This window comes from Oncorhynchus keta, chromosome 16, assembly GCF_023373465.1.
Source record: "Oncorhynchus keta strain PuntledgeMale-10-30-2019 chromosome 16, Oket_V2, whole genome shotgun sequence".
Taxonomy (NCBI): Eukaryota; Metazoa; Chordata; class Actinopteri; order Salmoniformes; family Salmonidae; genus Oncorhynchus; species Oncorhynchus keta.
Window position 1 is genome coordinate 1,373,641 of NC_068436.1, and position 62,489 is coordinate 1,436,129.

Sequence of the window (62,489 nt, forward strand, 5' to 3'; positions counted from 1 at the left end):
CGAGGATAATTCCTTGCCTCCCAAGGACAAAGACGGAGTGAATGAAACATTGGAGTTGGTACCTGGTGAGTCGGAGTCTGCAAGAGTTACTTCTCATTCCAAGAAAAAGAAGAAGAATAATAGGAAAAATGCTAAAATGAAGCTGGGCAAGTGGTTACTGAGACTAGAAACAATCATAACCCAATAGAAAACCGTGAGGTTCATAAGAGAACCCGAAGGTGGTGCAATTCTGGAGAATACAAAAGAAGGCAGACAGACATCAATGCTGGCCTTCATTCAAACAATCCGGAATCAACATACATCCAAGCGTCCCAGGGTACCAAGCTCCCCATCAGAGTCTGGCGTTAAGTCACCTGCAGAAAAAAGGCTGATATGTAGGATGTAATTCTGGGAGAAGTGGAGAGTGGAGTCCCCCTTATTAGCCATCCAGACTGAAATCATGAATGAGGGATTGAAATAATCTATATTTCAGAACCTATACTATCTGGTTCAGAGAATGACATTCTCTGTATGTGAGCATAACCTCTGTTGCTAACATGGCTTTTCAAGAGAATGAGCAATCTGATAATAATTTAATTTGAATGCCAACTCTTGATACGTGTCCGAAAACAAAACCTACCTTTGAGACAAACTCATTCGAAAACATTGTACCATGAAACTTTTTCAAACCGTCAATCAGGCTAAAATACTCTGGGACCCTCATGCAAGCCTAGAAGAATATTGGGAGGTCATCTGAATAGTCGTAGCATTATTTCTAAGAGTGAACAGGTAGAACATTTATTGAATGACTCTAATCTAGATTTGTTTCTGTTTCTCTGAGACATGGCTGAAGAAATCTTCTCCTATTTCTGCCTTTAAAGTCCCTGGATATTCCATATTCAGGAGGGACAGGGGAGAGGGCAGAGGGGGTGGATTGCTTGAGTACATGAAAGATAACTTTTAATGCAATTGTATCATATGGAAACACGCCAATGACATTGAATGTATGGTGCTGAATGTCTTCCTCTCCCCTCATATGTCTCTCACTATTATTGGATTATATCAACCACCAACATCTGATATCTCATTTCTGATATCTGATATCTCATAGAAAATGTGATAAGAAAGAGATTATCTTCATGGGTGATTTCAATATAAACTGGGGCAACAAAATGTGCAGGAAAAAACTTCAAGGGATCACAGATGATTTCAACCTGACTGAAATAATACAAAACCCAACCAGAGTAACACGGTCATCCCAGACTCAGATTGATCTGGTGTTTACTAACAGACCTGATCAAATAATTAAGTCCAGTAACTAACCTACTGGCATATCTGACCACAATGTTACATCGGTGGATAGAAAGCTCACTAAAAAGAGATTTAAGAACGACATTAATGTGCAACAGTATGATAACAAAATGTAGAAAAGTGAGCAGAGTAACTACGATGCAGCTAGAAGTCAATTTGACTGGTCTGATCTGTTAAGCAATGAAGACCCAGAGTCTGGATACAGAACATTTCTGTTAGCTATTGACAAGTTGAATACCTCATTTACTTGGAAATGTCAACGTAAGCCAAGAAGGAAAACCTCTCTACCATGGCTCAACGAGGACCTCTGGAGGCAAATGATAGAACGGGATTTTTCCTTGAAAGAAAATCACTGGTCTAGTTAGAATGATGACAGACATATATTTGCATCACTGAGAAATAAGGTGGTTAGGAATATAAAAAAAGCAAGTTATTTCTTAGAGTGATCAATGAAGCAAAAGGAAATGGCAAAGTGATTTGGGAAAATCTCAACGAACTAACAGGGAGAGGAGCTGAAAAGTAAAAAGAAAACTTGCTGAATTCAAGGTTAATGGGATTCTAATTCAAGACTCAAATTTCATATCCACCACCTTTAACAATGTATTTGTTGACTCTGTCAGGGAACTGGCTCAGAGAGGTTCAACCAAGACAACAGTTCTTCACTCCCATAGATAATAATAAACCAATATTCAGAATTCCTGAAATCTCAGTGTCAGCCGTGGAGAGTATTATTAGCTTCTTCGGGAGCTCTAGAACAAAATATGTATTTGGTCTAGATGTTGTACTTCTGAAGAGACACAACTATTCTGATTGCCCCTATTTTACATCTAGTTAAATCTGTCCATCAAATATGGGTTCTTTCCCAATGCTGGGAAGTCTGCTGCAGTGATACCTGTCTTAAAATCTGGTGACCAAACACTGGTGGAAAATTACCGACCTTTTAGCATTCTTCCAGTGCTATCAAAATTAGCTGAAAGATGGGTGTCTGATCATCTGACTGATCACCTCATTCTCCACACATCAAATGCAATTTGGATTCAGAACTAACCATTCTACCGAAACAGCCAATTGCTATTTTCTGGACTGTATTACATCTAAACTGAACATAGGTGGTGAAGTCTGCACAGCCTTTTTGGATCTTGAAAGGGTCTTTGATACTGTGAATCATGAGGTCCTCCTATTCAAACTACTACCTCCCTTAATGTGTCCACTGAAGTCATTCGTTGGATGTATTCCTATCTGACAAACAGAAGTCAAAGGATTGATTTGGGGGACACTCAGCCGGGCTCTCTTTACTATACAATTGGGGTCCCACAAGGGGCAATATTAGGCCCCCTTCTGTTTACCATCTATGTAAATTATCTCTCACTTGCTTGCACACAAGTTACCATGCAGATGTATGCAGATGATAAAGTTCTGTATGTGCACTCATAAAATAGGCAATTGGTTGTAAACAAGTTAACTTCAGCCATGTTTCTAAATGGATTACTAATTCTTGCCTGCATTTAAATATCGACAAGACTCTTCGTATGTACTTCTCTAAGAAATCCATTGATTCTTCCCAAAAAGCTGTTATTGTTGGGGAGAATCATAAAGTAGTGTCTAACTTCAAGTGTCTTGGTGTCATTTTGGACTCCAACTTGACATTTGACATGTGAAGGTGGTAAACACTGTTAAATTTGGATTATTCAACTTAAAGGTTTATAAGAACTTTCCTTCCTCTGGAGGCCGCAAAACTATATATGCATGCAATGATCTTCTCACATCTGAGATATCTCACATGCTGGTCCCAAGCAGGACCTACTATTCTGAAACCAATTGAATCACTCTACAAACAAACACTTAAGATTTGATGACAAACCAAACAGTTACCACCATTGTCATATATTTTACAAGCATAGTTGATTTAGTCTGGATAGCTTTAAGCAGTATGCAGATGCAAGCCTTGTCTTTAAGATCCTGCATGGTCTTGCCCCTCCACCTCTACGCCAGCATATCATGCTCAAGGAAAGCACCTCCAGAATATCAAGGGCAATAACTACAGGGAATTGGCCAATCGGCCTTCTCTGTTAGAGCTACAACATACTTGAATGCAATGCCCATGAACTTGAGAAGCTGCACTGATTATTGTACTTTTAAATTTGAATTGAAAACATGGCTAAAACCGATCCAAATCTGTACACGAGTTATCTGTGGTTCCTCATACGTAAGACAACAGTTGATGATAGTGTTGTTGTCGTTAGAATTATATACAGTTGAAGTCGGAAGTTTACATACACCTTAGCCAACTACATTTCAACTCAGTTTCACACAATTTCTGACATTTAATCCTAGTAAAAAAATTCCCGGTCTTAGGTCAGTTAGGAACACCACTATATTTTAAGAATGTGAAATGTCAGAATAATAGTAGGGAGAATGATTTATTTCAGCTTTTGTTTCATTCATCACATTCCCAGTGGGTCAGAAGTTTACATACACTCAATTAGTATTTAGTAGCATTGCCTTTAAAATGTTTAACGTGGGTCAAACATTTCAGGGAGCCTTCCACAACCTTCCCACAATAAGTTGGGTGAATTTTGGCCCATTCGTCCTGTCAGAGTGTAATAAAACCTGTGTGTAGCTGGTGTAGAGGAGTCAGGCGCAGTACAGCAGAGGTGAGTAAGAAACGTACTTTACTCAAAATATCACAAATACAACGCAAATTAAACAAGCCCACAATAACAGACCGTATTACATACCAACAATCACTCACAAACAGACCAAGTCCCTATTATCGCAAGAACAGATCAAGTAAGCAAAGCGAATCAGCAGTCCATCATTAGTCGACTGCCGAAAAACTTCAAAAACTTTGAACATTTCTTCAAATGCAGTCGCAACAACCATCAAGCGCTATGATGAAACTGGCTCTCATGAGAACCGCCAGATAAAAGGAAGACCCAGAGTTACCTCTGCTGCAGAGGATAAGTTCATTAGACATACCAGCCTCATACCAATTTGCAGCCCAAATAAATACTTCACAGAGTTCAAGTAACAGACACATCTCAACATCAACTTCAGAGGAGACAGTGTGAATCTTCATGGTCGAATTGCTGCAAAGAAAGCCCTACTAAAGGACACCAATAAGAAGAAGAGACTTGCTTGGGCCAAGAAGCACGAGCAATGGACATTAGACCGGTGGAAATCTGTCCTTTGGTCTGATGAGTCCAAATTTGAGATTTTTAGTTCCAACCGACGTGTCTTTGTGAGATGCAGAGTAGGTGAACGGATGATCCCTGCATGAGTGGTTCCCACCGTAAAGCGTGGAGGAGGAGGTGTGATGGTGTGGGGGTGCTTTGCTGGTGACACTGTCTGATTTATTTAGAATTCAAGAAACACTTAACCAGCATGGCTACCACAGCATTCTGCAGTGATACACCGTCCCGTCTGGTTTGCTCTTAGTGAGACTATCATTTGTTTTTCAACAGGATAATGACCCAACACACCTCCAGGCTGTGTAAGGGCTATTTGACGAAGAAGGAGAGTGATTGAGTGCTGCATCAGATGACCTGGCCTCCACAATCACCCGACCTCAACCCAATTGAGATGGTTTGGGATGAGTTGGACCGCAGAGTGAAGGCAAAGCAGCCAACAAGTGCTATGCATATGTGGGAACTCTATCAAGACTTTTGGGAAAGCCTTCCAGGTAAAGCTGGTTAAGAGGATTTCTAGCTGTCATCAAGGCAAAGGGTGGCGACTTTATACATTGACAAATCTCAAAAGTAAAATACATTTTGATTTGTTTAACACTTTTTTGGTTACTACATGATTCCATATGTGCTATTTCATATTAAACTAAAGTTGAGTTGTTTGGAAGGAACACACAACACTATGTGTGGAGAAGATAAGGCACAGCACACCAAAATCAAAACCTCATCCCAACTGTAAAATATGGTGGAGGGAGCATCAATGGTTTGGGGCTGCTTTGCTGCCTCAGGGCCTGGACAGCTTGCTATCATCGACAGAACAATAAATTCCCAAGTTTATCAAGACATTTTACAGGAGTATGACAGGACAACGACCCAAAACACAGAAGTAAATCAACAACAGAATTGCTTCAACAGAAGATAATACGCCTTCTGGAGTGGCCCAGTCAGAGTCCTGACCTCCTGACCGATTTAAAATGACAGAGAGTGGTTCACACAAGACATCCTTTAGAATATTGCTGAACTGAATCAGTTTTGTAAAGATGAATGTAAAGATGAATGGTCCAAAATTCCTCCTGACCGTTGTGCGGGTCTGATTCACAACTACAGAAACAGTTTGGTTGAGGTTATTGCTGCCAAAGGAGGGTCAACCAGTTATTAAATCCAAGGGTTCACATACTTTTCCCACCCTGCACCGTGAATGTTTACACAGTGTGTTCAATAAAGACCTATAATTGTTTGCGTGTTATTGGTTTAAGCAGACTGTCTGTCTATTGTTGTGACTTTATTTTAAGACCACTTTATGCAGAAATCCCAATAATTCTAAAGGGTTCACATACTTTTTCTTGCCACTGGATTGCCACTGGATTCAGTGTTCTCCAGCAATCGAAGCTTCCCAGCCGGGCCGAATACCCATACAAAATGAGATGTCGAAACACAACAAAACAAAATATGGATATATCATTCCGGACCTTACAGGCCATCGGTCGATAAATCCAACAGACAAGCAAATAAGCCATCTGGTAAATAGCGCACTACCACAAACTGATGCTAGCACTAAGACCAGCCTGCAGAACTGTAGAACAGTACAGAGGGGCGCAGTTTCGTTCATTCGGATGCGTTCTCCTGTCAAAACTTTGAATAAGAATCTTTTATTTAACACTTTTTTGGTTACTACATGATTCCATAAGTTTATTTCATAGATGTGATTTCTTCACTATTATTCTACAAAGCAGAAAATAGTTCAAAAGAAAAGAAAAACCTCTTGAAAAGTGTGACACCAATCAGGCCCTCAAGGAGTTGCCCACCCCTGGTGTAGCCCAAACGGTTTGGATGCTACCGTCAGAAGTTGGCAAATTGGCTGTACCGACTTCAGACGATTCCCGAGACGTTTGTTGGGGTCATACAGCAAAACAGAGAACACCATCATGTTCGTTAGAGTCTTTCGTCTTTCCATGTCGAGGTCATGTAGGTTTTTGTGAGAAGACCATTTTTCGGGATGTCTCATGGTCTGACAAATACCGCACAAAACGGACACCTTTCCATGCGGATGCAGAAGTGCAACATCGGAGGATGTGGTGGATTGAGATGATTCAATGCAAAAACAGATATCACTTGCTTAAACTGACAGATTTTTATGGGGAATTTTGTACAACCTAAAAATAAACAGATTACAATGAAAACTATTTTCTACTTATCAGACTCATTTATCAATATCAGCTTTTTGTTAATCTTGCAGAGACTGAGAGGGTTAATACTGTGTCTGGATTGTCACACAAATTGTTCCCCAATATCACTGAATATTATTATTCACATGATATGCTGATTCCATTATAATAGGCTCTGAATGAATAAATAATGAATCAATGAAACAGGGTCATTCTCTGTCAAAAGTCTTCACATTTGCATGCACGCACACACACACACACACACACACACACACACAGACACACACACACACACACACACACACACACACACACACACACACACACACACACACACACACACACACACACACACACACACACACACACACACACACACACACACACACACACACACACACACACACACACACACACACACAGACACTCAGACACAGACACACAGACACACACACACACACACACACACACACACACACACACACACACACACACACACACACACACACACACACACACACACACACACACACACACACACCTCAGGTGAGGTATTTCCTTTAACCACATGGTGTCACTCATGGCATGAAGTTGATATTACTTCCATAACGAGTTTTTTTATTTATTTGTTGATGTGATGGTAACTTTCAGAGTAAGTCTCCAAAAAGTACAACAATCTTACTCTCAGTATAGCCAAGCACCTCCTGCGACAATAAGTCCAGACCTAGCATTGCCACTCATTCTGCACTTGCCTTGTCTTTTTATGAATATGTCCTGTACTGTATCCAGGTACAGTAACTGTAACCCAGTGACTGATTTACTTGCTCATCGTAAGCAGCCTGGTAAAATAAGCAGTGGAGTGGGAATAAGTTGAATGATTAAATGTATGTAAAAATTATACTGTATTATGTCAAGGCTTTCAATGATTTTAACCATCGAAATATTTAAATGTTTGACCATTGAATTTGGCTACTTGACTTCCTGTAACCTACTTTACTCATAATGTGAATACAATTTAAAACATGTTTAAATGTTTAAAACATAACTCAAATATTGTTCACAACCAAAATAGCCTCACTAAATATATTAAGACATATCAACAGACAAAACAAGATGCTAATCCTCAGATTTAAGTCATGTGTTAATCATTTTCTCTCAAGCTTCACCCCTTTCCCTCTCATGCACTCGCTTTTATCTCCTCCATTTAGCTAGATGTCCAGCGATGCATATATTTGTATGAATAGTTCATTTTATTAATGTAACCTTTATTTATTAAAGGTAAGTCAATTAGGAACATTATTATTTGCAAAAGGTTACAACATATTTTCACACATCCACTCTGACTAACAAATGCACAAACTGTGTGAATTCAAATTCATATTTCTCAGGCAAAAGAAAGTGTGCAGGAGGGGACATATGTCATTTCAAATCCTCTTTATTGCATTGCAGATAGACATACAGCTAGTACATTAAAGGGAAACTGAAGCAAAATGCTGAAGACAGCTATTACAGTACTTATTGTCAGTTAATGTTCTGGTCATTTCATCAACCATAGCTTGCTCTTGTTGAGTTGAAGTTTCTGATTCATGTCCTTTCTCAGCGACCAGCTGGAGCTGGGGCTGGGGCTGGAGATGGAGCTGGGGCTGGGGATGGAGATGGAGCTGGGGCTGGAGCTGGAGCTGGAGCTGGGGCTGGGGTTGGAGCTGGGGCTGGGGCTGGAGCTGGAGCTGGGGCTGGGGCTGGGCTGGGGCTGGGGCTGGGGTTGGAGCTGGGGCTGGAGCTGGGGCTGGAGCTGGGGTTGGAGCTGGGGCTGGAGCTGGAGCTGGGGTTGGAGCTGGGGCTGGAGATGGGGTTGGAAGGGGGGCTGGAGCTGGAGCTGGGGTTGTAGCTGGGGCTGGAGCTGGAGCTGCGGCTGGAGCTGGGGTTGGGGCTGGGGTTGGGGCTGGAGCTGGAGCTGCAGGGGCTGGGACGAGACCAAGTCTTTGAAGAAGCAGAAGGTAGTTGTACTGCTGCAGAAAGTTTAGAAAGCCACGGCCACGTCCACGCTAGAAGGAGGCAAAAAGAAGGATAATCAAAACGAATGTAGTCACTGGAGTCTCAATTGTGTACACCATACACAATAACTGTACATAGTTTATTTTAGCAATAAATCATTTTTATTGAATAACTGTATATACCAGGGGCCATGTAGATGCTCATACTATATGTAATTGGTTTCTATGTCAAGTTGCTTGAAGGAAAAATCATTACATCATGTGTTCAGGGGTGGTCCAGTAGTTAATGCTGCTGCCTTTAGCGCACACTTAAAGTACCTTCAGAAAGTTTTCACACCCTCTTACTTTTTCTACATTTTGTTTTGTTACACCCTGAATTTAAAATGGATTAAATTGAGATTTTGTGTCACTGGGCCTACACACGATATGCCATAATGTCAAAGTGGAATTATGTTTATAGTAAAAATGAAAAGCTGTAATGTCTTGAGTCAATAAGTATTCCATCTCTTTGTTATATCATGACTAAATAAGTACAGGAGAAAATAAAAATATGCTTAAGAAATCACATCAGGTGATGCATGGATTCACTCTGTTTGCAATAATAGCGTCAAACATCATTTTTTATGACTACCTCAACTATGTACCCCACACATATGGTTCGGCTTGAAAATCTATGACAAGATTTGGAAATGGATGTCTAGCAATGATCAACCACCAACTTGACAGGGCTTGAATATATTTTAAGAATAATGTGCAAATATTGAACAATTCTGGTATGCAAAGCTCTTAATGACCTACCCAGAAAGACTTACAGCTGATTCTGTTGACTCAGGGATTTGAATACTTATTTTTTACATTTTCTTTACAAATAATAATAATAATTTACAAATTATATTTACGTTGTACACAATAACTGTACATAGTTTATTTTAGTTGTTCATCCTTTTTGTTATGTAACTGTATATAGCAAGGGCCATGCATATTGTCACGGTTGTCGTAAGAACGGGACCAAGGCGCAGCGGATGTTGAATTCCACATCTTTAATTTAAAGAGAACCTTAAACAAAACATATCACTCAACTAACTAACTAACTAACTAACTAACTAACTAACTAACTAACCATGACTGTGCACAAGCACAAAACAATATCTCACAAACCCAGGTGGGAAAAATAGCTACTTAAATATTATCCCCAATTAGAGTGGCTTAGTCACAGTTTTGACATAAATCAGCATGAAAATCTATGGCAAGACTTGAAAGTGGCTCTCTAGCAGAGATCATGTGCAAATGTTGTACCATCCAGGTGTTCAAAGATCTTAGACTTAATTAACCAGAAAGACTCACAGCTGCAATAACTGCCAAAGATAATTCAAACATCTATTGATTCAGGGGTTTGAATATTTATGTAATCAAGACATATTAGAGTTTTATTGTTCATATTTTCTTTACAAATGTTTGAATGTTTTTTCCACTTTGACATTGGAGAGTATTTTGTGTGGATCGTTGACAGAAAATACTATTTTTTTTGTCCATTTGAATCCCACCTTGTAACACAACATGTGGAAAAAGTCAACTGGTGTGAATAGCACTGTATAACGTGTCGGCTTCGATTTGAATGCGGCCCACACCCTTTTGGCACAAACTTTGCCTTTCCTGTCTTTCTCTCAATGTCTCTGTCCCCAAATAAGGCAAAAATACTCCTTTTAAAAATATATACTCACCTCCTCACTTGAAGAAACTTCTCAATGATATGCTGATGGCCATTGTCATGAATCCACCTTCAAAAGCAAACAATAAGACAAAATAATATACAGTACATATGGATGTAATATACTAAGATTTGCACCAGCATTTCATGTACATACTATATGCATGACTTACCAAAGCAATAGAGAGAAGCATCACAAATCCAAGTAGAACAACAATCTTCATGCTGAACATCTTCATCTAAATAGAGTATAAACATAAACATCATCACTTTATTAATCCATCTATTCCCTACAAGTTACAGATTATATTATATGTATAATCTACTACACAGTTAATGAGTGTATAAGAATGCCTTCACTCTGAACAAAGTGTTAGAATTATTAGTGTAACCATAACTTCTCAGTGCCTCTGTAAGCGCTAGCACACTCATCAATACACATACAATATATAGTGTTTCTCAGCCAATCACAAAACCCCAATGAAGCCTAAAAGTGTTGCAATGAAGGATGATGTATGATGTCTGGGTGGTCCATGTAACGCTGGGCATTGCAAAACAGGCAAACAAATTAGCCTCTTGCCACTGCTATTAATCAAATGTCAGTATAGGCCTACTGTATCATTGTTTCCCATCTGCTGTTAATTCCCAAACAATGTCTATTTCACATCTACATTTATGGCAATAACATTATCTGTGTGTAATCGCGTGAGTTTGGCGTATTACCTCTGACCTTGTATTGTCAGTGGATCACAGACCAGCTAATAAGGGTCTCCCTCACAAAGTGGTCCCAATGTTCAACTGTCAGAAGCGTTAGATTTTTCTGCTAACATTTGCAAGACAGTCGAGTGAGTTTTATATCAATATTTGAGGAATTTACTTTGGAGCGTCAGGTATTGATCAAATTTCTATCAGGGACGACAGAAAAATAAAAGGATTAAAACAATTAATCGGGGCAATTGTATACTAGGCTACTATTGTGTTGATGCTTACTCAGTGCTAAGGATAGATAACTAGAGTAATCAAAAGGGGACCAGAAGCTTAGCCGGTCCGTAAAACCCTCAAATTCAGACAAATAAAAGGTGTAATGGGTACTCGTTCAAAATAATATCACACAAAGCTTACTAGATATCTAAAGTATCTGACTTTATACTGAAGTTATAGATTAGAGGTTCACAAACGATTATGTTATAACACATTTGCAATGTGTCTTTCAAAATTGTCGTGTTATTAGCCACCAAACAACACATTTCATCATGTGCTACCCAAGAGGAACTGGTAGTGGGTCTTGACCCTTTTTTGGAAACACCAAATACCCTGGAATTGACTATGAATTCCGAAGCACCGCAAATACTTTGTCAAACAAACAGAACACAACAGACAAAGACATACACAATGATGGATCTTAACTTGTTTCATTTATTGAAAATGGAATAATCAGCTCTGAACAGCAGCTAATGTCAACATATGTGATGTAAACAAGGTGGAGACATGAGAGTCCTTCTGGCTCTTCTGTCGACGCCCATCTCATTTTCCACCTGCTGCTGGGGCTGGGGCGGGAGCTGGGGCTGGGGCGGGAGCTGCAGCAGGAGTTGCGGCTGGAGCGGCAGCGAGTCTGGCCAATAGGAAGGGCAGGAGGGCCAACAGGGCAGAGTTACTTTGGGGAGGCTGGGCGTACGGGAAGTATGACGGGTACTGAGGCTGCTGAGGCTGCTGAGGCTGCTGATAGGGATAGAATCCCCCAAAACCACGCCCATAACCCCTGAACATCTGTGGAGAGAGAGAGAGAGAGAGAGAGAGAGAGAGAGAGAGAGAGAGAGAGAGAGAGAGATGGATAAATTGTTCTGAACTCAAACAAACTAGTAATCATATTCAAATAGCAGCAGCAGCCCATACTAAAGTACTCTAATATACAGAATACCTAATAAATACCAATAGATAGTACTAAATATTACTGTACCTCATCACTAGCTGAGCGCTCCTCTCGATCATGTTCCTCAGACACCTGCACACACAAACAAAATCACAGGATGAATGATATTATGGTATAAAGTAATCAACACTCAAAGTGTGAACTTAAGTCCATCATATTGTAATAATTCAGATATTGTCATATTCCAATGCAATGCAATCTATGGAAACAGCAATCTCTTGTTGTATTGATGTGTAAATTGAAGGCTTGATGTTGTATTTCAAGAATTCTTACAGGAATGGAGGAACCAATTCCAATCAGGCACATCACTAGGAATAGTAGTTTCATGGTCACCACGGAGTTCTTGAAATGAAAAAGATGTACAGTGAATTCAAAGCTAGACACGCCTGACTAAACTCCACTACAGTATTCTTTGAACCTCTTACCTGTTCAAGTGAAGATGTCAAATGGTTGAAAAGTCAGAACTAAAGTTGTGACACTGATGCTGTATTGTAACTTAACATCTAGTTTGTGCTTTATATAGACCATTTCAGTTCAGTGCACCAATGAGCTTTCAGTCCCATGATCAAAGGTGTGTCCTGGAGATGTAAATGTGATGAAATTAGGCATTTGGTGGGTAATCCTACAAATCTATATATCCACAGTCCCCACAAAGAACAATGTCTCATCAGTGTTAGGAAACCTTAGCAAAGATGAGACGTTTTGAAACTGTGGATGATTCATTCACCTGGTTTTGGGGGATTGTGGAGGCTAAATGAACACATTTAAATCATGTTAGATAATGTATATTGTTTCAAATTGTATTACACCGCTTTGATTTCTCAAATAATGCCATATAGCTAAAGTTCCACCATTTATTTAGACCATTTACTTATCATGCAATCTGATGTACCACACTTTTTCTTTCACAATTTCCACAAACTTCATGAGCACTCATCAGAGAACTGGAGAGACATACAATGTAGCTTGAAATATATATATTTTTAATTGAACATAAATACATAAAGGAATCACACTTCATAGTGTGAAGTGTGGGGTTCCACAGAGTGCTGAATGCTCATTCTGCGTGATGCAGGATATGAAGGGACAGCAGTTACTGTCTGGGAGTTCCATTAAATACCTGCTAGATTGAAAAGTGAATTCATTCATATATAGGATATTACATTTAATTTGTCACGTTGGGGGACTCTAATATGTTGAGAAATTAAATTAACAATGGCTGGCTTACTGTAACATCACCTCACCTGGTTAACGTCCAGCAGGGGCAGGGGTTGAGGCAGGTGCAGGGGCAGGTTCAGGGGTTGAGGCAGGTGCAGGGGCTGAGGCAGGTGCAGGGGTTGAGGCAGGTGCAGGGGCTGAGGCAGGTGCAGGGGCTGGTTCAGGGGTTGGGGCTGGTGCAGGGGTTGAGGCAGGTGCTGGGGCTGGTGCAGGGGTTGAGGCAGGTGCTGGGGCTGGTTCAGGGGTTGAGGCAGGTGCTGGGGATGGTTCAGGGGTTGAGGCAGGTGCTGGGGCTGGTTCAGGGGTTGAGGCAGGTGCTGGGGCTGGTTCAGGGGTTGGGGCAGGTGCTGGGACTGGTTCATGGGTTGAGGCAGGTGCTGGGGCAGGTTCAGGGGTTGAGGCAGGTGCTGGGGCTGGTTCAGGGGTTGGGACTGTTGCCGGGTTTGGGCTGGTTCAGGGGTTGGGGCTGGCTCAGGGGTTGGGGCTGGTTCAGGGGTTGGGGCTGGTTCAGGGGTTGGGGCTGGCTCAGGTGCTGGGGCTGGTTCAGGGGTTGGGGCTGGCTCAGGTGCTGGGGCTGGTTCAGGGGTTGGGGCTGGTTCAGGGGTTGGGGCTGGTTCAGGGGTTGGGGCTGTCGCAGGGGTTGGTGCCGGTGTTGGGGCTGGTACAGGGGCTGGTCCCGGGGTTGGGGCTGGTGCCGGGGTTGGGGCTGGACCAGGGGCTGGTGCAGGGGCTGAGTCTGGTGCAGGGGTTAGGGCTGGTGCAGGGGTTGAGTCTGATGCAGGGGTTGGAGCTGGTGCAGAGGCTGGTACAGGGGCTGGTGCAGGGATTGAGGCTGATGCAGGGGTTGGAGCTGGTGCAGAGGCTGGTACAGGGGCTGGTGCAGGGATTGAGTCTGATGCAGGGGTTGGAGCTGGTGCAGGGGCTGGTACAGGGGCTGGTGCAGGGATTGAGTCTGATGCAGGGGTTGGAGCTGGTGCAGGGGCTGGTGCAGGGGATAGGGCAGGAGCAGTGGCTGGGGAAGAGGCAGCGAACAGGGTAAGTTGCAGTTGAAGGAGCTGATCTGAATTCAGGGAGGGCAGAATGGAACCAGCCTAAATAGGAAAGAAAACAACAGCTGTTTTTTTCTCATTCAATGTCCTTTTTATATACACACCACACATGGAATCATATCTCAGAATATTCACATATGTTTCATATACATTGATCTTCACTACTATATGTTAAATAATTTCTGCTCATAATCTGTGGAGCTATGGAACTTACCTCCCTGGAGTTTGAGTTAGAGTTGGAGTCAGAGCTGGAACGTGCAACTCTCAAATGATCCACATCAGCCTGAAAAATAATAATTTTGTGTACATGTAAATATGCATATATATGAACATATTTGTAAAAAAAATCTATCGAAAATATAAATAAAATATGATATAATGTAGAATACTACGTAATTTGGGCCATATCTATTGTATGTTTATCTTTGTTAAACTCACAGGAAGAGTCAATGACAGGCCCAGGAGGCAGCCCAGAAAGATTGTAGTCTTCATCATCATCTTGGTGGTCAGTTCTAAAAACATATTAAGAAGCAAAAGCAGCTTAGATTACCTTTTTGTTCTGAATGCTGAAATAGCATGTGAACACCACAGCATAAGTATATTTACCAACGTTCAAAAGCCCTGCTTTACGACCAATTCCCTTACCTTTGAGTCACAGATCATTCCAGCAGTCGATAATGATGCGAAGACAATGAGCTATACCCAGTCGGTGGGTTCAATTTAAATAGAGTTAAGAGCACTGAGAGTCACAACCCCTAATACTTAAGAGTCACAACCCCTAATAGTTAAGAGTCACAACCCCTAATACTCATGATGTTTCATTTTCTGAAATCTTTCAACTCTCTGTTGAAGGATAGGTGTGGGTAATAGTAAGTGATTTACATTATAACTTCACAGATGAGTCACATGTCAAATGTAGGATATAAAACACAACCGTGTGGTAACAGTTCACAGTCATTTTCATGAATAAACCTTTTATAAATAGTGTTTATTATTATTAAATGGTATATCATTATTTAAAAACGTGTATAAGTATTATAAGTATACAATGCATAAGCATATAAAATGTATTATAATATATTAATTTCAAACATTTCTGAACATTTATTAGAATAAAGCTTAGTCATAAATGTTACTATAAAGACAAAATATCAACTACATCCAGCTAATCGCTAAAATAATTGTTGAATATGTGATAGAAATTGATATTAATCATTTTGAAAACACATGCAGTACAGGTGTTTTGCTAACAAACACCCTCTTAGCTCCCCACCATTAAATGTTGCCCAAACATCATGGGAAGTATTTGAGTCACCAGCTTAAAAAGTATAATACGCAACACAATCCGCACCTTGCCACGACAAATGTCCAACTGTTTTTCTTTCTTTCAAGTATATGTTGCTCCAGGAAAAAACATTCATTTAGGATCATGTTCAAGAGTTCACACATTTCAAAGGCATCCGTATTTGTAGAGAAGTAAACTATTAAACACTGAACAAAAATGTTAACACAACATGTAAAGTGTTGGTCCCATTTTTCATGAGCTGAAATAAAATATCCAATACATTTTCCAGATGCACAAAAAGCTTATTTCTCACAAATTCTGTGCATAAATTTGTTTACATCCCTATCAGTGAGCATTTCTCTTTTACCAAGATAATCCATCCACCTGACAGGAGTGGCATATCATCAATAAGATTAAACCATATGATCATTACACAGCTGCACCTTGCGCTGGTGACAGTTAAAGGTCACTCTAAAATATGCAGTCACACAACACAATGCCACAGATGTCTCAAGTTTTGAGGGAGCGTGCAATTGGTATGCTGACCGCAGGAATGTCCACCAGAGCTGTTGAATATTCATGTTAATTTCTCTATCATTAGCCACCTCCAACTTCATTTTAAAGAATTTGTCAGTACGCCCAACCGGCCTCGCAACCGCAGACCACATGTAACTACGCCAGCCCAGGACATCAGGCTTCTTCACCTGTGGAATCGTCTGAAACCAGCCACCCGGGCAACTGATGAAACTGGTTTGCACAACCAAAGAATTTCAGCACCAACTGTCAAAAACCGTCTTAGGGAAGCTCATCAGAATGCTTGTTGTCCTCACCAGGGTCTTGACCTTACTGCAGTTCTTGACCTTACTACAGACCTCAGTGAGCCAATCAATGCTCACCCTCGATGGTCACTGGCAGAGGTGGAGAGGTGTGCTCTTCACGTATGAATCCCGGTTTCAACTGTACCTGGCAGATGGCAAACGCATGGCAAGCGGTTTGCCGATGTCAACGTTGTGAACTGAGTGTCCCATGGTGCCGGTGGGGTTATGGTATGGTCAGACATAAGCTATGGACAACAAACACAATTGCATTTGAATGCATAGCGATACCGTGATGAGATCTTGAGGCCCATTGTCGTGTAATTCATCTGTCGCTATCACCTAATGTTTCAGCATGATAATGCACAGTCCATGTGGCACGGAACTGTACATAATTCCTGGAAACTGAAAATGTCCCAGTTCTTCCATGGCCTGCACACTCACCAGACATGTCACCTATTGAGCATGTTTGGGATGCTCTGGATTGACGTGTACGACAGTGTGTTACAGTTACAGTCAATATCCAGCAACTTTGCCCAACCCGATGAAGAGGAGTGGGACAACATTCCATAGGCCTACTTGTTTTTAAAGGTACAGTGTACAGTTCGGAAAGTATTCAGACCCCTTCCCTTTTTCCACATTGTGTTACATTACAGTCTTAATCTAAAATGGATTATACACATTTTTTCCTCGTCAATCTACAGACAATACCCCATAATGACAAAGTGAAAACAGGATTTTAGACATTTTTGCAAATTCATTCAAAATAAAAAACAGAAAAACCTACTTTGCATTAGTATTCTGACTCTTTGCTATTAGACTCGAAATTGAGCTCAGGTGCATCCTGTTTCCTTTGATCATCCTTTTTGATGTTTCTACAACTTGATTGGAGTCCACCTGTGGTAAATTTAATTGATTGGACATTATTTGGAAAGGCACACGCCTGTCTATGTAAGGTCCCACAGTTGACAGTGCATGTCAGAGCAAAAACCAAGCCATAAGGTCGAAGGAATTGTCCGAAGAGATAGGTAGGATTGGATTGTGGCTAGACACAGATGGGAGAACCTTCCAGAAGGACAACCATCTCTGCAGCACTCCACCAATCAGGCCTTTATGGTAAAGTGGCCAGATGGAAGCCACTTATCAGTAAAAAGCATATGACAGCCCGTATGTAGTTTGCCAAAAGGCACCTAGAGGACACTCAGACCATGAGAAACAAGATTCTCTAGTCTGATGAACCAATATTGAACTCTTTGCTTTGAATGCCAAGCCTCACTTTTGGAGGAAACCATCCCTACGGTAAAACCAACCTTACTGTAAAGCATGGGGGTGGCAGCATCATACTGTGGGGATGTTTTTCAGAAGCATGTACTGGGAGACCAGTCAGGATCGAGGGAAATATGAACGGAGCAAATTTCAGAGATCCTTGATGAAAACCTGCTCCAGAGCGCTCAGGACCTCAGACTGGGGCAAAGGTTCACCTTCCAACAGCACAACGACCCTAAGCACACAGCCAAGACAACACAGGATTGGCTTCAGGACAAGTCTCTGAATGTCCTTGAGTGGCCCGGCCAGAGCCTGGACTTGAACCCGATCAAACATCTCTGGAGAGACCTGAAAATAGCTGTGTAGCGATGCTCCCCATCCAACCTGACAGAGCTTGAGAGGATCTGCAGAGAAGAATGGGAGAAACTCCCCAAATACACATGTGCCAAGCTTGTAGCATCATACCCAAGAAGACTCAAGGCTGTAATTGCTGACAAAGGTGCTTCAATAAATTACTGAGTAAAGGGTCTGAATACTTATATAAATGTGATTTTTCAGATGAGTTTTTCTATAAATATCTAAATACCTGCACTTGCTTTGTCATTGTGGGTTATTGTGTGTAGACTGATGAGGGGGGGAAACAATTTAATCCATTTTAGAATAAGGCTGTAACGTAACAAAATGTGGGAAAATTTCAATGGGTCTGATTACTTTCCGAATGCACTGTATCTGTGACCAACAGATGCATATATGTATTCCCATGTGAAATCCATAGATTAGGGCCAAGTTCATTTCGTTCAATTGACTGATTTTCTTATTTGAACCGTAACTAAGTCAAATCTTTGAAAATGTTACGTGTTGCATTTATATTTTTTTGTTCAGTGTACATTATACAATTTAAATGCACTTATATGAGCTACTGTCAGACTGTCATTGCAATCAAAGGGCTCTTTCTGTTGGCAAACTGGCATTGCGCGACTCAATGTCAATGAAATGCCCCTTTAGCAAAGCCTGCGTGATAATTGCCCTATTGCACACATCAAAGCATTAGTCAGAGGCTGTGTTTTCTCAAGCAGTATAGAGATTGCTCAACACTTCATGTCTAATATAAGTGTCCATAGGTAGGAGCTTAGAGCACAAAGAGACTTCCAAGGTGAAGGTAAGTGCTAAGGAGAAACACTGGGTTTAGAAGAGACAGGTTGTTTTCAAGCAATCTGGTGGCAAAAATGACTTGGTGCTTTTAATGTTAAAACTACTGTTTTCAGTCGTGTGTTTTCAGTGTTAAACAACTTTGTGTTTGCAGTGTTAAAATGTATTTTCAATGTTAAAACCTCTTAAGGATCGGACCCTTTAAAAAAAAAAAATAGCCTAAAATAACATACCCAAATCTCTCTGAAACAATGAAATGCATTTTCTTGACACCATTTGAAAGGAAATACTTTGAAGTTTGTGGAAATGTGAAATTAATGTAGGAGAATATAACACATTAGAGCTGGTAAAAGATGGCAGCAGTGTATGTGCAAAGTTTACACTGATCCAAAGAACCATTGCATTTCTGTTCAAAATGTTGTATCAAGACTGCCCAAATGTGCCTAATTGGTTTATTAATACATTTTCAAGTTCATAACTGTGCACTCTCCTCAAACAATAGCATGGTATTATTTCACTGTAATGAATTTAAGCCCATGTCAGATATGTCTATGTCCTGGGAAATGTTCTTGTTACAACCTCATGCTAATCACATTAGCCTACGTTAGCTCATCCCTCCCGTGAGGGGGACACCGATCCTGTATTAAACAACTTTGTGTTTTCAGTGTTAGCAATATCAGTGTTAAACAACTTTGTGTTTTCAGTGTTTAAATATCAATAACTTTCTTACAGGCATATAGGAAGCAATGGAGTACCTCTGTGTTGTCATTTTACTTTTCTCGGCTGTGGCTACACATGTGAGTAAATAGTCAAGAGAGAATAGAGAATAATCCGGAAAAATATATGGGTGCAATGCATTAGGTTTATTAATATTCAGCACGGCAGATCATGTCCTTTATTAAATTGTGATTTACTTTGCCCAGGCTGACCCATGGAGACAATTGCAACAGGGAGACAGTCGATTCCTCCCATTTGGCGGACCTCAACAAAGTCCAGACAGACACCCTATGAGAGTAAGAAAAAAAAGGTCAAAGAGATTTCCAAGAGATCCAAGAGACCTAAATCAAAGTCAATCAAGATTTAGAGAAAAACAGACAATTCTAGAGTTGACTTTGTTTTCTTACTTAATGGTTATATCTGAAGCTCATGTTAATTTCCTTTACTTTGTCAAGCCCAATGGTAGAGAACCCTGGATGAAGGATGGTTCCCTCCCTCCATTTGGGGGCCAGCCAATAGGTGGAGGAGGAGAGAACTCTAGACCAATCGGTGGAGGTCCTACGTGGCAAGGATGGGATATGGGTGGAACTGGCAACCCAGGATGGGTATGATGGCCTTCTAATTTGATTAACAAATGTGATTTTCCCAAACTACTAATTCATTGTATCTACTAGTAGTAATAGTTATGATATAGTACTTTTTACTTGACTTAATTTATTTTGTGCAGCCCGACCAGGATCAAATGCCCCCTTGGTACCCAAACAGACCCTCTGGAGGCCCAGGGAGTGGGGACACTCAGCGACTAATGGGAGGGCCCGAGTCTGGAGGACCCCTCGACTACCCTGATCGGGATTATAAAAGGGTATGTCGTGTCTGGTTGTTTTCTATTCTATTTATGTAATGTATTGCTTTTTCAATGTTTTTTCTTCTCATATGCTGATTTTTGTGATCGTTTTATTGCCATGATATACTCAGGTCTCATTTTGGAAACGTGATTTGTAATCTCAATATGATCTCCTGAATAAATAAAGGATACAAATATAAAAGCTGTCAGGGATCCTCCATCAATTGAAAATCTACTGTTAATTAACATGTATAATGTGATGCTCGCTCCTGGTCAAGAGAGAGGATGAAGGTCAATGGTGGAACCAGGGAACCATGAGAAGAGACCGAGGATCATCATCCCCTGCCGATCTTCCACCCGTGACCGTGAGTAAACGGTGTAATGGCAACCTCCATGCAACCTGCTATGAATACAATCACCGATTCCACTTAAGATGCTTAACTGATTGTAGAACTATAATTGAATGTTTCTCTCTCAATAGGGATCTGACTTTGAGTATGCTCCCAATGGACCTGGACCACACCCTGGCCAGGGCCCCCCTCGCGGGCCAGGGTCCCGAAGGCGTAGACCTGCAGGGCCCCCAAGAGGAGGAAGACCCAACATGAGAAACCTTGATGCAAGGGTAAGACATTTTTTTAACTTTTATTTCAGACTATATTGGAAAGTACTAGCCTGGCGGTCCAGTTTGTTAGTGTGTTAGCCAATGTATCCCTCTCTGTCTTTCTGTTGTTAAAAGCGCATAGATTATGGGACGCTGGCTAGGAGATGACAGAACTAATCAGCTTTGATATAATGAAGGGTGTTGTGTCTCTTTATCTCCCCAGCCTGACAGGAACCCCATTCGCCCCTCAGCTGTTCCATCTGGAGCAGGTGGACGGCCCCCGTTTGATGACACCTTCTTTGGAGGAAGACTGTTGCAACCTGAGATGGTGGTAGGTTGTTAATAGATCCTGGTTATGTCATAACCCGGCATTACGTTTAACGTAGACAAAATTAACTTATGTCCATTTTTTTTATGTTTTAGGGCAACAGAGAATTCATCCCCATCTTTCAGGTATTGGCCATTGGTAATTAATGTATGTCAAAGAAGAACATCGCTTTGTGAATACAGACATATGGATAATGAGATATGGATAATTTATTGTTAAATATGATGTTATTCCTTGTTATTCCTTGTTTATTCATTTAGAAATTCTTGAGAAATTATCATTTAAAAAAATGTCATGTTATGGTTCTTTTACAGGCTGACAATGTGACTTTACAGGTAAGATTATGTTTTTACTATCAAAAACTGAATGGATTTACATACTTAAAATCATATTGAAACAAAATGCTTTTTTTCTTTCCCAGAATGCGAGTGGTCTGCCCCTGAAAGAGGTAAATAATGAATTTGCCTGAATGATCTAAGATTAAATCAGGCTATAGACTTTATCATATATTATACATGCGTTAATTGTCCCAGTATCGTACAGTGCATGTCGTCTATATCTGTTCATGTGGCGAACGTGTTTCCCTTTGTAGGGTGAGAACATTTTCCTGCTGCCAAAGGTGAGGAATTCACACAAACAATGATTTATTTTAGTATTATGATGGCTGGAGTACTGCATGATGGAATTGTGTCAAACAAATACTGTATTTTCTTTACTATCAGGGAGGACGAGGAACACCCACACCAAGGGTATGGACTAGCCTCTCATTCCATGTTAGCTTAATTCTATGACTCGGAAGTATTGTAAGGCAACATAGCAGGAAGTATGCCATTGTACTGTATATAACAGATAAGTAAACTGTAATATGTTTTACAGCATGGACATAAAAGACCTCAAGAATTAGGGGTATGACGAGATATTTCCGTTTTAAATCATATTCTAGTACATTTTGCTGTGAATTTTGGTGTGAAGTGTGAATTTCTTGAAAGAACTTGAAAAGCAGTTGATATTTTTTCTGTCCCTGGTTTTGATAGTTTGGATACCCATACTCATCTGGTTTTCAGGTAAGTGTGCTAATGAAGATTTAAACTATTTTGCTGAATAAATAGAAAACTAGTTGATTTGAAGATTTGAGAAAAAGCAAAACATTTAGGTTTTTTTTGTCTTTGTTCCAGCCTTACCTGAAGCTCATCTACAACCCCTCAGCTACAGTATGTATACATTTATGATTTAACATCAACAAAATACAACAATGTTAACTGCAAATATATTACGTGAGATTTTATATTTTTTTCTTAATTAAGAAATATACTTTACACGTGTTAAATGTTTATCTGTTCTTTTCCCTGCAGAATAAAATCTCATTTGAATATGGGATAACAACACTTGTAAGTATTGGCTGTTTACTAAACATGCTTCTTATTGAGATTTTAATATTCCCTTTCAGCTTTAGTGTCATCATGAATGAATATTGTCAAATGTAACAATATTGTTTACTTTTCAATCAAATGTCACTCACAATACCATCTAAAACATTATTTGAATCCTTCAACCTTTACCCCAAGCTCCCATCGTTCATGAAGGTAAGAAATTGCTCATGACATTGTTGTATCTGTATTCCTACAATAAAATAATGTATTTCCTTTCTTAAACCATGATATGATTGATCTATCTGCAGGCTGAAGAGACAAAGGCTTGGGAAGAGGAAGGAAAATAATATGGTGGATACAAGGTGTGTTAAACACTTTGCCTAGGCGTTTCCTTGCAATGCATCATCTATTTCTTGATCCTTTTCTGACTTCTTCTTCCCTGTTTACAGGGAGAAGAAGCCCAAGCCTTGCATCTGGATTGGAAACGTTGATTGGAATGAGATTACATTTTTGACATATTTTCATATCTATCTGGAGTACATTCAACTTTACAGATTACATTTGGATATTTAGTTGCTAAATGTTTTCCTAAATACTAATACATTTCTTAACTCATGAAACCAAACAATCTTTAGTTTTAGCCTAACAATGTTTGATTTTACTCATGGGTGTGGGGAGGTGGGCCTCTTTCTGTCCAGTAAGGTAATTTCTGGACAATATTTCTGTCCAATTAGGGGACCCCTTTTGGCTCAAGAGCACCCCCAGTGGCAAGATATGTGTAGCCTCTAGAACCTATTTTTAACTATACAGTATATGGCAGGTGTTGGTGGAGGTTACTTCTGTGATATAATTTGACACTTTCTCAATCAATTGCTCTATAACATTCATTAAAACTTCCAGCATGCAAACTAAGAACTCTTGTTTTTGTGTGCATACAAAGTACAATTGACAACTGTGATTTTGCTTGATAATGGATTTATTTGACAATAGAAAATGTATCGTATTGTAACGGACAACATATCTTATATTAATATAGGAGTGGGAATGTGAGATTGATGTGCCGATCCCTGAAAATGAAACAAAAAAATAAACACTTAAATGGAAGTACAGTATACTACTGATATGAATACATTTCAGGTGTTCAGTTGAAGAAATGTTTCCTTCCCATAATAAAAACCTAGAAATGGCCCTAATGTTACCCTACCTCAATTTAATTTGACCCCACATGCAATTCTATGGCTCAAACAGGAAAGGGAAGTTGGGACGACCCTGTAAAAAAAAAAAAATTCAGGATGACATTATCACAAGTACAACATATGTTTCATATCACTTACTAAAATCTATATATACAATGTATACATACTATAATATATTATATATTATATTGACATTGTTATAGTCATAGTAAAAGAAGTAGAGGTCATACCTCATCTACGCCAGGGTCAACTGTGTCTCCACGGTGATCTGGTGGAGGGTTGGCAGCCTCTGTCTGGAATCCTTTAGGCCATGTCTATCAACAACACAAAAATACACTTAGATATCACACAGCTCAGTCTACATCAACAGCCCTCACATAGAGGACACATTAATGTTATCCATATATGATTCAGACACAGTAGTAAGTGCTTACTTACCTTTCCTGGTGCCTGAGGTTGGGCAGCCTGCTGCAATTTTGAGAGGGTAATAATAATTATTAAGATACTCTGTCTGGCCTGTTGAATTTTTGAATTATAAAATTATTGTTAGTTTAAAATGAAACTAAAATCATGAAATTATGACATACTATCTATCGGTTCATTGTCTCTAATTTCCTTTCTGTTGAGAATATTTCACTGCACTTTAAACTGCCGCATTCAAATGTTTTATTCTCCTGGAGCCGCAATGCTTATACATAGGTTTCATTGAAATTAATAGGAGCGTCTCACACTCTGCAAAAGTCACTCGTCTAGTGTAACAGGCCTGTATGAGGGGAAGGGAGAGCACATCCATGTAATGACCCCTCCTCACCTGTAGTGGGAGCTGTGGTTTCTGAGGGGTCTTCTCCAGGTTCAGCTGGTTCTGCCCATTGTTCTGGTTAGGCTGGGGGTAGTTGGGGTAACCGTAAGACATGTAGTAGGGGTAGCCCTAGGGAAGATACACTTGTGAAGGTTAAGAGTCTTAAAGGATCAAAAAGTGTGATGATGATATGTTTGATATGCAAAACACATCAGGATCACACATTTAGCTTTTTAGTGCTCTATCTTGAAAACTTTACTGTTGACATGCCCAATTTGTGGGGACCATATCAACAGAAAATGCAACACAGAAATGGAGGGTAAAGTGATCCTTTAGTCTGAATAAAGAGTGTATATAATCTCTCACAGTGAATACAAGATGCACCTTGAGGAACAAATCACATTGAAAGAGGGAAACTCCACTGTACCTGCATTCTTGGTTGCTGGGGAAATGAAAATGATGGGTAGTATTGAGGAAACTGGGGAACCCCCTTCAGGATAATAGAAAATAAATACAACTTCAACAAATACTGGAAAGACTTAGTAGTGGATTACCTGACACATGGAATTTCATTGAATTACATTGAATTTGTATAAAAACATAGACAAAGTGACTTCAGGAAAAAATATGTGTATTCATTAGTAGAGGCTGGGAAGCCTTTTGTCATTGTTATCCATCAAAACCATTGGTATTTCAATAAATTTGTGTGAAAACATACATAGACCAACTAACTGATCTGAAATGGTACAGTAGCCTACCTGTGCAGGGTTTTGTGGTTGCTGGGGGTTATTGGGGTTGTTGGGGTCCTGGGGGGCCCCAGGCTGCTCCTGTTGGGCATTAGCGTACAGTATGGGGGGCAGCTGGTTCCCCTGTGTAGGGAACATCATCTGGGGGCCGAAAGGGCCTCCCACCTGGGGGTTAAAGTTCACCATCTGGGGGAGACCAAGTTCAGGCTGCTGCTGGATCACGTACTGGGGCATGAATGGAGACGCCTGAACAAACAAGGTTGGGTAAAAGATCTGTCTCTGACCTCAGATCATTTCAAAGCTTTGCGGGCCGAAGTTGTGACGAGCAATTGAATGAACAATTCGGTTGATGTGCCAAAGCTGAAAATATGTGTAGTTAAAGGTAAAGTGGGAATGGAAGCTGCTCACTGGAGACCATTTTGAACTATTATGCTGTCTGCAAATGTGGCTAATGATATCAATCTTCTTTACTACAGAATGCCTATAGCATTATCATGGCGAATGATTTCTACCTCGATTGCGTTAGATTGGATTGGTTCAGTACCTGCATTTGTGTTTGCCCAAAGCCTACACCTGTCAGGGTCAGTCCATTCAACCGGAGGATCTGTAAAGGATGGGTGAGCAGTCAGAAAATGTTTCTAACAACCGTTACTCCACATTGCATTGTATTTTACTGCACATCAATTTGAAAGCAAAATCACAAACAACAAATGCAATGTCAAATTCAATGTACCTCATTGCTGTTACTTGCGAGGATTCCAATTTGCTGTTGGTATATCTTTAAAAAAGCAACAAAAAACAGTTTGTTGTGATTCATTTTGAAGTGTAGCGCTATAAATGAAGGAATATTCAAGTAACGTGTGAAACTCACAGGAAGTGAAAGGCTAGCACCCAAAAGGCAGACCAAAACAGTTACAGTCTGCGGCTTCATGATATCCTACAATGAAGACAGAACAAATGTAGTTCATATCTGACATCTCAATTCCATCTTGAGCATGTTGTATGTGATGCATACTTATTTTTTAAAACTATTTTTGATGATACAAAAGCAAGTCATAGCCCATGACAGTATTACCTTATCAGAGAACGTCAGCTTCAGCCTATCTTCTTTCTTTCCAGTGTGTTCTTTATTTCTCTGTCCAGGCTACTGTGTCTCTCCTACTTTTAAACTATCTCTGTCTTCCCACTTGAGCTGTCATGTCCCAGACACACACAGACTATGGTCAATATGACGCACAGGCTCTTTGAGATGACATCACTCTCAGACTCAGACAGTTACGGTGCAGATATATGCAGCTGTATCATTATGGACTGACCATAAGTCAAAATGAATCTCATGCCTGGACATTATCTATCGTGTCATACACCAATTCTAATGTTATTGTCTAATATTTTGACTCTACAGTATATGACACAAAGTAGGTGGATGAAAGGTGGATACCAGTCAACCCCTGTCCCATTATTTCAATGGGTATTCTGCCCCTACAGTATGTTCACAATATATAGAACATCTCCTATTATACATCACTTTCCCTATATTGAACCTGGAACTCGATGCCCCTGATGCCCATGAGTCTGCGTTATTTGTAAACCTTTCATAGAGACCTGTGATTATAATATGCGTCACTACAAGAGAGTTTGCTGCAGGTGGTTAAGAGTTTTCAGACAGACGATTAGTCTATGGACTGGTGTGGGGTTGGCATGTGTAAATGTAAGTCTTTTGATTGACATTATCAGTGTTTATTATGTCCTATAAATAAGGTATTATAGGCAGGTAGCTGTAAGGTTGCTGGTTCAAATCCCAATGGTTACTGAACTGACAACAGGAGGGCTGCTGGTTTAGATCCTAACCGCCATCATTTGGTTTTAGGATAAAACCATTTGTAAAAAAAAATGTAAGAAACATTTGCATACTCTTATGATATTATATTACATAATTATATTCTGAAAGAGATTGAGGAAGAGTGAGAAGTGCAATCTACAGTAGAAACATTTCCTCTGTTCTTCATCAGACCAGTTTCAAAAGGGGGCTTTGGGCACTCAGTTGAAACTTGTGCCCCCTCAGTTTTAGTCCTATCTCCCTATATAAAAATAGCAAAAAAGTTTAAATGATTGATTGAGAGACAGGTTGGTGCCAAATCTGTATCTCCGCTGTGCTGTGTCAGCAGAATCGACAGAGAGCACAGGATGTGTGTGGGGGGGGGGGGGTTGGGTTTCCATAAAAATCTTGGGAAAAACACTTCTCATCTGTGATAGGCTAATTTAATAATATGGTACACTTCTACCTGTAATATTTGATTTTGATTTATAAGGATGGGGTCAAGTTTACCATTGAAGCTGCTTCACTCAACTCTGCCTCACACCACACCACTACAGAGTTTAGTTAGCTTCTTAGCTAGCTGTAAAAAAAAACATTATTGTTATTAGCCTTAGCCTTTTTAGCTTGGTCGAACCAGCTAATCTGCCACTGCCACGATTTATATCAAAAATTGGCTTTGCCAAAGTACCCAAACAAAGATAAAAGGAGTGTGATGATCAGCAGCTGCAGCATCAAACCACAGAGGTCACCACCAAGCCCAGCAGCGATGATGCTGCCGAGCTCCAGCTAGCTTTGCGTGCAGAGCCTATCCACCATTCCACAAACTCCACAGTCCCCTCCACCTCCGACTGTTCCTGACGATCTTGGAACAGAGGAGCCAGCCCAGGTTAATCTAGAATACTACCCTAGCCGCAGGTTTTCTGTCCAAAAACATTCATTTAACAGCGTCTGGTTCATAGGAAGAGTGTCTGGAATACTGGGTTACTGCAGAATTCAATATAATTCCAATGCAAGAACCCAAATGATGCTCCTGGGTGTAGTTACATATCAGTGTGTTTCATAATAAACATTATATTATGGTTTTCTTGGTAGCCTATTGGTTTTTGTTCTTGTAAATGGAACTGTGTGTATTGGAAACGTGTTTATGGTAGGCTGGCATTGCTTAATCGATTAAGCCCCTATGGGGCGGCAGGGTAGCCTAGTGGTTAGAGCGTTGGACTAGTTGCAAGTTCAAATCCTCGAGCTGACAAGGTTCAAATCTGTTGTTCTGCTCCTGAACAGGCAGTTAACCCACTGTTCCTAGGCCATCATTGAAAATAAGAATTTGTTCTTAACTGACTTGCCTAGTTAAATAAAGGTCAAGTAAAAATAAAATTAAAAAGTGGGTTGAATTTAATCCACTGAAGTGTTTTGTGCCATATCACAACGTGTTGCTGTACTCCTGAGCAGCATGATTTTCCATGTCTTTATGTTTGGCAAGACAGCTCTGCATGGCTGCTTCTCACTGTAGTAGGTTGTAGTCTATATTTTGGTTATTTGGATCTCCATTGGGCTTTTATTTATGGTGTTTGTTTACTGTTAATGTAACTAGCTGAAATATAGATTTTGTCATGCCTTTATTGATCTGATATTTTGCATTCTAGGCCTACATGGTAGCACTGTTCTATTCACATTAATTTGTTCGCATTCGCAGCTGTGTTGGTATTCTAAGCCAAACTGCTATTAAAACCTTTTGGGGATCGGTGTCCCTTCCACGGGACGGTTGAGTTAAAGACTAATGCGATTAGCATGAGGCTGAGTTAAAGGCTAATACGATTAGCATGAGGTTGAGTTAAAGGCTAATGCGATTAGCATGAGGTTGAGTTAAAGGCTAATGCGATTAGCATGAGGTTGAGTTAAAGGCTAATGCGATTAGCATGAGGTTGAGTTAAAGGCTAATGCGATTAGAAACATGTAAGAAACAAGACAATTTCCCAGGACATATACATATCTGATATTGGCAGAAAGCTTAAATTCTTGTTAATCTAACTGCACTGTCCAATTTACAGTAACTATTGCAGTGAAATAATACCATGCTGTTGTTTGAGGAGAGTGCACCATTTTGAACATGAAAAGTTATTAATAACCAAATTAGGCACATTTGGGCAGTCTTGATACAACGTACACTGGCCAACATCGAAATTGCACCTGGGCTGGAATCATACATTATGACCTTTCTCTTGCATTTCAAAGATGATGGTACAAAAAAAATACAAAAGAACAGTTGGTTTTTTCTTTGTATTATCTTTTTCCAGATCTATTCTGTTATATCCTCCTTTCACATTTCCACAAACTTCGAAGTGTTTCCTTTCAAATGGTATCAATAATATGCATATCCTTGCTCCAGGGCCTGCGCTACAGGCAGTTAGATTTGGGTATATAATTTTAGGCTAAAAAAAAATCATTTAAAGGGGCGGATTCTTTTAACTATTTTTGTTTGCCTGCATAAATAACTAGGTTACTTCTTTCAGCATTTAGTTTGCATTATTATAAGACAGATAGACATGCACATTCACATAGGTTGTTTGTAATAGGTGAATTACCCTATCTATCTTGTAGCTTAGATTCATTACCAAAATGTCAATGCTTTGGTGAGTAGGGTGCAGTCCATTGTATTGATACAGTGCAGCGGAGATTGGCTACAGATTTCTTGCCAACCTGTCACTTCAAAAAGCACTCAATCAATAGTCTCGGAGTCTTGGCATTTGAACTTTATGTTTATTGTGGTATAGAGTGATATACAATATAAGCAGAATTATAAGCAGAATTCAATATAATTCCAATGCAAGAATCCCCCAAAATGTTGCTTCCGAACCGATTTAAACTGCCCCCTTAGTCACTTTTTCATGGCGCTGGGTCTGTTCATCCTTTAGCCCTGCAGTCACTTGAAGCCTGTCGATGTGCTTCTTCACCAACAGTGTCTTTACTTTCTCAGGTCCTCACAAATTCTTAAAGGGATGGCTTCCTGGACAGAATTTCAACCTAGTCCTGGACTGAAATGCATGCTCAATGGAGATGCTCCATTGAAAGTGCTTCTTATGGACTAAACTTAATCTGAGTCTAGTAATCTGGGCTCATAATATTTTAGATACTCAAATTAATTTAATTCTGCCCCTAGATGGCGAAATTGGGGCAATATGCCATACATTTGCATGACAAATGTAGGAAGGGCCAAAAATCAACCCCCATTTCAAACCAAACAAACAAACAATTTTAATGAAGGCTAATAGTCATGTTTATTGAAATTTCAAGAAGAAACATAGACATAGCAAATAAGATCTGCATGTATACAATGTTAGAAGACATTATACGTTTACATTTTAGTAATTTAGCAAACGCTCTTATCCAGAGCAATTAACATGAGCAATTAGGGTTAAATGCCTTGCTCAAGGGCACATCAACCAATTTTTCACCTAGTTGGCTCAGGGATTCGAACCAGCAACCTTTCGGTTAATGGCCCAAAGCTCTTAACCGCTAGCGTATCTGATATGATTAACTTAAAGTGCTGTGGACGACTTGGTGAAATTCCCCTGTGTCCATGTTCTACAGCAGACACCTGTAAATAAATCACCCAAGATACGTTTTGCTTATTAATTTTTTCAATAATGGGATATTGTATAAACCACAAATAGCATTTGTATTTTGATGTATACCTTGTTCCTCTCAAATTTGTCGACTCTAAACTGGAATATTGTCTGAACAAGTAGTTGGGGGCGGAGTTGTGGTTGTCTCAGTTGAAATCTGAATGAGAAAAGGAAAGGGAAAGGGGATACCTAATCAGTTGTCCAACTGAATGTATTCAACTGGAATGTATCAGATTAAATGTGCATTATTCTGTACCTGAATGTCCAAATCAGGTTTCATGGTGTGAGCCCTCCTCATCAGAAAGCGCTAAAAGGTGAAAATTGTATGAACATATGCACATTAACTAGATTCATTTTCTTACACAGAGTCAATTACAGATTGAAATACACTATTGACCATGAGCCACATGTACAGTCAGCGACCATTACTGTACCTTGAATCTTCTCACGGGCTCTGCTTGTGGAGGACCCTGCTGTGGCTGCTGCTGTTGCATCATGGGAATCCCACCTGCACCTTGGACTCCCTAACCAGAAGGAAGATTTATTATTATATTATTATTTATTATAAAATGTAAATGATGGAGTAGTCTAAATGTATTCATGATTTGTGCGTGTCTATATTTTCCTGGTATGTAATACACTCTCGCCCTCATGTTGGAAACTCAGGGCCTCCAAGTTCAAATTAACGTTAAAGTTATCTGCTTAGAGATTCATATTGGTGAATGCTGATACCTCCCCAGTAGGAAACTCGCATTCCGACTCTTCCGCCTAGGTTAGCAAGTTGGAAATGTCAGCGTTTCCGAGTTTCCAACATTAAGTGAACTCAGAATATGTTTGAGTACATAGAGTTGTCTATACCATGACTTGCTGTTGTGGAGGATTCATTCCTGTCATTTGAGGCACACCCATGTAGTAAGGCAGCTGTTCATGGGAGAACAAACATTTTAATTACTGCAAAGCATTTCCAAATTGTTTCTTCTCTTATAATACTATAATAAACATCCTGTTTTTCAAAGTTGTACCCCAGGACAAGAATGTGTACAATCTATTTCCCAGAAAATTACATACATAGCAGAATAAGAAGTATGAAAGTCTATTTATTTTGAGTCATACCCCGTTAGCTGGTGGGGCAGGATACTGGTACTGTCCAGGGAAGTTAGGGAACAGTTGAGGCTGCAGCATCCCGACATTGGGAAAACCATAGGGACCATTGGGAACAGCTTGGGGTTGCATGACATACGTGGGGACACCTGGGACCATCTGTATGAATGAGGAGAGAAAGTCGTGCCAAATTATTCAGCACTTAGATAAAAATATAGTTTTCCCTCCCACATCATCTCTCCCTAATACACAATTGACTGTCTGTTTCATAAATGGTTATGTGAAATGATTTATAAAAAGGTGTATAAGTAGTTTAAAAACAGTGTATTCTTTGTTTATCCACCTGTTGTGAACAGTTACTGTATAATACATGAATGAAACTGCAAACAGGGATATTGATGACTGACCTGGGCAAACTGAGGCTGCCCAATCAACCCAGTGCCACCAGGGAGGACGCCAGTGTTCAGGCCCCCCACCACCAGTCCAGGGTTAACCCCAGACACAATTCCACCATTTAGACCTGCCAGCAGTCTCAGTTTCTGAGAAATGACAAAGATAGATTATGATATGACCTTGAATTCTATCAACAGCTTCTCCTGAAGTGTCCACTCATTCAATACTTCCCACAACCCTAAAAGCATTGGATTGGGTGAAGGATAAATATGTTTTTAGTGTCCAGTATCCTACCTTGCCAGCATTGACCTAAACAGATCATTGAGGGGGGAATAAAAGGAAAATTGTCATTAGAGTCATTTTGAATGCAAACATTTGATTTTATACATTGTTGTGTGATGAACATGTGATCATACTCACATTGAAGATGGTGGCCATGAAGGCTACAAAAATAAGAAGCTTCATTTTGCAATCTGGAATATTGACAGACAGACCACAAACGTGATTAGTGTTGCTAAACTACTGGGGCTACTGTACTAGGTACATTATCTAGATTATTTGCTGCTAACCAAATTCTTAAATAATATATCATGTTTGAATATGAAGGCAGAAATACAGACCTTGAAGTGGTGAAAATGGTTTTGCTTCAGGTGCTGTCCTCCAAGCAGTATTCTCAGTTGCCCTCTGACATTTGAACATAGCCTTTTATTGATGTTAGATCTTCTATAGCAACCAATTAGAACAGAGCTCAGAAATTAGAAATCTTCATGGTTGGTCACCTGATGCCCATAATAACAGGAGTTACCCAATTAAGATAAAGCCAAAGGCATTGTGTGGTTTTAGTCTTCAATGACTCCAATACCTGGTCCCCAAAATAAGACCATTGACCATTGTTCCAAATATTACTAAGTGACCACTAGTGACCGCAGTAGGACCACGAAAGGTCACAAACAGATTAAGCAACCAGGTTGTAATCATGGAGGCCCGTGAGCTGAGTAAAGAATTAAATCCATGTGGGTAAAGAATCTAAGAACGTAAATCAACATAATATGATTGTAGATTGCTTCTGAATACATGTAACTATTTTCACTATCACAATTGTTGTGGTTTTAACGAATGTACTCCTTAAGCAGGGTAAATGCATACGTATTGCTTCCTAAAGAGATTGTGAACAGACTTTTTAATTTTATTTTTATTTCACCTTTATTTAACCAGGTAGGCTAGTTGAGAACAAGTTCTCATTTGCTACTGCTAAACCTTAAACTGCCTATTTTCTTTCTCGTGCTGTAACAGCCCTACAAGTACGCACATGTTCACAGGACCCATGCTTAGCTATGACCCGTCTCCATTGTGGTTGGATGGGAATGGTGTCATGCAGCTCTTAGGTTGTCTGGGATTGGTGTACCCGACTACAGTATTACAGGTAAATACCACCTAGGTGAGTCTGCAGCTGTATTGGGATTATAGTATGTCATGTCGTTTGTGAAGTCTGAGACCAAATTGTTTTTTTTTTTAATGATATGTTACGACTAATGACTGATCCTTTTTGGTTATCCACACACACACACTGAAAAACAGTTCGACTATTGTCCAAAAATGTAAGGAAATATTGTATGATAAGTTTGTTTGTGTAAAATATTTCCCACACTATGGTTCACTCCATAGTCAACGTGGCCATTGTGTCTTGAACATCTTAGTGAAAATGTGAAACATCTTAGTGACATATTTGTGGGTTCATGAATGAATGGTCAGGGAAAGTTCATAATGCAGCATGTTTACTTCACTGTCGTAGGAAAGCATGTGCAGCTTGTTCATTCCATAGAGTAATAGTAATATACTTTTAAAAAAAAATTTCCCAAGGAGTTTTTATAGATATGCACTATTTAAGTGCCACAAAACTGTTTGAATCAGAGCACTCAAAACATACTGTGTGGAAATGCTTAGGAAGCGAGAGGGTGAAATTGGTTTAATCATACGATTCTGGAATCTATTCAAGCAAGGTATAAGGCCTTTAAGAAATGTAAGAACTCTCAAGAGAAATTTGATTTTCGCCTATATAAGCATCTCGTACTTTGGTTCACATTTTGTCATGAGGCTGAGAGAAAATGCTACATTTGTAAAGGTCATTTCCTGCAATTCTACACATTTGGCTATCATATGCTATCTGGGGTGCCCTGAATTTAATTTAATTGGAAATATAATTTTGCCCTGTACTTCTCCACCCATGCACTATAGTTAGGCCCCTATACAGGCTATTGATCATTTAATTGATCTCACAAAAAACATTGTAGGCAAACTGGATTTCCCGAGCCCAGCAGAGAACTGCACTTGGCTTGCATTTTATGAAGTGATCTCGACTAAGAAAAGGTTGGTGACCACTATTTTAGTCTATGTAGGCTATGACCTATTATTATGTGTATTAGCATACTGTTAGGCTATAATTTAAGTGTCCTTTGATGGTGTTAAATATACAGCATGCAACCTAATTCTAACCTGATCTACTTTGATTGGCCTCCGTGCCAGTAATGAACATTTACATCAGAAAAGCCTGGCCTCATTGGACCCCCCTTCGGGCCAATGACGTGTCTTTTGAAAGTCAACAGTCTAGTAAATACATTTCATTTATGCTATCGGAATCGTTTGGTTTTGTTTATGAAGGTCATACGTAGCATTAGAATACAAAATAAAATCGATTTGAAAGAAAACAATAGCATTTTCATTAGTTTATGTAATTTATGTAAAAGAAATAGGACTAAAACACCAGAATTCAAGTGTTAAAATCCATTAAATAAACACCATCACAAAGATAATTTATTATTCATTTGTTAAGGGCAGGTCTTAAAGGAATTAATTTATTTATTTTTAAAAAAACTGCTTATAACACAAATTCTGCTTGTGATATTAAGATACTAACAATGATAGTGTGTTAGATAGACTTATTTAGGAAAATTCAAGGACTTAAAAAATGGCAGAGTAATTAAAAAAGTTAATTTGCTTTGAGTCAATATGACGCTCTCGGCTCTCCTAGTGTTGAATGGTTACAGTTGTGGCCTCCTAGCCTGGCCTACTATCTCCTGGTCGCTGAGGCTAGCCTAGCCTATCCTAGCCTACTATCTCCTGGTCGCTGAGGCTAGCCTAGCCTATCCTAGCCTACTATCTCCTGGTCGCTGAGGCTAGCCTAGCCTATCCTAGCCTACTATCTCCTGGTCGCTGAGGCTAGCCTAGCCTATCCTAGCCTACTATCTCCTGGTCGCTGAGGCTAGCCTAGCCTATCCTAGCCTACTATCTCCTGGTCGCTGAGCTTAGCCTAGCCTAGTCTAGCTTGGTCTACTATCTCCTGGTCGCTGAGCTTAGCCTAGCCTAGTCTAGCTTGGTCTACTATCTCCTGGTCGCTGAGCTTAGCCTAGCCTAGTCTAGCTCGGTCTACTATCTCCTGGTCGCTGAGCCAGTGAGAGGTTGCCAAGCCTATTGTGATTATTACTGTTGCGTCAGGGCATTATGTTCTAGTCTCATAGACTATTAATTATAAGCCAATGGTTTGTTATGTGTAGGTCTATGTGTGTCGTATGTTAAATGCAACCGTCATGGGATTTACGTAAGCCTACAAGACTATTTGGTCTGTAATGCAAAATCACATGTTGGATGGTTTATTGTGTGTTCTTTTATGATAATTGAACCAACATTTTTGCTGGCACTGCAATCAACAGATTTCTGCCTACGCCACTGGTGTGATGACACGATATTTCATATAATGACACTCTTGTTGTGATATACATGTTCCAAAAAAGGGATAAATACTTTTATCAGAATTTCTCACACTGTATAGTTCTTGGTTGTAAGGGTCCACCTGACATTTTTAATACCCTTCTCGGTATAACTGAGCCATTGTCTGATCTATACAATACATTTCTATCTCTCTGAATGTTCTGTAAAGTTTTTACCCTCATCAACCAGGCGTTTATATTGCCAGGCGTGTGTTGTATGGGCTGTTGTGTTGTGTTGGCATTTAGTGAGAATTTACGGGGCTAAAAACACAAGTGGTGTTTCATTCAGCCATCTATGAGTTTCCTATCCAACACCAAATTAACAATACCTATCTAGATCTCTCCCATATTCCCAAGAAAGCAGTTGTTGTTTCTGGTCAGTGGTCAATTATGTGTGTAATTATCAATCACAATAGTTTAATAGAGAATGAATGGCAATTAGATTGCAGGACATGGAGAGATACAACTTTCAAAGATCGCCATCTGTTTAATCATTTATTCAAAGACATCAGCTGTGATAACGACATTTCCAGTACATCGGGAACGCCGTTACAAAACATGGAAATGGACACACAGTCGAGATACAGCCAGCCTGTTAATCTAGTTTTAGTTTTGCTCAAAGGAGACTGGAATTCCACTTTTCTTTCATAACGTTTATTCAGAGATAGATTTTGAAGTAAGAGGGGGAGACAAACAAGAGGGCAACACAACAAGTTGTAATGGCGCACCCGGGAATTGAACAACCTGCCAGTAGAGGTAATTTGTCATCTGGAATTGGCAATTTGATGAGATTCTGGTATTACAGTTTAAATACTTTGTTTTCGGTTGTAAGATTCTGGTAACTTTCACACTTTCCAGAAGTCCCAGTTACTAGAAATGTGCAACCCTAGTTAGAATGCTGTCCAGGTTTCAGAGGCTCAGCCTCACTTCAGCATTCACTGGTGTCAGAGCCGGAGGATTCTTCCACCTCCCCAGCAATCACCTTGGTCTGATGGGCAAAATGGAAACATGATAGAAGCATTATTAGCTGCTTTGTACATTTGTTATTGTTATCACAAGTGTCATATTAACAAAACATGTATAGCTACAACCTGAGTTTATTAGTGACGTATAGGATTTAAACGTATGTTTCATTAGAATGCATGTTTCATGAAGTACACATTGGGCAAGTAAGCCTTGTCTGAGCCGGAATGGCCCATAGGGGCAAGAGACTACACTATGTCCTGATTCTGTAGCATGAGGCAATTTGATGTATAAGACTCTAGTCATGTACAAACGCTATTTGTTGCAAGGCCTTGCCCCCAATACATTTCCTTAATGCTGAGTGTCAAGAAGAGAGGCACCAGGTCCAATTTTTAGAGTCTTTGGTCAAATCAAATCCAATATTATTGGTTTCTGGTTAGCAGATGTTAATGTGGTTGTAGTGAAATGCTTGTGCTTCTAGTTCCGACAGTGCAGTGATATCTAACAAGTAATCTAACAATTCCCCAACAACTACCTAATACACACAAATCTAAAAGGGTGAATGAGAATATGTACATATAAATATAAGGATGAGCGATGGCCGAGCGGTATCAGCAAGGTTCAGTAGATGGTATAAAATACAGTATATACATGTGATATGAGTGTAATGTAAGATATGTAAACATTATTAAAGTGGCATTATTTAAAGTGGCATTGTTTAAAGCGACTAGTGATCTATTTATTAAAGTGTCCAGTGATTGGGTATCAATGTAGGCAGCAGCCTCTCTGAGTTAATGATTGCTGTTTAGCAGTCTGATGGTCTTGAGATAGAAGCTGTTTTTCAATCTCTTGGTCCCAGCTTTGATGCACCTGTACTGACCTCGCCTTCTGGATAATAGCTGTGTGAACAGGCAGTGGCTCAGGTAGGTATTGTCCTTGATGATCTGGCCTTCCTGTGACATCGGGTGCTGTAGGTGTCATGGAGGGCAGGTAGTTTGACCCCGGTGATGCGTTGTGCAGACCGCACCACTCTCTGAACAGCCTTGTGGTTGAGGGTGGTTCAGTTGCCGTACCAGGCTGTGATACAGCCCGACAGGATGCTCTCCATTGTGCATCTGTAAAAGTTTGTCAGGGTTTTGGGTGACAAGCCACATTTCTTCAGCCTCCTGAGGTTGAAGAGGCACTGTTGCGCCTTCTTCCCCACACTGTCTTTGTGGGTGGACTATTTCAGTTTGTCTGTGATGTGTACGCCGAGGAAAGTAAAACTTTCCACCTTCTCCACTGCTGTCACTTCAATGTGGATAGGGGGGTGCTCCCTCTGCTGTTTGCTGAAGTCCACGATCATCTCCTTTGTTTTGTTGACATTGAGTGAGAGGTTGTTTTCCTGACACCACACTCCGAGGGCCCTCACCTCCTCCCTGTAGGCTGTCTTGTTGTTGTTGGTGATCAGGCCCACTACTGTTGTGTCGTTTGCAAACATGATGATTGAGTTGTAGGCGTGCATGGCCATGCAGTCGTGGGTGAACAGGGAGTACAGGAGAGGGCTGAGCACACACTCTTGTGGGGCCCCAAGTGTTGAGGGTCAGCAAAGTGGAGATGTTGTTTCCTATCTCCACCACCTGGTGGCAGCCCGTCGGAAAGTGCAGGACCCTGTTGCACAGGGCGGGGTTGAGCCCCAGTGCCTCCAGTTTGATGATGAGCTTGGAGGTATTCTTTTTGTCCAGATGGGATAGTGTGATGGCAATTGCGTCATCTGTGGAGCTGTTGACTCGGTATGCAAACTGAAGTGGGTCTAGGGTGGCTGGTAAGGTGTCGGTGATATGATCCTTGACTAGCCTCTCAAAGCACTTCATGATGGCAGAAGTAAGTGCTACTGGGTGATAGTAATTTAGTTCAGTTATCTTTGCCTTCTTGGGTACAGGAGCAATGGTAGCGATCTTGAAGCATGTGGGGAGAACAGACGGGGATAGGGAGCGATTGAATATGTCCTTAAGCACACCAGCCAGCAGGTCTGTGCATGCTCTGTGTTCACAGCTAGGGATGCTGTCTGGGCCAGCAGCCTTTCGAAGGGTTAACAAGTTGAAATGTTCTACTCACGTCAGCCACGGAGAAGGAGAGGGAGGGTGGACGCAGTCTTTTCTAGCGAGCCGCGATGGTGGCACTGTACATTCCTCAAAGCGGCCAAAGAATGTGTTTAGTTTGTCTGGAAGCGTGACATCGGTGACCGTGACGTGGCTGTTTTTGTTTTTGTAGTCCATCATTTCCTGTAGACCCTGCCACATACGCCTCATGTCTGAGCCATTTAATTGCGACTCCACCTTGTCCTTGTACCGGTTTTTCACTTGTTTGATTGGCTTGCGGAGGGAAAAACGACACTATTTAAATTCAGCCAAATTTCCAGACCTCTTTCCATGGTTAAATGCAGTGGATCGCGCTTTCAGTTTTGCACGAATGCCGCCATTTCTGGTTAGGGTAGGTTTTAATAGTCACAGTGGGTACAACATCTTCAATGCACTTCTTAATAAACACACTCACTAAGTCAGCATATAGGTCAATGTTGTTCTCTGAGGCTGACCGGAACATATTCCAGTCCGCGTGATCAAAACTATCGTAAAGCGTGGCTTCCAAATGGTCAGATCAGCGTTGAATGGTTCTCGTCACTGGTACATCCTGTTTGAGTTTCTGCCTATAAGACGGAACGAGCAAGATGGCGGTCGGATTTGCTGAAGGGAGGGCGAGGGAGGGCTTTGTATGTATCGTGGAAGTTAGAGTAGCAGTGATCGAGAGTATTAGCTCTGCAAGTCATACAATCAATATGCTGATAGAATTTAGGTAGCCTTGTTCTCAAATTTGATTTATCCCCAAGTACAATAAATGCAGATATATGATTTCCAGTTTACTTAGAGTCCAGTGAAGTTCCTTGAGGGCCGTCTTGTTGTTTACTTGAGGGGGAATGTACACAGCTGTGACTATAACTGACGAGAATTCTCTTGGTAGGTAAAATGGCCGCCATTTGATTGTAAGGAATTCTAGGTCGGGTGAGCAGAAGGACTTGAGTTCGAACCAAAGACAGTACAGTATAAAGATAGACAGATACTGCTTCTCCAATAGAAATCTCTGATCACACTTGTAGGCGATGTCATGGCGACATTGGCTAGCTAAACTCGTGCTCAGAAACACGTAATCGGGTCTAACAGCATTCTCGTGTCGAACTATGCATGTGCAGGCTGTCAAATCAAAGGCACTCCTTCGATATAAAGTTGTTTTTGACAAAAATGAAAATGTGTCTATTTGTCACTCCCGCAAGGTTGGAGTAATAATGTTCAATTACTTAAGAAATTGGCTCGGTTTTCATTTACATTTCGAGAAAATGTCAAATAAATGGACTTCTCTCTCATTGACTTCTCAAACCCCGGCTGGTCTGCTTGGTCTGTTTCGCAAGCGTTCCCGGATGTCTCTCGATGTTGCGCCTCTGGGTTTAGAAACGCTGTGCTCTAACCATAAGGCCACATGAGTTGTCTCATGTTTCATGAGAATGTGATTCAAATGTGAATAATGGATAAAGGTTCATTTGAGAGCTGCCTTGATAATATGGAAATGAGTCAAATGTACCTGTATTAGAGGGCAATTCTTTCAAATACATGATAAGGGCAATCCCACTGTCACAAATGAAGTGAAGAGGAGGAAGAAGAACTGAGAATATACCAGTGGAGTATCTGTTCTTGTTGATGTGGGCATTCCATGAAAAGGGACTGAATGCTGTGAAGGGGATTTAAAATGAGAGAGCAGGTGAAACTCTTACAAAGGTATATCAAGATGCATAATACGTTGCTTTGTGACTATGATGTAATCTGTGTAATCTACAGTTGCGAGCACTAAAATGTTTTTCAAATCTGGTGCCAAAGTACATGTTTTTGTGACAAACTACGACTATACTCATGCCAAACTATACTATTGGATACTAGAGTAGTTGTTCCTGCCAAAACCAGCACCTGAATCTACAGTAAGCGTGCTCCTGTGCACAGGGTTTTACATTTATGTATTGCTAGAATATTTTAGTGCCGTGTTGCACACGCTTGCATTGTGGCAATTGCTCTACTAATACCACAGAACAACCTAATCTCATTCACCGGATACCTCCGCCATCTGCGCTTTGCACAGTCAGCCTGGGGAACTTTTTAGTGCCCGCAACTTTATGACTAATGAGCAGAGGTGGCCCATCATGTTACCTTGACTCTAGCTTTTCTTGCCTTCCCTCCAGCTGCTGGCTGCTGAAGGTTGTTTCCTCCACCCACAGGAATAATCTGACAGGAGACGATGAAAAAGACAGAATCACCGCCATGGGTCATTGACATCAAAGTGTGAGCACCGTTAGATGGGATGTCATTTGGTGCGTTGAGATATCTACAAAAACATGAACATACAAGACATACTACTGATACAACAGTAATGATATACCTGCATCAACATTGGGGCCTGGGGGCCTCCGATGCCATTTGCCTGTGGCAGAACTGCAAATAATGGTACAACCTGCAAAGATATGTTTAAACAGTCACACTGTAACACTGATGATTTTCAATAGATTCTCCTGATATCTCTAGGCTTCTGGTAAGTGTTAGAGAAGCAAAGTTGGACAAAGGAGACAAACCCTATTGGCCAGTTGAGGAAGCTGTCCTTGTTGTAGTGGCACTCCATTGGCTGCTCCCGCCTGTCCTACAGGAAGTGCCCCACCCTGCTGAAGTGCACCAATGGGGACCAGCTGGGGCATGGCGGCCTGACCAAGTGCACCCGGTTGTTGAATAAGTAATGATCCACCAACTGGTATCACCTGTTTTGCCAATAAGAATAGTTTGGACCAGGTGAAACAGTTTACATTGGAAATATGACATGTTAGAGAGGTAGCCCATAGTACAAATGCTCTGGTTCAAAAGTTACTTTCTAAAATGCCTGTACTGCAGCACCCGTGCATCGTCTATATGACTCTCAAATCAAATCAAATGTTCAAATCAAATCACATTTCATTAGTTACATGCGCCAAATACAACAGGTACAACCTTACAGGGAAATGAGCCCATAACCAACGATGCAGTTTCAAATATATAAGAATAAGAAATAAAAGTAACAAGTAATTAAAGAGCAGCGGTAAATTAACAATAGCGAGACTATATACAGGGGGGGTACTGGTACAGAGTCAATGTGGAGACTATATACACGGGGGTACTGGTACAGAGTCAGTGTGGAGACTATATACAGGGGGGGTACTGGTACAGAGTCATTGTGGAGACTATATACAGGGGGTACTGGTACAGAGTCAGTGATGGGGCACTGGTTAGTTGAGGTAATATGTACATGAAGGTAGAGTTATTAGAGTGACTATGCATAGATGATAACAACAGAGAATGCAAATAGTCTGGGTAGCCATTTGATTAGGTGTTCAGGAGAATTATGGCTTGGGGTTAGAAGCTGTTTAGAAGCCTCTTGGACCTAGACTTGGCACTCCAGTACCACTTGTCGCGCGGTAGCAGAGAGAACAGTCTATGACTAGGGTGGCTGGAGTCTTTGACAATTTTTAGGGCCTTCCGATGACACCGCTTGGTATAGATGTCCTGGATGGCAGGAAGCTTGGCCCCAGTGATGTACTGGGCCATTAGCACTACCCACTACCCGCCTTGCGGTCGGAGGCTGAGCAGTTGACACACCAGGCAGTGATGCAACCAGATGCTCTCAATGGTGCAGCTGTAGAACCATTTGAGGATCTGAGGACCCATGACAAATCTTTTCAGTCTCCTGAGGGGGAATACGTTTTGTCATGCTCTCTTCACGACTGTCTTGGTGTGCTTGGACCATGTTAGTTTACTCTCTAGTAAGTTTGTTTGCAATCCCCTAACAAAAACCTATGTAATGAAATATATAGCTGATATTTCTGTGCTGCAGCGCAGGGACACTTTTGAACCCCCCACACTGTATACGTACCTGTGCCAGAAAGGGTTGCCCATTTAAGACAAGCCCATTCATAACCCCTGGTTTAACAGCGTTAACGACCATGCCTCCATTCACAACTCCTCCATTGCCACCACCAGCCTGGGAAGAGTAATGCACGTTATCCTATTACTTTTCCCATAATGCCTTAACTTCTCTCACTGAGTCATACTGTCCACACTATTTCTTTATGCCGTATATGTATTGAGACATTGCTATGTGTTATATTGTATGTATGTGTCTATAACATTATGGTAAAAGTGACTCTCAGCGATTGTAAAGAAGCTCAGAAAGTAAATGTATGTTAAGACGATTTTATCAACAATATCTTATTGTTAAGATGTTTAAGAAACACACAATACCTCACCACTACCTGAAGACTGTCCTCCAGCTTCCACCTATAAATGAAACCAGGAAAGCACAGTGGACGCTATTAGACCTGGGTTTCAAATTCTTTCAAAAATTATTTCAAATACTTTGTGCCTGTTTGAGCTTGCCTAGCTAAATTAAATGAGAAAAGTTCCAAAACTGGAAACCCTGAATCTGAAAGTGCCAAATCTGGCACTACTAACAAACTCAAGCAAACGCTCAAAGTATTTGAAAGGATTTCCAAGTATTTGAACCCAGGTCTGGACGCTGTAGTAGCTACAGTGTTGAATACATATTTAAATATGTCTTACCAGGAGAGACATTGTCTGAAAGACGATCCACAGCATGCAAAACATGTTGCTTTGCTTTACCATACAAAAAAGAAAGTCAGAACAGCATCTCATATAACCGATAGGAGCAATAACCCAGTGTCATGAATGTTCAATAAATACAAAACAAGTCCATGAAATTGGATTCAATTGCATGAAGGCTGTTCCATGATAATGGTTAAGTTGTCATCTGTCATACCTCTGTGAAGGACGGCCGTTTTTCAGCTCACAAAGACACTTCTGAAGATGACACGTTGTTTCTAGTTTCCCTCTTATAAAGAGCCCCTTCCTCCATGTCCACTGGTAACAGTCCAATCAGAATGCAGATCTAAATGTTGACCTCAACATGCACAGTCATCCTCCCCATCTTGACAGACCACACAATTGTGGCTTGTTGACCCAAAGAGGGCTTTATTCAAAATCACCTGCATTGCAAACACAAACCATGAATCTGAACCATATTATCATATTACGATTATGTCCTTATTATTATAAGCCTTTGTTGGATGAGTCAACTGTTTGCCTGTGGTGGCTGTGTAAAATAGATGCCTGTCATTATTGTCATGCAAACTAGAAAAGACAAAACGTCAACACTGACGTGGAAGTGACATCACCAACCACAATTTATTACAGTTACATCCCAATTATGTCATTGCACAGTACAAATGATCATATAAGAATATAAAGAAGGGTTGAGTGTATTTCAGTATAACCTAAATAATATATACTGGAGTGGTTTCTCTTCCTTGTATCCATTTTTGTTATGGTGCATGAAATAACTTTATTGATGACAATTTCCCCCTGGGGATCAATAAAGTTACCTTCAATCCAATTCTGCATAAAGTAAAAAAATCAAAGAGGAATGTGATGAGATCCGATGAGGTCAACATTACTTTTATTAGAAAGGTTAGAAAAAAAGTAGCTATATCAGGCAAGACAAATAAAACTGTTGCAGCATTCAACTCTTAGTAATTCTGTCAACATTACACGTTCTACTCCATTACTGCCATTTCAATTTCTCCTTTTGACAGCTCAATTTATTTTGACAGTCAATTACAAATGGTTTTCATACCAAAAAAATATTGTTACGCTCCCACTTAAATGTTTAAAATGAATACTGTAATATTTTGGTCAAAAAGTAAAGTGATCGGTCTCACCTGCATAGAAGTCCATTTCTGTTTTGTAGTCAGTCATCTACTAAAAAGCACTCATAAACTTTCCCCCTTTTGGAATGTGTTCATAACACTAATATCATTGTTAATTGCTCAAAAAAAACTTACTCTACTAATACCACTATCAGCTATACGCTATCTACATACAGTATCACAGAACATCCACGTATTTATAGATCCAAATTTGTTTTAGATTTAGTCTGATTTAAGGCAACATGAACCATCCTCCTCTTCCATCTATGACTTAAGACATGGAAGGACATTCTCACTTTTACTTTTTAATCAATTGTACTTTGCAGTAGAATGGTCGAACCCACCTGATTATTGTGTTCAAGAGTTTTACTGCATATACACCTGGGCTTTCTCCAATAGATGGGAGATAGATAGATCAGAGTCCTCTCAGAAAACCCACCCCCAAAATCCTGTGCTTTGAATTAGGTACTCCTCTGATTGGTTTAAGGTGATCCCATCACTGACAACTTGGTTTTGAATAATGCTTCTCATTACAGACATAGGCTCAAACAGTTTCAAGAAGGAGAAATTCCAGACTGATACGTGGAGTTGAATATAATGGTGAACACAGCGATTAGGCTGGTTCTACCAGTCTAACTTTACAGAGCATTCCGAAAAACATACAGTTTAAATCAACGCAAGTCTCTCTTCTGCCAATTAAGGTATGTGGTTCTGCCATAATTGAAGGTGATCTTGTTAAATGATTATTAAAGCTGGTTGCTTGATGAGGTACTGATTGGACTCAGAAGAGCAGGTTGACATCCATGTCCTCTGCAGAGAGGGAAAACGGAAAATCACAAAAGATGACATCTTTACAAGAGTTTACAATATAGGGTCATGCTATCAAACATGTGTGAAAGCACATGACCATGGTCCTTCTGTAAGCTACAGTAACGCAGCATTCATTCCTTCACTCCCATCTAACTACTACAACCATCACAACGTTGGCAAAATCATGTCAAGCCTCATTCTTTGGTCATTGAATTATAATAATAATATAATAATAATATATGCCATTTAGCAGACGCTTTTATCCAAAGCGACTTACAGTCATGTGTGCATACATTCTACGTATGGGTGGTCCCGGGGATCGAACTCACTACCCTGGCGTTACAAGCGCCATGCTCTACCAACTGAGCTACAGAAGGACCACAAAGGACCAGGAATTGCCTTCACTTTGTATAAGACTGCACACTCTTACCATCCTTGATGCCGAAGCAGTGGGCCCACTCCCTGAAGGACACCTGTTTGTCTTTGTCTGCGTCACACTCCTGGAAGAAGCGGGAGGTACAATGCTCCATGGGGACCAACGGGACCCTCAGGGGGGCCAGCTCAGAGTGGGACAGGAACCTGGATAGGAACACCAGTGTCATTTCCATAAGCCTTATGCAATGGAAAAGGTTTTGAAACCTTTTGGAACAGAAAACTAAAATAAGCGTCTCCCATTCTTCAAGTAGAGCTTGCCTGTTTCACTCTGTTTTATTCCATTGGGGGTTGAGTATGGGGAGTCTGACCCAAAACTAGAAACCATTCACACACAGTCTGAAGTAGATTTACCCAAATGGACTAATTCCAGGAATATCCCAGCTGTGCTTCCACTTTTGTTTCCCGCTCTATGAGCCTTTAAGGTAAACTCAAATGTGAAAGGTTCAGTTAAACTGATTCTTAATCACATATTAGATTCAGACCCACCATGTATATGATTCACAAGTAATCTGAATCAGATTCACCAACATTACAATGAGATCCGTAATCAGAATGTCTTGTGAAGGTGAACAGCTACAAGTGAATCTATTCACTCTTGAATCATATCAAAGACATATAACAACACTTCTTCAATATTATTTATGACTGTATCACTACTTGCTGATTTGACTGCAGGTATGACATCATCCATGATGTCATACTGGCCTACTGCACTAGGCGTGTAACTTTTTACAGAAGCTCATAAGCATTTCAATGAAAACTTGGCGTAAGGTTCTTTTTCGTTTTCTTTTTTTTTCTGACAACAACAAAATAATTTTTCTCCTGGAGTACTGTACCTGTCAGAAGGGTGCTGGTCCATCTGAGCGAACTGCCAGTGCACGGGATAGATGTACATGTTGTAGTTCTTCTCAAAGTCCTGGGCCAGCAACTCAATGGGGTGGTCGCCGGCATGGAGGCGCCTCTCACTCTCGTGGATCTTTCTCACCTGGGAGATTATTTATGGTCACACATGAATAATACAATTGTATTGGATTGAATTGAATATGAACGTGTGCTAACAAGATCGCAGTTTGAAAATCAATTGTGAGGCACTGGTGATTTTTGGGCTTTGAGATATACACTATTATTCCCTAAGAATGCAGTTGGTTAAAACTTCATAAAGCGCCTTTATATGAATATGAATTATTTTGAAAATATAAGTAATGGAACTATCAATGAACTACTTCTAACCCCTTTATAGATGGTATGTCTAATGTAATGTTTTACCCTTGTATTTTAAGCATAAAGTTAAGGGTGTCCATACAAGGTTTATTTTTCTCAGATTTATTTGAGGGAAAAAAAGAAGACATTTACTCACTCTGATGCGTTGCTTGGGGGTGAGGAAGCCCGGGGACATGGAGTCATGTTCATAGAGCTGCAGCAAGACGTTCTTCAGCCAGTCGCGCATACGCAGAGGAAACTGGACCAGTTCGCCATTCATACACGGTGCTATGACTAACAGAGAGAGCAAGGTAGTGGAAGAAAGAGAGAGAGAGTGAGAAAGAGAGGAAGGGGGAGAGGCGAGGTAAGATGAGACAATTAAATAGAGAGTGAGAAACAGACGAGAATGAGAAAGAAAAACGAAAGGGAGAGGAGGAAATGGAGAGAGAAAAAAATGTGTTATACTGTAGTTATTTCAGATTAGATACTGTATTGGTCAGAAACTGTAGAGGTGGTCTGACTATAGCTGTCTTACATTTGCAGGGTCCAGTGTAGTCCAGGTGAAGTCTATGGCCTCTCTTGCTGCCTTCCAGGTTGCACTTGGTGGCAAAGAGCTCACAGGATGTGTCGTAGGTGACATTGTTAGTTCCACATACCTGCATGAAAGATACATTACTTCATGTGTTGTGGATTTAACAAATGAAATGCTTCAGCTAAAGATATTGTAGTGATCCTGCTCTTGGTAAGAAACTAAGCATCACAGAGTTCCAATAGAGTTAACTCTATTCAGACTGAGGCTAGTGCACCTGTCTTGGACACAGGGGACTGCAGATACAATTCTAGCCAAAACCAACAGCTCCCCAACGTTGTTAGAATATCATGTCAGGGTTGTACCTACCATTGCCAGATTCTTGGCATATTTCCTTCAAGTTTCCTCGAACTACAGATGTAGGATCAGAAGACGTATCCAAATCCTAACTTTTACAGCAACATAGTTCTGTGGTATCGATCTTATCAATTTCTATTGCCCACAGTTCCTGTCCATAATAGCAACTCTTCCCAAGTGTGTTTAAAGGAATTCCTTTCGTATTGTTTACGTTTATTGGACAGGATAGAAAGAAAGGAAGGAGTAGAGAGAGAAAGTGCTAGAGCAGTGGGTCAGATTCAACCCATGCTCCTCAGCAGTACATACTGTATAGTGCATATGATCCAGAACTCTGAACCCCACCCCCCAGGTCACCCCAATGACCACTGTTCATACTCACATGATCATAGTCAGTGACACTCTGTGGGCAGGCAGAAGGCTCCTGACACACGCACATAGGCTTCTTCTCCTCGTTGAGTTTGCAGGTCTTTCCACGTTTACAACGGAAGTTCTCACAAGGGTCTAAAAGAGATTTTTTTGTTGTTGTTGTCTAAACACACTCATGCCCTAGAATTTTATATCAGTGGAACATTGATGTGATAACACTATTGCTTCCTTTCTGCTATATTTCACTAAGTTATTGCATGTTCATGTGTTATTAATGTTTTAATCAAGTCTTAATCATGATTAACAAGTATGTACTTTCCAGTGGTTATAGACGTCAATGGAAACACCAGCACTAACACCACAGCCATTACCGCCTGCATTCCATTGCCATTTGAGTTTGCACAGTGCTCGAACTCAACATGAGCTCTCTCATTGAACCCTTAATCCAGCGGAGGCGGGGGAGGGGGGGGGGGGGGTTGTTTTGGTAGCAGCGGTGAATTGGAGTGGCACTATTCTTCTGGGAGTGTTAGTGAAAGGGCCCAGTCAGCAGATTCCTAGTGTGTGTGTGTGTGTGTGTGTGTGTGTGTGTGTGTGTGTGTGTGTGTGTGTGTGTGTGTGTGTGTGTGTGTGTGTGTGTGTGTGTGTGTGTGTGTGTGTGTGTGTGTGTGTGTGTGTGTGTGTGTGTGTGTGCGTGCGTGCGTGTGTGTGTGCGTGCGTGCGTGCCTTGCTGAGATTGACACTTACCGGCAGCGGAGGCTTGGGGTCTGTATAGGCTGGCTGCCAAAGAGGGCCTGGCGCTGGGGTAGAGGTCCACTGTTGCCCTGATCTGGACCGGGTTCATTCCCACCAGAGGAGCCTGGGTAGGAAACAGAAGGTGAAATCACAATAGAGGTCAACAAACCACCCACAGATGTTAATAGATAAGATGTGGGCTGCATTTTAAATGACACCCTATTTCCCATACTGTATACACTAATTTGGGGAAGCTCTGAGAATAGAGTAGACCCATCCATGGACCATCGGTTGAATTTCAAATAGGTCACTCACAGAAAAGGGCCTAGCTTTATATAGGGGTTACATGGTTCAATGTAGGTTGAGGTTTCAGGATGACATTGCATTATAGCTAATGGGCGATGTGTGATGAGTTTTACCCATTTCCCGGCTCTTCTCCGCTTGGGCTTGTCGACAGCGTTGTCAGTGGTGCGGTAGTACTCCTTCTCCCCCTCATCCCCCTGGTGGTCTGGGACTCCTTCTCCTGGCGGGGCCTCATCCCTCTGTGGGGGGTGCTTCCTCACCCTCTGGTTCTTCCTCTGCTTCGTAGCTTTGCCTAGGGCGTGACTGGCGCTCTCGTTTATGTTCTTCTGCTCCTTCTCTTCTCCCCCTTCTACAGAAAGATGTGTCCCATCAAGATCCACACTGTTCTTTGTCTCTTGGAGTTCAGCGTCTGTGTCTCCGTCTTTTTTATTGTTCCCCTTTCCTTGGGAATTGTCCTTGGAACCTTTCTGCTGGTCCTTGCTTCCCTCAGGGAGTGTGTACTGGCCGAGCACTTCCTGGCTCTCAGAGGCCTCGGCTTCTTGTATGTCCTGCTGGGACTCATAGTCACCAGTGGCAGTGGGGATTTCATCTTCCTTGCTAACTTGTTCTTCTTTCTCCTCCACCTTTGCCTCCTCTTCCTTATTTAAGAGGAGCTGGGCGTCTTCGGCGAGGGATTTCCCTTCCTCGAGCTCGGTTTCCAGGGGCTGTGTGTTGTCACTGTCGCCTGCGTAGTCCAGATCCTCTGGAATCTCCGGCTCGGTGTTGCTGTACGTCTCTTCGACTTCAGCCTCTTGCTTTACTCCTCCGTCCCCGACCACAGGTTCCTCCTCTTCCTCTCCTTTCTCCTCATCCTCAACTGACTCCTCCTCATCTGCCATCGCCTCCACCTTTTCTGCCTCTTTCTCTGCCTCCACATCCACCTCCTCCTCCCCATCTATCACCTCCTCATCCTCCTCCTCCTTTTCCAAGTCTCCCTCCGCTTCTTCTCCCTCCTCCTCTTCAGACTGTGTCTCCTCAGACTCGATCTTTCCCTCTTCCTCTTCCTCCTCCTCCTCCTCTTCCACCTCTTCTTCCTCTGACTCCCCCTGGAGCAGGTCCACCAGTGCCTTATCGCTCAGCAGGACAGGGGTGCTCCTCTCACCACTGTCAGACACATCGAACACCCCTTCCTCATTGGAGGGACCCATATTAACATTAGCATTGTCCTCGTAGCTCATGTCCTCATCTTCCTGATCCTGACTGCTCGACTCAAAGGTCATGAAAGTCGGCAAGACCTCCCCCTCATTGGCCTCATCTGGAACAATGTCCTTTAGCAGGAAGGGAAGTGTAAAAAGTCAGTACAACTAAAAATGTAAAGTTTCTGGAAAAACTTTTGTAAATATAACAAAAGATATAGCCTCTAGACAAACTTTTGTCATAAATGAAATAATAATATAATAATGAAAGGTAAAGTTTCTGGGGAATCCTTGTCAATGTTCCGTTTTTATAGAGATTTATTTAAAATACAGGAGTTGGATGCACTTTACCTTCTCTTTAGCTGTGTGTGAGGACTTGGATAAAGCTTGATGTTTGTCGTGAGGTTTGCCTTTGACCTTGGGAATAGCAAGGAATTATTGATCAAATATCATTAGACTTGTGGTTATTCATTTATTTGATTAAAAAGCTGTTTCAAAAAGCAAGAGTGGATTTATCAGTACTTACAGACACAGCAAATGCTGAGGTCAATAGGCAAAGGAACAGTAAATGGGTCCTCATACCTATAATGACATCAAATTCAATGGCATATGTTATTTATTAGTATTTATACTTGAGTATAAAGTTTAAAGGACCAGTGCAGGCAAATTACTTTTTTTCCCTCGTTTTGTATCATATTGAATACCACAAGTGGGACTTTTTATTGCTCAATCTAATTTGAGCTGATTTAATATTTTTCCATAGGCCTAACGGACACATGCTCAAACTTGTGCACTTTTAATAGACTGAAGGTATCGAGATATCAAAGTGTCACTGTAATGAATTTCCTCCTCTTCTTCCGAAGAGGAGAGGCGAAACGGATCAGAGGACCAATACGCGGCGTGGTAATTGTCCATGGTTCTTTTTAATACGTTAAGGTACACATGAACAACTGACTACAAAAAACAAGCAATGTGAAAACTCAAAACAGTCCTATCTGGTGCAAAGACAGAGACAGAAACAATCACCCACAAACACACAGTGAAACCCAGGCTACCTAAGTATGATTCTCAATCAGAGACAACTAATGACACCTGCCTCTGATTGAGAACCATACTAGGCCGAAACATAGAAATACCCAAATCATAGAAAAACAAACATAGACTGCCCACCCAACTCACGCCCTGACCATACTAACTAAATACAAAAACACAGGAAATAAAGGTCAGAACGTGACAGTCACCAACAAAAAAACAGCAGGCCGGGCAATCATTTGTCACGTGCAAATAACCATTTTTCTGGAAGTGCTCAAGGCATGCCATTCCATGACAGCAGTATTTCTTTTTCAACAATGTTTTGAAGCAATGGGCCTTATCAGTCCTCCTTGACAACACAAATATAAACAACAGAGTAGGCTAATAAGTCCTTCATTTTTGGCTTATGTTCAGGTAAAACTATTTATCTAATCAATATTTCATATGCTTGAAGATAAAGGGTATTTAATCAACTGAAATGACCAGAAATCTGACAGATTTTGTTTTTTAATATGAAGATAAAGCCTAATCGTATAATTATCTATTGAAGTAGAAAGCAATGGGTAAGAAACATATCTAGCCCATAAAGTAAATTGCAACATACATTTATGGCCATCTAAACTCTAACAGTGACTAACCCTGCAATAGGTGTCATTCAATTGGTAATATTACTTTGTGTCTTCTAATAATGTCTCTTAATAGGAAAGTAATCAGATTATGTTACTGAGTTTGGGTAATCCAAAAGTTGAGTTACGTTACTGATACACTTTTGGACAGGTAATTAGTAACTTTAATGGATCACATTTAGAAAGTAACCTACCAAACCATGTCAGTTCAACACAACTATGGAGAATTGAAATCCCGCCCCCAAGCCGGCACCAATGGACACCAACTGAAATGGCCCATGGCAGACCACCCAGACCTCCACCCGCACGGTAGTCTTGGTATTGTGGACACCTTCTCCTTTCCCAGCTGTAAGCACTGTGGGCTACACTGGGAGCAGAAGCATCCAAGCTTCTCCACAAGTCAGTAGGAGAGACGCTGCTCAGAGAGCGCCCTGCTACGAGCTCGATTAGCTGAACAGAAGAAATCTGGTCACATAACCAGATATCTCGGATCCACTCAAAGGGCATGCATAAAGATAGTACTGGACACAGAGAATGAAACCTCTGTTGCCCTTCACAAGCAAAAGGAGGAGGTGAAAAGGGAAAATAGCTCAAAGGCTAAAGACGTGTAGGTCATGACCATGAAGGCTGCATTAGGACACAGCGTCACCTTAGAGTCGCCAGGGGTGAACTGAGTACAGGAACCATGTACGGATAAGGTGTGGCCAACACATTTACCCGAAGCCCAAGCCATAAGCAGAGAGCTCTTGTAGGAGAGGATCTTCAGATCCACCAACTCCAGAGGCTCAAAGGGGGCACAATGCCTCCAAAACCAGAGCTAAATCCCATGTGGGCGCAATAGGTACAGCAGTGTCCAAGATCACTGGTGAGCAATAGTTTCCAACGGGGCACTTAGGTCCCTCAGCGAGAAGAACAGACAACACTGTGAGTTTTCTTGCGATGTGTAAAGATCTAGGTCGGCCCTGCCAAACCTCTCCCATATCTGGGCAACCACCCAGGGGTGTAGCCTCCACTAAACAGCCCAACGAACGTGGGAGGAGGCGCCTGAAACCTGAGACGCTCCAGGTAATTGATATGTCGGGTACTCTGTCCATACCCCCAAATCGAGTAGCCCCACACTTGGGGGGGACACGTCTGTCATGACCAACATAATAACACCTGTCCCATGAGCACCACTTGCGACAGTACCGGAGGGTCTCCCCACTGGGCCATTTTCAGCAGGCCTGTCGGGGACATTGATGCATCCAAGAGAGTGGCGACCACGCAGCACTGGAAAGGCAGCAGCAAAAATAATCCCAGGGCCCTGCATTAAAGACCAACATTTGTTCAAGAAAATTGTGATAAATAAAAAAATATCCCGGTTTCATTTAAGGACCAAATAATTGGCAGCTGTGCCATACATATTGCAAAATAAACTTTAAAAAAAGAAGCATCCTCTGACAGTCAACTGCGTTTATTTTAAGCAAACTTAACGTGTAAATACTTGTATGAACATAACAAGATTCAACAACTGAGACATAAACTGAACAAGTTCCACAGACATGTGACTAACAGAAATGGAATAATGTGTCCCTGAACAAATAGGGGGTCAAAATAAAAAGTAACAGTCAGTATCTGGTGTGGCCACCAGATGCATTAAGTACTGCAGTGCATCTCCTCCTCAAGAACTGCAACACATTTGCAAGTTCTTGCTGTGAGATGTTACCCCACGCTCACCAAGGCACCTGCAAGTTTCTGGACATTTCTGGGGGGAATGGCCCTAGCCCTCACCCTCCGATCCAACAGGTCCCAGACGTGCTCAATGGGATTGAGATCCGGGCTCTTAGCTGGCCATGGCAGAACACTGACATTCCTGTCTTGCAGGAAATCATGCACAGAACGACCAGTATGGCTGATGGCATTGTCATGCTGGAGGGTCATGTCAAGATGAGCCTGCAGGAAGGGTACCACATGAGGGAGAAGGATGTCTTTCCTGTAACGCACAGAGTTGAGATTGCCTGCAATGACAGCAAGCTCAGTCCGATGATGCTGTGACACACCGCCCCAGACCATGACGGACACTCCACCTCCAAATCGATCCCGCTCCAGAGTACAGGCCTCGGTTTAATGCTCATTCCCTCGACGATAAACGCGAATCCGACCATCACCCCTGTTGAGACAAAACCGCGACTCGTCAGTGAAGAGCACTTTTTGCCAGTCCTGTCTGGTCCAGCGATGGTGAGTTTGTGCCCATAGGCAACGTTGTTGTCGGTGATCTCTGGTGAGGACCTGCCTTTACAAACAGGCCCACAAGCCCTCAGTCCAGCCTCTCTCAGCCTATTGCGGACAGTCTGAGCACTGATGGAGGGATTGTGCGTTCCTGGTGTAACTTGGGCAGTTGTTATTGCCATCCTGTACCTGTCCCGCAGGTGTGATGTTCGGATGTACCGGATCCTGTGCAGGTGTTGTTAAATGTGGTCTGCCATTGCGAAGACTATCAGTTATCCATCCTGACTCCCTGTAGCGTTGTCTTAGACTTCTCACAGTACAGACATTGCAATTTATTGTCCTGGCCACATCTGCAGTCCTCCTTGCAGCATGCCTAATGCACATTCACGCAGATGAGCAGGGACCCTGGCCATCTTTCTTTTGAAAAAGTTTAGTTGGGAAGAGATTTTCAATGTACCGATTCCATGGCACGTGGTTTATGAACTGACACGCAAAATGACGCCGGATTCAAAACGTTACATTTTTTTTTTAAATTATTATACAAAATTCATGCAACCAAAATAATGTTATGTACAGTATATGGGGGATACAACCTTCCCAGCTCTGCAGATGTTGCTGTGAAGAGACAGAGTCATTAGATCATTTTGGTACTGTCCACATGTATCTTCTTTTTGGTCACAGGTCCAGGAATGGCTGAAGAATTGCAAAATTTACCTGGAGCTAACACTGTAGATAGCAATGCTGGGTGATTTGAAAAGTCATAGCCAATTGATCAATAATATATTAATACTTTTAGCAAAAAGGTTTATTTTTAATTTACAATCTGTAGAAACTATGAGAATAGAAAGGTTCAGAACTTTTGTAAAGCATCAAAGCACAGTTGAAAAATATTTGGCAAAAATAAATCCAATATGTCTCTCTGGAAAGAGATTCTCGCCCTGAGCTCGGCTACTTTATTATCCAGAGACTGAACATTAGCCTGATATATACTCGAAAGCGGTGGATGGTGTGTACGCATCCTGAGTCGGACTAGAAGTCCACTCCAAATATCTCTTCTCCGCTAGCTGTGTTTTGGATCAGCCTCTGGAATCAGTTCAATTGCCCTGAGGGGTACGAACGAAGGATCCGATTTGGGTAAGTCGTATTCCCGGTTGTAATACTGGTGAGTTACTAGTGGTTTACTTCTTTAGTTATTTCCGTCTGAATGTAGTAACACAAGAAATGACCTCTGGGCTAATTAATGTAAGAAATAACACACAAAAAAACTAAATACGGCAAAGTTGCTTGGAAGCTCGAAGCAGAGCTACCCGCTCTGTCGGCGTCATCGTGCAGCAGGTATCCTGACGTCACTGTTCACATGATCCAGGGCAACACATGCGCGACATTGGTCGGAGCAGGCAGTGAGTCTCCCGTAAAGTGCCATCTGAGGGGGCATTAATGCCCTCTCGTGGACAGGGATGGACTGGTTCTTTTTTATTTCCACCACTCTCGACAGCCGCTTAGCCGACAGGGCTCCGCCTGTCTCCTTTCTGGAAGGTTCTCCACCGTCAGCAGTGCTTTTTCCTGCTTATTTTTAGCCTAAAATCGGTCCGAACAACCCCGTAGGAGAAATCTGCTCATCAAAGTACATCTATCTGTCCCTCTATGGCACCTCCGAGAGAGTCAGCTAAAGGTGACACTTTGCCACCACAGTAGCTCCAATACATTTCCTGAGCTGCAGAACGGTGCACCGGGACATGGGCAGAATGAAATCTGCACAAGAGCTCTGTGTGGGGCTACGTGGCAGTCAAAGCTGCATCCAACTCCGTCAGCAGCTCAGTCTGGTAGAACTGCATCATAGTTACGGACGAAGGGGAATGTGGCTTGGAGCAGGTTGTTGTTACTTCCTTGCAAAAATCCGTAAAAAGAGGCAGGTGGTGCATGACAGCAGCAATCACAGGGTGCAGGTACAGATTTCTTCTGTGGTGGAGGAAGGTCACTTCTGCGGGGGAGGACAATCACAGGCGTGAGGAGGTGGCTTCCCCTGAATTAAGTCCTCCTCATTAACCAAGAACCCTGCTGAGCCCGCCAGAGTTAACATGTCGTCATCCGAACCTGGGCCCAGTGAGTCACTGTGGGAGACCGATTCAGCCGGCTCACTATCGCCCTGCTGGGAGGCTAGTTCTGCTCTGACCACAGCCCCAAATTCCTCCCCACGTCCTGCAACTTGACAGGTACCGACATCCAGCACAGGAAGGTCGCCAATGTTAACCCCAAGCTTTCTCAAGAATGCTACACTATCCAAAGAGTTTGCATGCAGCCGCTGGCAATGCGCACACAAACTGATCGACCATGAAGGGACAGTCTAGACGGCACAAAGTCAGATAGTCTCATGTTCAAATAAAAAATAAATGTGTAGAAGCATGAATTGTTCTTGCTCACATTGAGGTGAAGAGTGAAATCATTTAAGAATGAATTTGAGCCACAGTGTTATCACCTGTGGAAGGTGGGGCTTTCAGAAAGGCACGGATTTCATTAGCCTAGTCAGGCGTGATTTTTAGTTCTTCAATTAAAGTCGCAAGAGTGAGTTGTGTTGTACCGAGAGTCCACTCAGACCACTCCCAAACATTCCGAGCAAAATTCTTGCTTGAGGTATCATTTTTGCTTCTTTCTTTTGATATTGAGATAAAAACAGCTGTTTGGGGCCTTTAAAGCGGCAAAGTGTGATTAGTACATACATTTTTGTACTTTTATATTATTGTTATATACCCATTGATTCTTGAAGAATATAAGTTATTAATGCCTTGTTTAATTGTAGGAACCCCATCAGAACCTAAAATATTATATTTTATATATCTCATGGATGGTCAGTCCTTGCAGTCCTTGCATCCATAGCTCTGTCTATCTTCCAGCTGTATCTACCAGCTGTTTAAAAAAATCAGTGGCAGGGTAAACGCTTTGTTATTGTCTGAACTGCAGAGTGCCCCTTTAATTATGGGTATAAATGCGCCATTCAAATGATTTTGTCATACTGTATATCAAAGACAGACTTGAGGTTTGTCCACCTTGGTCTCTGATAAGGGCAATGACAATCCCTTATTATGCAATCGTTCAAAACCAATGGACAAACCATTTCCCCCAACTTTAGAACATTTAAATCTTGAGTCCCTTTTTGGCTCCTGAGTGGTACAGCGGTCTAAGTCACTGCATCTCAGTGACTTAGAGGTGTCACTACAGCCCCTGGTTAAATTCCAGGTTGTTGCACAACCGGCCATGATTGAGAGTACCATATGGTGGGGCGCAATTGGCCCAGCATTGTCTGGATTTGGCTGGGGTAGGCCGTCATTGTAAATAAGAATTTGTTCTTAAATGACTTAGATAACTTAAATAAAGTTTAAATACAAAACGAAAACACCCTCCCTCTCGGTTTCCATAGTGTGAAACTCTCCCTTCAGAGATGCACCCCTCTCTCAAAAAGTCACATTGAGAGTTCAGTGGACGCTAAAGCAAACAGCAGAAGCTACTAGACAGGAAAGAGAGTCGACTAAGTCCACAAACTTTTTGTCCCTGTGTTTGGAGACAATGCGGGGGGGGAGATATTGCATGCCAAAAATGATAAATCACCTGGAAGAGATTGAAACAGGACGATTCTGTTTTAGCCTAATGATGTAAATATCATGTGAACGTTGTCTTTGTCGGTTTTACTAGCTATATAAATGAATGGGATTGCTCTTTGGTCAAACTGTAAAGTTTTTAAAGTATGAAAAAAAATGTTGTTTTTTTACCCAGTAATTTCATGAAACGCTCTCTAAAGCATGCTAATGTAAAATCTGAGTCATAGACGTCTAATACGTCCATAACATCTAAAACAATCCTGCAGTAGCACCCTATGCAACACAATGGGGACAGAAAATACACATCTGAGCAGATTGATTTAGCAGTAAACAAAACACAAAATCACTCTTCTCATATATATCCACCACATCCCCAGTGGCAATTTCCTCAATAAGACAGATTTAGAGGGATTTGTTTTTGTGACGACAAAATGTGTCTTCAAGGAATTGAAAATGATCATTTCAAGTGGATGTAACTAAGAGAGAAGAAGAAAAAGTTATTACCTGATGTTGGCAGCTGCAAGGAGAGGTTTGAGACTGCGTCACACAGACGCAAACACACATACACACACAATGTACTATCTCACCCAAGAAAGTGCACACACTGTCTCTCGCACACTGACGCTTCGTCCAGCAACACACACACCACACCTCTCAGGGTCTTTTGTGCCTTCTGTGTCAAGGGAAACAGTGGACAGTGGACAGTGGACTACAGCAGAGGAGACAGTCAACTGAGTATGGCCAAGCAGGGAAGCGAGAGAGAGAGCTTATTCAATCAAACCCGTAATGCGGAAGTTTACACACTAGCTCTTATTTCCTATGGTCGACTAAAATCCCCCAAACTGGTTTACAATCACAAGGATGGATGATACACTGATGCGTGAACCACAGGAGGCCGGTGGCACCTTAAAAAGGGGAGGATGGGCTCATAGTAATGTCTGGAACGGAATCAATGGAATGGTATTGGACACATCAAGCAGATGGTTGCCATGTGTTTGATACACTACATGACCAAATCTATGTGGACACCTGCTCGACAAACATCTCATTCCAAAATCATGGGAAATAATATGGAGTTGGTCCCCCATTTGCTGCTATAACAGCCTCCACTCTTCTGGGAAGGCTTTACACTAGATGTTGGAACATTGCTGTGGGGACTGGCTTCCATTCAGCCACAAGATCATTAGTGAGGTCAGGAACTGATGTTGGGTTATTAGGTCTGGTTCGCAGTCAGCGTTTGAATTAATCACAAAGGTGTTCGATGGAATCGTCTAGAATGTCACTGAATACTGTAGCATTAAAGGAACCAATGGACCTAGGTCCATTATCTTTATTTAACCAGGCAAGTCAGTTAAGAACAAATTCTTACTTTCAATGATGGCCTTGGAACAGTGGGTTAACTGCCTGTTCAGGAGCAGAACGACAGATTTGTACCTTGTCAGCTCAGGGATTTGAACTTGCAACCTTCCGGTTACTAGCCCAACGCTCTAACCACTAGGCTACCCTGCAGGTAGCATACTCCTGGCGTCCGCCAAACACAGATTTTTCGGTCGGACTGCCAGATGGTGAAGTGAGATTCACCACTCCAGCGGATGGTTTTCACTGCTCCAGAGTCCAATGGCATTGTGCATGGTGAGCTTACGCTTGTGTGCGGCTGCTCAGACATGGAAACCCCTTTCATGAAGCTCCCGACGAAGAGTTTTTTTTTTGCTGATGTTGCTTCCAGGGGTGTTTGGAACTCAGTAATGAGTCTTGAAACCTAGGACAGACGATTTGTACGTGCTACGTGCTTCAGCCCCCGGCTCTGTGAGCTTGTGTGGCCTACCACTTTGCGGCTGAGCTTTTGTTGCTCCTAGACATTTCCACTTCACTAACAGCACTGACATTTGACCGGGGAAGCTCTAGCAGGGCAGACATTTGGAGAACTGACTTGTTGGAAAGGTGACAGCTCCACGTTGAAAGTCACTGAGCTCTTCAGTAAGGCAATTCTGCTGCCAATGTTTGTCTATGGAGATTGCATGGCTGTGTGCTCAACTTTATAACCTGTCAGAAACGGGTGTGGCTGAAATAGCCGAATCCACTCATTTGAAAGGGGGGCCACATACTTTGCTATATATAGCGTACCATTCCATTCACTCCATTCCAGTTATTATTATGAGTCGTCCTTCTCTCAGCAGCTTCCTGTGGGATAAACATACATAAGCATTGTGGTACGTAGTAGGTGGGTAAGAGGGGTAGGCCACAGTCAGGGTCAGATTAATGCAGGGGTTTACCGGAACTGAAGCCCCTCTGCCCAGGAGACAGCAAAAAAAATATATATATATATATACAATATACAGTTGAAGTCGGAGGTTTACATACACTTAGGTTGGAGTCATTAAAACTCATTTTTAAACCACTCCACACATTTCTTGTTAACAAACTATAGTATTGGTTAGGACAAGTAATTCTTCCAACAATTGTTTACAGACAGATTATTTCAATTACAATTCACTTTATCACAATTCCAGTGGGTCAGCAGTTTATATACACAAAGTTGACGGTGCCTTTAAACAGCTTGGAAAATTCCAGAAAATGATGTCATGGCTTTAGAAGCTTCCGATAGGCTGATTGACATCATTTGAGTCAATTAGAGGTGTACCTGTGGATGTATTTCAAGGCCTACCTTCAAACTCAGTACCTCTTTGCTTGACATCATGAGAAAATCCCAAGACCTCAGAAAAAAAATTGTAGACCTCCACAAGTCTGGTTCATCCTTGGGGGCAATTTCCAAACGCCTGAAGGTTGAACGTTCATATGTACAAACAATAGTACGCACGTATAAACACGATGGGACCACGCAGCCATCATACCGCTCAGGAGGTTGACACGTTTGTCTCCTAGAGATTAACGTACTTTAGTGCGAAAAGTGCAAATCAATCCCAGAACAACAATATAGGACCTTGTGAAGATGCTGGAGGAAACGGGTACAAAAGTATCTGTATCCACAGTAAAACGAGTCCTATATCGACACAACCTGAAAGGCCGTTCAGCAAGGAAGAAGCCACTGCTACAAAACCTCCATAAAAAAAGCCAAACTATGGTTTGCAATTACACATGAATACAAAGATCGTACTTTTTGGAGAATTGTCCTCTGGTCTGATGAAACAATAATAGAACTGTTTGGCCATAATGACTATCGTTATGTTTGGAGGGAAAAGGGGGAGGCTTGCAAGCCGAATAACACCATCCCAACCGTGAAGCACTGGGGTGGCATCATCATGTTGTGGGGGTGCTTTGCTGCGGGAGGGACTGGTGCACTTCACAAAATAGATGGCATCATGAGGAAGGGAAATTATGTGGATATATTGAAGCAACATCTCAAGACATCAGTCAGAAAGTTAAAGCTTGGTCGCAAATGGGTCTTCCAAATGGACAATGACCCCAAGCACACTTCCAAAGTTGTGGCAAAATGGCTTAAGGACAACAAAGTCAAGGTATTGGAGTGGCCATCACAAAGCCCTGACCTAAATCCTATAGAACATTTGTGGGCAGAACTGAAAAAGCATGTACGAGCAAGGAGGCCCACAAACCTGATTCAGTTACACCAGCTCTGTCAGGAGGAATAGGCCAAAAACCCAACTTATTGTGGGAAGCTTGTGGAAGGCTACCCAAAATGTTTGACCCATGTTAAACCATGTAAAGGCAATGCTACCAAATACTAATTGAATGTATGTAAACTTCTGACCCACTGGGAATGTGATTCTGACATTTCACTTTCTTAAAATAAAGTGATGATCCTAACTGACCTAAGACAGGGAAAATGTGAAAAACTGAGTTTAAATGTATTTGGCTAAGGTGTATGTAAACTTCCGACTTCAACTGTATATAATATTATTATTTTTTACTGCAACTGCCAACCACAGCAGGACTCAAGAGCCCACTCTCAATGACTGTAGACAGCCTGTTGCTGCCTGCTGCTGCTCTGCTAATCATTAGATGGG

General features: G+C 41.4%; 6 protein-coding genes across 7 annotated transcripts; 1 reads left to right on the forward strand and 5 right to left on the reverse strand.

Annotated features, from left to right (window-relative positions):
* Positions 1-11,738: 11,738 nt before the first annotated feature.
* Positions 11,739-12,765, reverse strand: LOC118395666 (cyclin-dependent kinase inhibitor 1C-like). Its single transcript, XM_052464385.1, has 4 exons — positions 12,698-12,765; positions 12,546-12,614; positions 12,300-12,344; positions 11,739-12,109 (listed from the first exon to the last, which is right to left on the reverse strand). The coding sequence occupies exons 2-4, from the start codon at positions 12,597-12,599 to the stop codon at positions 11,867-11,869; spliced, it is 342 nt and encodes a 113-aa protein (XP_052320345.1). The 5' UTR covers positions 12,600-12,614; positions 12,698-12,765; the 3' UTR covers positions 11,739-11,866.
* Positions 12,766-19,014: 6,249 nt separating this feature from the next.
* Positions 19,015-23,816, forward strand: LOC118395333 (proline-rich protein HaeIII subfamily 1-like). The gene is made up of 20 exons (XM_035789064.2): positions 19,015-19,064; positions 19,787-19,851; positions 19,978-20,067; positions 20,227-20,376; positions 20,499-20,633; positions 20,894-20,980; positions 21,097-21,237; positions 21,440-21,547; positions 21,640-21,669; positions 21,859-21,879; positions 21,966-21,992; positions 22,137-22,163; positions 22,267-22,293; positions 22,421-22,450; positions 22,579-22,608; positions 22,720-22,755; positions 22,897-22,932; positions 23,110-23,127; positions 23,223-23,276; positions 23,364-23,816. Exons 2-19 carry the CDS (start codon positions 19,801-19,803, stop codon positions 23,259-23,261), a joined length of 1,083 nt encoding a protein of 360 aa, XP_035644957.1. The 5' UTR covers positions 19,015-19,064; positions 19,787-19,800; the 3' UTR covers positions 23,262-23,276; positions 23,364-23,816.
* Positions 23,817-23,872: 56 nt separating this feature from the next.
* odam (odontogenic, ameloblast associated) lies at positions 23,873-26,864 on the reverse strand. Of its 2 annotated transcripts, none has more exons than XM_035789066.2 (11): positions 26,731-26,864; positions 26,527-26,592; positions 26,389-26,433; positions 26,200-26,259; positions 25,668-25,901; positions 25,337-25,399; positions 24,922-25,038; positions 24,549-24,578; positions 24,341-24,424; positions 24,119-24,183; positions 23,873-23,981 (listed from the first exon to the last, which is right to left on the reverse strand). In XM_035789066.2, exons 2-10 carry the CDS (start codon positions 26,584-26,586, stop codon positions 24,148-24,150), a joined length of 729 nt encoding a protein of 242 aa, XP_035644959.1. In that variant the 5' UTR covers positions 26,587-26,592; positions 26,731-26,864; the 3' UTR covers positions 23,873-23,981; positions 24,119-24,147. The 2 variants fall into 2 exon arrangements, with proteins under 2 accessions (XP_035644959.1, XP_035644960.1); XM_035789067.2 differs by having other exon boundaries at positions 23,875-23,981; positions 24,549-24,575.
* A 3,378-nt stretch (positions 26,865-30,242) lies between these two features.
* scpp9 (secretory calcium-binding phosphoprotein 9) lies at positions 30,243-33,268 on the reverse strand. Its single transcript, XM_035789538.2, has 10 exons — positions 33,212-33,268; positions 33,012-33,064; positions 32,886-32,900; positions 32,606-32,737; positions 32,211-32,357; positions 31,956-32,018; positions 31,532-31,621; positions 31,354-31,404; positions 31,167-31,254; positions 30,243-31,069 (listed from the first exon to the last, which is right to left on the reverse strand). Exons 2-9 carry the CDS (start codon positions 33,054-33,056, stop codon positions 31,192-31,194), a joined length of 606 nt encoding a protein of 201 aa, XP_035645431.1. The 5' UTR covers positions 33,057-33,064; positions 33,212-33,268; the 3' UTR covers positions 30,243-31,069; positions 31,167-31,191.
* Positions 33,269-36,828: 3,560 nt separating this feature from the next.
* Positions 36,829-44,268, reverse strand: LOC118395336 (uncharacterized). Its single transcript, XM_035789070.2, has 9 exons — positions 44,195-44,268; positions 43,978-44,031; positions 43,660-43,695; positions 43,292-43,399; positions 41,967-42,146; positions 41,777-41,848; positions 41,548-41,622; positions 41,024-41,077; positions 36,829-37,343 (listed from the first exon to the last, which is right to left on the reverse strand). Exons 2-9 carry the CDS (start codon positions 44,020-44,022, stop codon positions 37,284-37,286), a joined length of 630 nt encoding a protein of 209 aa, XP_035644963.1. The 5' UTR covers positions 44,023-44,031; positions 44,195-44,268; the 3' UTR covers positions 36,829-37,283.
* Positions 44,269-44,873: 605 nt separating this feature from the next.
* sparcl1 (SPARC-like 1) lies at positions 44,874-59,285 on the reverse strand. The gene is made up of 11 exons (XM_035789069.2): positions 59,011-59,285; positions 51,574-51,629; positions 51,399-51,464; positions 49,989-51,179; positions 49,582-49,693; positions 48,851-48,972; positions 48,121-48,241; positions 47,743-47,879; positions 47,222-47,370; positions 46,381-46,529; positions 44,874-45,950 (listed from the first exon to the last, which is right to left on the reverse strand). The coding sequence occupies exons 2-11, from the start codon at positions 51,625-51,627 to the stop codon at positions 45,922-45,924; spliced, it is 2,130 nt and encodes a 709-aa protein (XP_035644962.1). The 5' UTR covers positions 51,628-51,629; positions 59,011-59,285; the 3' UTR covers positions 44,874-45,921.
* Positions 59,286-62,489: the final 3,204 nt, after the last annotated feature.

What these genes read in the sequence shown, in the direction of transcription:
- LOC118395666 (XM_052464385.1), bottom strand. Translation starts at nt 12,599, where the DNA reads ATGAAACTACTATTCCTAGTGATGTGCCTGATTGGAATTGGTTCCTCC. An exon ending in GAATTGGTTCCTCCATTCCT is followed by an intron (nt 12,345 to 12,545) that starts GTAAGAATTCTT and finishes TTGTGTGTGCAG; the next exon opens with GTGTCTGAGGAACATGATCG. An exon ending in AGCGCTCAGCTAGTGATGAG is followed by an intron (nt 12,110 to 12,299) that starts GTACAGTAATAT and finishes CTCTCTCCACAG; the next exon opens with ATGTTCAGGGGTTATGGGCG.
- LOC118395333 (XM_035789064.2), top strand. Translation starts at nt 19,801, where the DNA reads ATGGAGTACCTCTGTGTTGTCATTTTACTTTTCTCGGCTGTGGCTACA. An exon ending in TGTTGCAACCTGAGATGGTG is followed by an intron (nt 21,548 to 21,639) that starts GTAGGTTGTTAA and finishes TTTATGTTTTAG; the next exon opens with GGCAACAGAGAATTCATCCC. An exon ending in CATACTCATCTGGTTTTCAG is followed by an intron (nt 22,609 to 22,719) that starts GTAAGTGTGCTA and finishes TCTTTGTTCCAG; the next exon opens with CCTTACCTGAAGCTCATCTA.
- odam (XM_035789066.2), bottom strand. Translation starts at nt 26,586, where the DNA reads ATGAAGCCGCAGACTGTAACTGTTTTGGTCTGCCTTTTGGGTGCTAGC. An exon ending in GTGCTAGCCTTTCACTTCCT is followed by an intron (nt 26,434 to 26,526) that starts GTGAGTTTCACA and finishes GCTTTTTTAAAG; the next exon opens with ATATACCAACAGCAAATTGG. An exon ending in TTGGGCAAACACAAATGCAG is followed by an intron (nt 25,902 to 26,199) that starts GTACTGAACCAA and finishes TTGTTTGTTCAG; the next exon opens with GCGTCTCCATTCATGCCCCA.
- scpp9 (XM_035789538.2), bottom strand. Translation starts at nt 33,056, where the DNA reads ATGAAGCTTCTTATTTTTGTAGCCTTCATGGCCACCATCTTCAAT. An exon ending in CTGCCCCACCAGCTAACGGG is followed by an intron (nt 32,019 to 32,210) that starts GTATGACTCAAA and finishes TCCCATGAACAG; the next exon opens with CTGCCTTACTACATGGGTGT. An exon ending in AGCCCGTGAGAAGATTCAAG is followed by an intron (nt 31,405 to 31,531) that starts GTACAGTAATGG and finishes TTCACCTTTTAG; the next exon opens with CGCTTTCTGATGAGGAGGGC.
- LOC118395336 (XM_035789070.2), bottom strand. Translation starts at nt 44,022, where the DNA reads ATGTTTTGCATGCTGTGGATCGTCTTTCAGACAATGTCTCTCCTG. An exon ending in AGTCTTCAGGTAGTGGTGAG is followed by an intron (nt 43,400 to 43,659) that starts GTATTGTGTGTT and finishes TACTCTTCCCAG; the next exon opens with GCTGGTGGTGGCAATGGAGG. An exon ending in AGGCCCCAATGTTGATGCAG is followed by an intron (nt 41,623 to 41,776) that starts GTATATCATTAC and finishes GTCTCCTGTCAG; the next exon opens with ATTATTCCTGTGGGTGGAGG.
- sparcl1 (XM_035789069.2), bottom strand. Translation starts at nt 51,627, where the DNA reads ATGAGGACCCATTTACTGTTCCTTTGCCTATTGACCTCAGCATTTGCT. An exon ending in CACACACAGCTAAAGAGAAG is followed by an intron (nt 51,180 to 51,398) that starts GTAAAGTGCATC and finishes TTCCTGCTAAAG; the next exon opens with GACATTGTTCCAGATGAGGC. An exon ending in GTGTCACTGACTATGATCAT is followed by an intron (nt 48,242 to 48,850) that starts GTGAGTATGAAC and finishes TCTTTCATGCAG; the next exon opens with GTATGTGGAACTAACAATGT.